We start from the raw sequence: 72,089 nt of genomic DNA, 5'->3' as shown, positions 1-72,089 counted from the left end.
TTGTGACCTTGAGGCTTGAGTTCCATTTGTAGTTCAGACAGAAGTAATTCAATAGTTTAGGTAAGAGATGATTGTATCTTGCATGGGGTTAGTGATGGTGAAGATGAAACATATGTGAATAAATTGGAGTATCCATCAAAGGGATTAGTGATGGATTCTATTTATAGGTAAGAGGTAAAAAGAGTGATGCGTGGGTTTCTAAGCTGTTGAAGCATAATGGTATTGGTACCATTCACTGAGATAGGGAGAACTGAAAGAGAAACATACTTTGAAATCAGTGTTGTGCACAATTTCAGAATGGATGCAACAGAAAGATTATCTGACACAATTATAAAATATGTTCTTAGAGTAGAAAGAAACCTTTGAAATTATCTAGTCCATCATTTTAAATGATGATAGCTATACTGTTTCTGCTTGGATGTTTCAAGTGATAATATCTTCTTGGCTTTATAAATCCAGAATATTTTTTAAATAGGCATCATTATTTTGATATTCTTCTTATGTTCAGACAGTATCTGCTCCTTTGTAGAAGATAATAGCAATTTTGAAAGTAAAATAGAGTTCTATAGGTCTTTCTCTATCAGTTCAAAAAGACACTGACACTTCTTAATGAAATATTTATTGTTTAGAAGGGCAAACCTATACCCCTGCCTACCAAAATGGGAACAAGTTAGAACTGATATACAAATTATGGAGACAGTCAAACCCACAACAGAAATGTTTGTTTTTTTATTAAACTGAGGAATACAATTAACAAGTTTGTATGGTTAAAAGATAAACTGAGGTATATTAAACATTTTATGACTTATTTGAGCAAAACTCAATTCCAATTGGGTAGTGCCAAATTAACAGTGGAAAGAATGCTCTCCCTATTGGAACCACCTGTGGGATCCCCAAATATGTGGCAGAAGTCATTGCATATATGCCAGATTATTATATACATGTGGTAGTTTATGCTTTTTCAACTTAATTAGTTTGTTGATTTATAAAACAGTGATTGATGCTTGCTTGCTTTTTGAATAGTATGATAAACCAAAAGCCATAGACACCAAGAACTTGAGGGGAAAAAAAATCTAAACACTAAGGACATCATTGAGACTGATGTTATTCTTTTTTGAGAAACAGGTACTTATGTTTGTTTATGTAGGATATTTTATGTAACATATGTTAAGTCAGAAAGTGTGAAGGGTCTGAGACTTTATCCTACTTGTAAGTTAATAAGTTAATCTATGTAATTTCATGCATATCCTGACAGAAGTATCAAATTGCAGAGAAACAGGCCATGTATAACTCACACTTATAGATAGCAGAAATTTATTCCTCATAGTTCTGGAAGCTGAGAAGTCCAAGATCCCCAGCAGATTTGGCATCTGGTGAGAGCCCACTTCCTGGTTCATAGACAGCTATCTTCTTGCCTTGTCTTCACATGGTGGAAGTGGGGAGGGAGCTCTCTGAAGCCTCTTTTATAGGGCACTAACCTCACTAATGAGGGCTCCACCCTTATGACCTAATCACCCTCAAAGGCTCAGCCTCCTAAATCACATTGGTGTTAGCTTTCAACAAATGAATCAGTCAATTGCCTACAGTGAGAATCAGGTATTATTGGGTACACAGTGGATTCATATCACAGGACAGGTGATCCAAAATTGTATCACTTAGTGCTCATATTGGGAAGCTGATACATATACCCCATTAGCCCTGTGGTGAAAAAAGACTCTATTTTACTTATTTATTTTTTTATAATAAATTTATTTTTTTATTGGTGTTCAATTTACCAACATACAGAATAACACCCAGTGCTCATCCCATCAAGTGCCCCCCTCAGTGCCCGTCACCCATTCACCCCCACCCCCACCCTCCTCCCCTTCCACCACCCCTAGTTCGTTTCCCAGAGTTAGGAATCTCTCATGTTCTGTCTCCATTTCTGATATTTCCCACACATTTCTTCTCCCTTCCCTTATATTCCCTTTCACTATTATTTATATTCCCCAAATGAATGAGAACATATGACGTTTGTCCTTCTCCGATTGACTTACTTCACTCAGCATAATACCCTCCAGTTCCATCCACGTTGAAGCAAATGGTGGGTATTTGTCGTTTCTAATGGCTGAGTAATATTCCATTGTATACATAAACCACATCTTCTTTATCCATTCATCTTTCGTTGGACACCGAGGCTCCTTCCACAGTTTGGCTATCGTGGACATTGCTGCTATAAACATCGGGGTGCAGGTGTCCCGGCGTTTCATTGCATCTGTATCTTTGGGGTAAATCCCCAACAGTGCAATTGCTGGGTCGCAGGGCAGGTCTATTTTTAACTGTTTGAGGAACCTCCACACAGTTTTCCAGAGTGGCTGCACCAGTTCACATTCCCACCAACAGTGTATGAGGGTTCCCTTTTCTCCGCATCCTCTCCAACATTTGTGGTTTCCTGCCTTGTTAATTTTCCCCATTCTCACTGGTGTGAGGTGGTATCTCATTGTGGTTTTGATTTGTATTTCCCTGATGGCAAGTGATGTGGAGCATTTTCTCATGTGCTTGTTGGCCATGTCTATGTCTTCCTCTGTGAGATTTCTCTTCATGTCTTTTGCCCATTTCATGATTGGATTGTTTGTTTCTTTGGTGTGGAGTTTAATAAGTTCTTTATAGATCTTGGAAACTAGCCCTTTATCTGATATGTCATTTGCAAATATCTTCTCCCATTCTGTAGGCTGTCTTTTAGTTTTGTTGACTGTATCCTTTGCTGTGCAAAAGCTTCTTATCTTGATGAAGTCCCAATAGTTCATTTTTGCTTTTGTTTCTTTTGCCTTCGTGGATGTATCTTGCAAGAAGTTACTGTGGCTGAGTTCAAAAAGGGTGTTGCCTGTATTCTCCTCTAGGATTTTGATGGAATCTTGTCTCACATTTAGATCTTTCATCCATTTTGGTTTATCTTTGTGTATGGTGAAAGAGAGTGGTCTAGTTGCATTCTTCTGCATGTGGATGTCCAATTTTCCCAGCACCATTTATTGAAGAGACTGTCTTTCTTCCAATGGATAGTCTTTCCTCCTTTATCGAATATTAGTTGACCATAAAGTTCAGGGTCCACTTCTGGGTTCTCTATTCTGTTCCATTGATCTATGTGTCTGTTTTTGTGCCAGTACCACACTGTCTTGATGACCACAGCTTTGTAGTACAACCTGAAATCTGGCATTGTGATGCCCCCAGATATGGTTTTCTTTTTTAAAATTCCCCTGGCTATTCGGGGTCTTTTCTGATTCCACACAAATCTTAAAATAATTTGTTCTAACTCTCTGAAGAAAGTCCATGGTATTTTGATAGGGATTGCATTAAATGTGTAAATTGCCCTGGGTAACATTGACATTTTCACAATATTAATTCTTCCAATCCATGAGGATGGAATAGTTTTCCATCTCTTTGTGTCAAAAGACTCTATTTTAATCTAAAATGTTAGTATCTTATGATCTGAGGAGAGGAAGATCTCTTGGTTTGTTACACTGAACTTTAATCAGATGTTACTCAGGGGATGGTATATCTATTATCATTATTACTCTGAAATGTAAGCAAATCTTCAGGAAGACAATAATTTTTACTATCCTGAAATGTGTCCAGGGAGTGAAATGTTCTGTAATTCCTTTCCTATGAAGACCTGAAGTATACAGGAAAAAAGAAAAAGAAAAAGAAAAAGAAAACTCAGGGAAACCCAGGAAGAACTATCTTCTGGCATTATACATATACTAGAATCAACTTAGATTCTTGTAGGCACACAGGATTTTGAATATAACAATGGCTCCTGATTCTTCTCAAGGTCTCATCATGGCAAATCAAGACCGTGTCACCCACAACATTCTTAGTGAATCTGTCATGGAGCCTCAGGCTCTTAATGAAGTAGATTATGATGAAGAAGCAGCAACTGTTAATAGCCAGTCAGAAAAAAGTTAGAATGAATTGGATAATTCTAAACTCTCAAAGAGCAGTGCAGCCAGGTTTCTCCAGCAACTAAAGGAAGATAATTCTGAGTTAATTAATAAACCGTGGACTGATGATATTCAGCAGAAAATAGCAACACAGTCACAAATAAAAACCCCTCCAGGAGCTCCATCATCTGTCCCTTCCATCAGGGGAACAGAAAGCTGTCTATGAATGCTACCAATGCTGTCAAGAAAATCCACACCAGGCTTCAGTCTGAAGAATCTACTGAGACTCTAGATTCAAGCTATATTATGGGATAAGTGTTAAACTCAAGGAAGCAAAACCAGTTGTTAAAGTGAAAGGAAAATTGGATTTGTGTGCTCCTTCCAAGCAGAAGAAAAACACCTTAGCAGCTGGCACAGCTCCACAGACTTACCAAATAGCAATAAATCCAGGTTGGATGCCCTCAAACACATGAAACATGAAGTGGAACACTAAACGGAAGAATACAAATGGTGGACAGGACCTGAAGTCAAGCAACTACAGAGTAGCCAGTCCAATAGACTTTACTCTGTCACTGGTGAGCTCCCTCTATTTCCTGGTTTGGTACCTTAAAGAAAGTGAGCTCCAACTGTATAAAGTAGAGACAAGGCAGCAACTGGAACAAGTGTTAGGTGATCATGGAGAGCTCACTGAGCGCTTACAGCTAAAATTTCTCTTCTTAAAGAAGAAAATACTGTTACCCAGTCAAGACTTCAGCAGTACATGGTCACAACAGATGGGCAACTTATATTACACAGGCCGTGAAGAACTGTCCTTTAATAAATAGCAACAAAGAAAGTCAGGCATCAGAAAGGGGATCCATGAGTAGGAAAACTATAGATAAATTAGAGGGCTCTGTTGTAAATGCCAATGTCTCTGTGCCATTGATGTTCAGAGAGGAAGAACTGGTTGAGTTTCCATAGGAAGATTTGCCTGTTAAACTATCTCACATGCCAATCTCCCCCCGCTCCCCTGCCCGATAACAATAGTGTGAACCTGCCCAACAGTTTTACAGCGCATATATTTGAGTCTGGCAGATCAAATAACACCATCAAAGCAGAAGATCAATTTAGAATTATCTCCGTTGCAAGATGTATTAAGGAGGACTGTTCAAACTTGTCTTAATCCACGAATTCCTCCAACTACGGAAATGATTGAGAAGCAACAAAAGTGAGAGGAGAAGACCTTACCTATTCTCACAGACAATCAGAATTCAGACAAAGAGAGTTACCTCTTCATTCAGTGGTGGAGAATCCCACATGAGGGAAGATCTGGAGAACAAAGCCCAGGATCCTTTTGTTAATCTCTTGCAGCCCCTCTGCAGTTCCCATTCACTCAGCAAGCCAGAATCCCCAATTTCTCAGAAGAACCCCCAATACTGGAAGATGGGAATAGCTTAGAACAAATGAGGCATCAATATAGAGAAAGGACATCATGGATGAATTACTGAGTTGACAATGCAGAATTCAGCTATCAGGCACATCAGAATAATATTGGGCTGGGAGAAGAGCAAGGGGATGGACTTCAGGAATTAAACAAACAAGAGACAGGTCATGTTAAGTGACATGACTGCTACTTTTCCAGCAGCAAAATCTCTAACACCAAGCAGCATGCAGGAATGGATTGCAGAAATGAATCAGCAGATTATGGATGCTCATGGAAAATTCTTGCAGAGCAACAGATACTTGCTGGTTTGAATCTTTCCTCTCCACCAGTATCACCCATTCTGTCACCTCTCAGAGCATGGATTGAAGGAGAAAGGGGATAATTGAAGTATCTAACATAAGAACAGACTCCCCCAACAGTTCAAAATGCAGTGCTATCTCTCCTACCAGTGAAATAAATATAAGATCTTCAGAGGCTACTAGTAATTCTTGTTCTCCATTAAATCTACTTCAGAAAGGGTGAGATACACACTTCTTAATCCAAAAGCAAAGACTGAGAAACAAAATGAAGAAAGCTGGTTTGTTCTTTCTACCCACCAGTATAAAGTACCCACCAGTCATAAATGAAGTTAGTTTTAGAGAGTTTATCTCAGGAATATATCTCAGTAATATATCCTTGAGCTTTCCCTCCTCTTTCTCTGGCCCTGCTTCCAAATTTTCATGTTCTTCTTTTAGATAAAACCTACAAAGATCTTACAATTTAGTACTTATGGAACAAAGAATAAAGCAATTATTTTAACTTTTGACCTTTTCAAATAGATTTCCAATACCTAACCAATAAATAATCTCCTATAAATAAAATACTGACTATAGGGAAAAATTATAAACTGAAAATTTTTCAGGAAAAGTTTTTGAGGCTCTAAGATTTATTAATTTAAGATTTATTAATTTTTTATCTTATTTTATCCTATTATCTATCTATGTATCTATGTATCTATCTTTTTTTTAAATTTTTATTTATTTATGATAGGCACACAGTGAGAGAGAGGCAGAGACACAGGCAGAGGGAGAAGCAGGCTCCATGCACCGGGAGCCGGTCGTGGGATTCGATCCCGGGTCTCCAGGATCGTGCCCTGGGCCAAAGGCAGGTGCCAAACCGCTGCGCCACCCAGGGATCCCATCTATCTATCTATCTATCTATCTATCTATCTATCTATCTAACTAAGTAGGTGCAATGAAGTCCAACACAGGGCTTGAACTCATGACTCTGAGATCAAGACCTGAGCTGAGATCAAGAGTTGGACACTTAGTTAACTGAGCCACCTAGGTTCCCCTTCATTCATTTATTCTATCATTCACTTAAAGTATTATTAATATTTAATGATATAATAAACATAGTCACAATCTAGTGTTGAAAACAATGTATAATCATACAAGTAGAGAGAAAACTGCAACTATGAAAAGAACTATCAACCGAATTTGGCAGTTGTATCGGGGAAGAGTCTCTGAGGCACTGATGCTGCTTAATGAAGAATGAATGTAACTTACCTAGAAGAACAAGGAAGGAAGGACAGTCCAAGGGGAAAGAATAGCAATGTGCATTGCCCCATGGTGGAAGTATGGCCTGTTCACAGTTCCCAAACAGAAGGATAGAAGGTGCGATCCTGGTATGAGAAGACAGTGGTATATAATATGAACCTTGCATTTGATTAGGGATAACTGGCTAAAATAATCTTAATAAATAATGAGCCATGGAGGTATTTTAGCAGGGGAAAGAATATGGTAGTTTAATATACTTTTTCAAAAGATTACTATGGCTATGTTGGGGGTGGGGCAAGACAGCGGAGGAGTAGGGTCCCCAAGTCACCTGTCCTCAACAACTTACCTAGATAACTTTCAAATTATCCTGAAAACCTACGAATTCGACCTGAGATTTTAAAGAGAGAACAGCTGGAATGCTACAGAGAGAAGAGTTTTCACTTCTAACAAGGTAGTAAGATGAAAAAATAATTAAATAAAAAAGAATCAGGTCGGGGAGCCCCACCCCCACCCCCGCAAAGAGCCAGGCTAAGCGGGATGGTGAAAGCCTCTAGGACAGTAAAGCCCAGCCCTAGAGAAGCAGGAACTTTAAAAATCTGCATGGGATTCTTCCTAGACAGAAAGGCGCTTAGCAGGGAACTTGGGCAGAACCGCAGGAGGGGCAGTGGAGCCTCCAGTCTCCCGGGGTCACTAGCCGAGGAAGTGCGCCTCGGGGGAGAGCACTCCACAGACAGTGGGCGAGCTGGTAAAGGGCTGCAGCGCACACCCAGCGGGGCCGCGGGAGCAGCTCAGGCGGCGGGTCCGGGTGGAGGGGGCTGCACGGCCCCGCCAACACGATTCCAGTGGCACAGGCCTGGACCCCAGGGCACCAAACGGACACAGTCCAGAATCCTGCCCTGCCCCAGGACAGATGGAGGTGGGGAGGGCACAGGACAGCGAGGATGCTCCTGCCACTGGGCGCCCCTGAGCTTCTCCCCCACCCCCAGAGCATCCAGGCCAGTGCAAATTGGGAACTACAGTAGTTACTGTGGGAGCTGACTCCAAAACTGGAGAGCTGGCCGCGGCTGGTGTGGTTGTCCCTGCTTGTGTCACCCTGTGTCTGGGATGGAGCAGGGCTGCCAGGGAACAGGTGCCTCACAGGATAAACAGCTCCCACTGAGCCATGCACCTGGCAGGGGGCATGGCAGCGCCCCCAGGTGTACAAACCTGAGAATCAGCACAGCAGACCAGCTGGAAGGACAGGGGAAGAGCAAGTTCTTGACCAAGCAGCACTGGAAAGCTCCAGGGGAAGTCGAGGGATTTACAGTATATAGAACCAGAGGCCCCCTCCTTGGTTTTTTGTTTGTTTTCCCCCTTTTGTTTTTCTTCCTTTTTCCAGTACAACTCGTTTTTAGCCACTCTGCACTGAGCAAAATGACTAGAAAGAAGAACTCACCACAAAAGAAATAATCAGAAACAGTACACTCTGCCACAGACTTATAGAATTTGGATTACAATTCGATGTCAAAAAGCCAATTCAGAAGCACAATTATAAAGCTACTGGTGGCTCTGGAAAAAAAGCATAAAGGATTCAAGAGACTTCATGACTGCAGAATTTAGATCTAATCAGTCCGAAATTAAAAATCAATTAAATAAGATGCAATCTAAGCTGGAGGGCCTAACCACGAGGGTTAATGAAGTAAAAGAAAGAGTGAGTGACATAGAAGACAAGTTGATGGCAAGGAAGGAAGCTGAGGAAAAAAGAGAAAAACAATTAAAAGACCATGAGGAAAGGTTAAGGGAAATAAATGACAGCCTCAGAAGGAAAGATCTACATTTAATTGGGGTTCCAGAGGGCACTGAGAGGGACAGAGGACCAGAAAGCATATTTGAATAAATCATAGCTGAGAACTCCCCTAATTTGGGGAGGGAAACAGGCATTCAGTTCCAGGAGATAGAGAGGTTCCCCCCAAAAAACCAATAAAACCGTTCAACACCTCAACATTTAATAGTGAAACTTGCAAATTCCAAAGATAAAGAGAAAATCCTTAAAGCAGCAAGAGACAAGAGATCCCTAACTTATATGGGGAGAAATATTAGATCAATAGCAGACCTCTCCACAGAGACCTGACAGGCCAGAAAGGACTGGTAAGATGTATTCAGGGGCTTAAATGAGAAGAACATACAGCCAAGAATACTTTATCCAGCAAGGCTCTCATTCAGAATAGAAGGAGAGATAAAGAGATTCCAAGATAGGCAGAAACTGAAAGAATATGTGACTACCAAACCAGCTCTGCAAGAAATATTAAGGGGAACTCTGGAAAAGAAAGAGGAAGTCCAAAGAAACAATCCACAAAAACAGGGACTGAATAGGTATTATGATGACACTAAACTCATATCTTTCAATGGTAACTCTGAACGTGAATGGGCTTAATGATCCCATCAAAAGGTGAAGGATTTCAGACTGGATAAAAAAGCAAGACCCATCTATTTGCTGTCTATAAGAGACTCATTTTAGACCTAAGGACACCTACAGCCTGAAAATGAAAGGTTGGAGAACTATTTACCATTCAAATGGTCCTCAAAAGAAAGCAGACATAGCAAACCTAATATCAATAAATTAAAGTTTATTCCAAAGACTGTAGTAAGAGATAAAGATGGACACTGTATCATACTTAAAGGATCTGTCCAACAAAAGGGCCTAACAATCATGAATATTTATGCCCCTAATGTGGGAGTTGCCAAGTATATCAATTAATTAATAACCAAAAAAAGGCATGCTTAGATAATAATACACTAATACTGGGAGACTTCAACATGGCACTTTCTGCAAATGACAGATTTTCTAAGGACAACAACACCAAAGAAACAAGAGCTTTAAATGATACACTGGACCAGGTAGATTTCACAGATATTTACAGAACTTTACATCCAAATACAACTGAATGCACATTCTTCTCAAGTGCACTTTCTCCAGAATAGACCACATACTGGGTCACAAATTAAGTCTCAACCAATAACAAAAGATTGGGATTGTCCCCTGCATATTTTCTTTCTTTTTTTTTTTTAAGATTTTATTTTTTATTTTTTATTTAATCATGATAGACACAGAGAGAGAGAGAGGCAGAGACACAGGGAGAAGCAGGCTCCATGCTGGGAGCCCAACGTGGGACTCTATCCCGGAACCCGAGGACTGCACCCCAGGCCAAAGGCAGGTGCCAAGCCGCTGAGCCACCCAGGGATCCCCCGCTGGAACAGCTGGAATGCTACAGAGAGAAGAGTTTGCACTTCTAACAAGGTAGTAAGATGAAAAAATAATAAATAAATTAAATAAATAAATAAAACATGAAGACTCCTAACTCTGGGAAACGAACAAGAGGTGGTGGAAAGGGAGGTGGGCGGGAGGATGGAGTGACTGCATGACAGGCACTGAGGTGGGCACTTGACAGGATGAGCACTGGGTGTTATGCTATATGTTGGCAAATTGAACTCCAATAAAAACACATACAAAATAAAAAATTAAAAATATAAAAAAGATGACTATGGCTGATGTTTATACAAACAGAAACAGACCTGCAATATAAATGTATCCTCTAGTAAGAATTCAAGCAATGTATAGTCCACAGTGAAGTAAAAAGCAAAGTGCAGACGTCTTATGTAACTAGTATTTCATGACTTATGATATCATATATATATTATGATCAGCAGAATTGAGGTAGCCTTAAGATGTCTGATTTCTATTGTGGTGCTGTATAGACAACTCTCCTCTTGAGGAAAGGAATAATATGTGAATATGGTGAGATAAGACTCCCCTGATTAGTTTACTAATCAGATGACTTAATCAAAATGAAGATTATGTAAGTGGGCCTGTACTAATCAAATGTGCCCTTTTAAAGTGTCTTGTCCCTCTGAATTTAGGAATATTTTAATGCAAGAGCAATAGAGGATGGTGCATATCAAGGATCTGAGAGTGCCACCTGGGAGTTGAGAACTCCCCAGATTTGACAGCCAGCAGGAAAGGGAGACCGCAGACAAACACAGGGACCTGGCTTCTTTCAATCACCTGAATGAATTTGGAAGAAGATTCAAATCCCAGATGACAATCTCAGTCCCACCTAATACATTACTTTCAGCCTTGTGAGACCTGAGAGGAGGATCAGCTAATTTGCCCAGATTCCTGACTCAAAAAAGACTGTAATACATGAATGTTGTTGTAAGCCCCCAAATTTTTGCTCATCTGTTATATAAAAAACTCTGTGTGTTTGTGTTTGTGTATGTAGACTCATTCTGTAATCATCTGAAGCTGTTTTCTATAGTTGATTTCACTCTTCACAAACAGTTATTACTGTGTTACAGAATTCCTACCTTCATTGTTAAATTAGAACAAAATTTTAGTCAAAGTTTTGACAAGGACAGTGTCATGACTATAAAAAAAATATATTGGTATGATATAATTGTTTGAGTTATTAATATGGATTTTAAACATATGTCACAATCAAGTAAAACACAATTTTGATGATGCTTTCTGGCCACGTAGATTTGAGTTGGTTCAAATACATAGTTTGAATTAGGGGTGGAACAGTTGTGTAGTCATAGGTTAAATTAATGTTTTCGTCTCAACATTGTCTTCTCTAGATGAACCTCATGTCAGTACAGTGCATTACACCTCACCTGAATGGTTGCAAGCAGTCTTAAACATTTTCTAAGCTGAAAATTAAGTGGTTTGAAATCTCCACATCCAATATATCCAATCAACAGAGAAATCATGGTGGTCGGCAGTTGAATCTGTCTGCATGGTCAGTCATTTTGTTACTAATTGTATTATTAACCTCTGCGTGCAATAGGTTACCAGATGTCCATGGGCTTTTCCCAAATGTTTACATAACAAATTGAAGTTTCAGCTACTGAATAATATGTATATCTACTCTATAGTATAAAATGGCATAATTTTGATATTAAAATAAATGTCATTAATTTTACCAGCATTACATAGAAGAGAGAAATGGCTAATGATACATATATACATAAATATATATATAACCATACATGTATATGCATATGTGTTTATATTATAATAACTAATGAGAATAGTAAAAATAATTTCCCTAATGTTTTTTATGTATTTATACTCAGAACAATTCATAGTTGATAAACCTGTATGTATGTGTACACATATATGTATAAAACTATATAAATTTTATATATAAATGTGTATGTATACATATACATAAAATATTTATATGTGTGTGTATATACACATATATATTTATATATATAGAGAGAGAGAGATACAGACCTCTGTGTGGAAAACTATTATATATATATATATATATATATATATATATATATATAAAACTTGAATATATAAACCTATACACACACACACACATTTCTGTTGGTTTACTAAATGGAAAAATACATTTATGATTATATAATTAAATACCCATACATCTCTTCATAATTAAAGATATTTAATAGAAATATAATTTCTTATAAAATATAAAGTATTCATAGAAATATCAATATTATTTTAGAAGGAAAATATTATTTTTATTTTATTCCTATTAATACTATTAATATATTACTATTCTTTTCAGAGGAAAGAAAAATATCCTTAGCTCAATCTTTTTAGTTCTTGTCAAAGGAAAATTGGAAGTTTTCCCATTGATGAAGAAAGCAGTAGCACTCACTCCCTTTTGAATGACACACTAGGCAAATGTTGAATATTTTGTTAATTCATTGCATAGGGAGATATATTTCCCAATGGTCTGAAAGTCTTGACAACTATACATTATATTATATATAGAGATAATATAATTATGACTGTCCTTTAATGAATTATAACATAAAAGCAAATTCATGAAAAGACATGAAGCTAGATATGTGAAAATACTAGATTTCTTAAATTATAATTTCTAATCGCTAGTTACCTAATATTTTAACATATTTCAATAAGGTATTTAACTTTATCAGTAGTTTAATTACCAATACCATCTCACTAACTGAAAGATATTGAATTAAAAATATGCAATACAAAAACAAGGTTTCTAAAACCAAGGTGTTAATACATCTATATATAAATATTTCTAATTTTGAAAAATTACCTATGTCTAGCATTTTGACACGGTGTGTTCAATATGTAGATAATAAAAAAGAAATTCAGTTACCTAAATTTTCAAATGAGAATAATATTTGAAGTAAGAGAGTTAAAACTGAAACTTTTCCAGTGATTATCTTAATGAAATTACTGTACATCGGCTTCTTTATTAAGATGCAGAAATGGATGTACAATTGGTGAAGATGTGCATTGTGATTTGTGCAATAGAAAATATCACACAAAATATCACAAACTTGCTTTTCTTGGTAGTATCTCACACATTGTATTTTGTAGAAATAATACTTAAGATGTTGTAAGTGTCCAATGAAGATAAGTGTGTCCTTGAACATTGAGATATTTTTCTCTTCAGTATGATATATAACTCATATTGAGCTTTCCTCAAAATAATCAAATCTTTCAATATCAAACTTTACTATTTTATTTTATTATTTTATTTTAGAGAGCGAGTGTGTGTGAGTGGGGGCAGGGTGAGTAGCAGGAGAAAGAGCAGAGGGAGACAGAGAAAGAATCCCAAGCAGGCTCCAAACCCAGCATGGAGCCCCACACAGGGCTGGATCCCACAGCTCTAAAATCATGACCAGGGCCAAAATCAAGAGTCCAGTACTTAATCGACTGAGCCATCCAGGGGCCCCAAAACTTACTCCTTTACAAAAAAGAAATAATGTTTAAGAGATTCATGAAGGATATGATTTAATGTTAAAACCAAATAAATTGGTTGGTGCTATTATTTTATTATATTAATTGTGCTGTTAATATAATTTAAAAACCTATTTTGTTCCAAAATTTATAGAACATGAACTATAGAAGTTCTATCATAAGACTCTGCATAGAAAAAAAAAAAAAAAAAAGACTCAAGTTAAACTAGCATAATCTACTTGACCAGTAAAGACTTTAATGTTCCCATTTGGTAAGCAAAACAAGGCTTGAAAAGTAAATATACTGACCAAGATCATATATTCAGTAAGCAGCTAAATCTGTTCATATCTAAAACTTAAGTCTTGTAACCATCCTACTTACACCATAGCCCACATAACAATTGAATGTAAACTTTTGACATACAAGGAAACTATTGATGAAAATATTTTTTATTTAAAAAATACGTTTTGATTGGCTTTGAAATCTTCATATGAATGGTTGAAGTAAAACCTGTACTTCTAGCTCGTTACTTCCTTACAATTTTAAATAAGAAATCTAGTGGAAAAAAAAAACAGCAGTAGAAAAATGAAGCATTATTTAATTTGTCAATGTACAAATATTTTCACTAGAGTAAAGTGCTTGCAGAGTAGTTGTAGAATGTTAGGTCTTCCCTCAGAATAAAATGAAGATTTGACTGACAAACAATACAGCCTTAATTTTTTAAGTGAATTGGATTTTCTGAGTGCTTGATGTTTTGTCTCTATAGGATCAATGAATCTCCTTTTTTTTTTCTAGATGGAAACAGTTGAATTAGAAAGTGTGCTTCTCTTTTTCAGTCCATTATAAAGGCTAACAGAGTAGCCAGTCAATGTCAATTTGTGTGTAACATTTCCAGTTAGGTTCCCAGGAATCAGAAAAAAAGAACAGCATGGGAACTAGGAGCCAGGACCTACTCTTTAAACGGTGTTTCAGAAGAAAATAGTCATGTGCCTGTTACTAGCTCTTCTGAGGGTACCAAGCAGAGAAGTCTTTAACAAACGGAATTTTAAATGAACATGGATCTCTTTGTAGAGTCAGAAACAGCATTGCTTGAAAAAGAAACAATCAGGCAATTAATTCTAGATAAGTAAGGAAAGGAAAGAGTATCAGAAAGGAAGAGAATCAGACTAGCTTGTCAGTTTAAAGTAAAGATGACAGGAAAATACTGAAGGAGACACAAATTATTTCGCCCATCTAAAATACTGATTTGTCAGGATGAGAAAATATCGCTATTGGATGTGTCTATAGTAAGATTGAAATTTGACATTCTAAATGAGAAAAAAAAAATTTAAGATTTGATTTATTTATTCATGAGAGACAAAGAGAGAGAGAGAGAGAGGGAGAGGGAGAGAGGCGGAGACACAGACAGAGGGAGAAGCAGGCTCCATGCAAGGAGCCTGATGGGAGACTCGATCCTGGGACTCCAGGATCACATCCTGAGCCAAAGGCTCAACCGCTGAGCCACTCAGGCATCTTAGAAAAAAAAGAAAAAAAAAAAAAAAAAAAGACTAAAAATCTACTTTAGCCAATTTGATGACCTTATATAAATTGAATTGTGTGAATAATTTGGTTTTCCAAAATATATTCACAGGAATGTATCTTTCAATTAATTTTTACAGGTGTTGAAATGTTTCTGTAGGATATTGAGTATAAACGTTTGGATTAACAGGTTTTTAAAAGATTTATTTATTTCAGAGAAAGAGACAGCTAGAGGGAGAGTTTGAGTGAGGGGAGGCCAGAGGGAGACTGAGAGAGAATCTCAAGCAAACTCCCTACTGAGTGTAGAAACTGATGTGGCTCCATCCCAGGACGCTGAGATCACCACCTGACCTGAAATCAAGAGTCAGCCACTTAGCAGACTGAGCCCCTAGGCACACCTAGATTAACAGTTTTATCTGATGCAAAATCTCCTGATGTTTTTAATATGCTAATATCTACTATAAATCTCCAAGATGAGGATAGAATATTCAGTATTTCCTCAATAATTTTCCTTATCATTCATTCATTAATTTATTCATTCATTCACTAACTCAGTAAAACTTTTTTTTCAGTGTCTTCTAGACACTGTTCTAGGCACTAGGAATGCAGCAAATAAACAAAACAGACCAAACTTCCTTCCTTCAGTGATTTTGTATTCTAATCGAGCATCTTATGGGCATAAAGTTCTCTGTAGCAGTCTTTGAAAAATGCTAACAAACTATACACATATACACATATTGCCTCAGAATTTAAATAAGGTGATAGGTAACACTTGTCTGAAGCAGAGTAACAATGTGGTTTTGGATATTTTGTTAGCAGAGAACTTGAGATTTTATTTGATGCCACTTTGAGAATACATATTCAAGGAGCAAAACCATTTGACATTTACAACCAATAAAATTACAAGATAAAAGGCCAATAATCATAAATACCATTTGAGAAGTCAGATAAGTTAAACAGTGAATTAGAAAATCACACGATTTCATACTGGGGGTTATAATTGAAAATTAAAAGGACACCTGGGTAGCTCAGTGGTTGAGTGTTGCCTTTGGCTCAGGGCATAATCCTGGGGTCCTGGGATCGAGTCCTGCATCGGACTCCCTACAGAGAGCCTGCTTCTCTCTCTGCCTATGTCTCTGACTCTGTCTCTCATGAATATATGAATGAAATCTAAAAAAAAAAATAAAAGAAGTGATACACTGAAAGTTCTAAAATTTTAAGGCACAGGTGGCAAGATTCAGATTATTCTCTAATAGAATATGGTTTAGATGCAAAGTGATATTCTCTTTAATATAGGCACAGACCACCACATGCTTTTCCTCTCCTAAGAATCCCAGTAAATGTCATTTTTTGTTGAAAAAAAATCAGTTATCAAAAGTAGAAAAATTGTTCTGTAGTATCATTTGGAGCAGTGGTAGAGCCAAGTTAATGCAGTGATATACCCTGGAAACAACAAGAGTGCCCATCAAATATGATGATTGTCTGCATATAAGGCTATCTACATTAGATTATTAGTGTTGGTGGCCATACACTACTATCAATTGGAATCTGATCAGAAAATATTCATGAATACACATGAAATACAACATGTACATTTTAAATAAATGTTGGGTGTGGCTCATGTTCTGTATTTAAAAAAAAAAAAGTTAAGCTCTATGCTGGGTGTGGAGCCCAGGGCAGGGCTTGAACTCATCACCTTGAGATCAAGAACTGGGCTGAGATCAAGAGTCAGATTTAACAGAGTGACCCACCCAAGCAACACTCATGTTCTGTATTAAAATGAGACAAAGAACATTCACGATAGGTCTCCACATATTTTGATCACTTGAAATCTCAACTACCAATACTATATTTATCAATGCTCACATTGGCTTATAATTATTACTAATTATTATTTAATTATAGTCAGCTAGCATCTGTTGAGTTCTCACATATACCAGCACTTTTTATATCATCTCATTTAGCCCTTACAACATCCTGGAAAAGTAGTTATTATTATCCTAATCTAGCAGATGAGGAAAGAAAAACATATCAAAGTTAAATAATAGATGAAGTTCACATAGTGGCCCTGGTGTTTAAAATCTGGTCTGTGAGAGGCCAGAGACAAATCTGGCTCCACTATTCTCCCACTTTTAATTCAGGCCTGAGTTCTTTTTTAAGACAGCAATAAACATGGTATCCTAAACACATCAGAACAGTGCTCAGCATGTAAGGATTACTCAATAAATATATGTGGATAAAATTAGTGATATGACATAATTAGAACAGCCTTCACTCTCATTTACAATTGAAAAAATTCCATACTAGGATTGAACACAAAGGTGGTGGTTAACTTTTATCATTATCTAGCAGTAGGAAATGGCTGGCTCTTTTTTCATTCCCAACTAAGAGTGTGTTTAAAATGTGCTTTCTATCTTGAGAAATCACTTTTCAAACATATTTTCCCCACTCTACTTCTCTAAAACTTATTTGAATATACAAATTGACTCTTGGATATGCAAATGTACATCACAGTTTAAATTAAATTTAAATTGATTCCATATAAAATAAAACCAATGATTAAATTGGTCGTTTTATTGTGTATTTACTTTTGCTAACAGAATGCATTGCTTAGAGAGAGACAATTTTGGTGTTGACAAATGTGTCCTGATTTGCATGCTTGGAAAAAAATTGCAAACAACTCAGATATATTAGTCAATACTTATTGATCACAATCAGAGTTAGTTATTCAGGTATAGTGATCATAAATTATACCCATAACATTTATTTTACAATAATAAATTAAAACTTTAATTAGAAACTCTCTCATGTGATGTTTTTCATTTGTGAGGATCTCTTTATTGTTATTGAGAGCCGTTATATGTAATCAATACTCTATTAAGGTTTCAAGTTAATAGTTTGTATGAATCAAAACTTTAAAAGCTGTCCTCAATGAAAAAATCATTATCTTTATTATCCTGTTGTTTAATATTTATTATGCACCACATATCTTCACTGAGTTTTGACATTATTTATGTTGGTTTTAAAGGTCTCAGTAAAATACCTATAATAAAAATGAGAAAATTTTCTATTTTCTTGAGCTTGAAAGGCAATTATTTTTAAACTTGAGGTTCTCTATATTCTGAATTACCTTATATTTTATTTGAAGAAATGGAGCCAGAAAAGTTGAGCTAAAAACTTCAAAGATTTCTAAAGTATGAACAATTCTCTTGCATCCTTTTTTGCCTTTTACTTTGATATTATTCTAAATCACTCAGTAATCAAGCCAATTAGCAACAGATACTGTCCTACATTCTCCCATGCTAGGTTCTATATTTTGAATTCACTTTTTAGAATAATATATTGCAGATAATTACATATTCACAAATCTCCATATTCTCTGATATATTCTCAAACTCACACACACACACAAAAATATAATAGAAATTTTGTACAATTTTCAAATACAGATATTATTAAGGTATAATTGTTCAAATAAAAAACACTTGAGGGTTATTCTGTGGTAGTTACCATGTTATCCTCTAAGGGGTACCCAAAACGAGATTACCTTTGAATTAAACTGGAAAAGTGAAATACTTGCACATAAAACATCATAAATGAGAATAGAGAGTAAACAAATGTATAGGAATTTTGAGGTAAAAAGAGCTCCTATAGATACTTAGGGACCATGGGAGGAAGCCCCAAGTGAAAAACATTATGCACTTGGGGTGCTTTCTCTTGGCTGCTATTGTTATATCGATTCTCTGACAGAGCAAAACCAGGATGCAGCCCAATATATAAGCCAGGCTTAAAACAGAGGCTCTACAGACCAGGACCCTCGCTCCAAACAGCACTGACAGTGAGTTACCTGAGTTGCCTGCCAATATCACCTAATCAGGAGGAGGCCCTTCTGAACAGGTAGGAGAAGACTTTTCCAACCAATCAGGAGGAGACATTTTTTTTTCTTTCCCTTATTAGCATATTAGAGTAGAGTGGGACCTGGAACAGGAACTTTCTCTATATAAGCAGAGTTTCCCCTTTGTGGGGAGGCCTGGCTCACCACTCTCTGCTAGTGCTATCTCCTCCCTTCACCTCCAGCTATCGCTCTAACAGAGGCTTGCCTGTGCCTTTGACTTTTGAGTCTGACCTCATTTCTATCCTTTCTATGGTTATTGTTGGGCTCAAGACCCAACTCTGGTTTTTGGCTCTCTGACCTTCATGAAGACATGGTTGGTGAAAGTGAGAGAAGCTGTTTTGGAATCCATTTGAATGAATTGCAATTCAACAAACAAGGTAGTAAACTAGATTATGTTCATTTGAGAGCAACAGAGACCAAATTCCTCCAGTGATTTAAACACAAAATATTTAGGAGTGTGCAATCCAGAGCTGTTAGGCACTTTCTGCTCCACAAGTCCTCGCAGACCCAGGATCTCTTCAGTTCACTACTCTGCTATCCCTAAAGTGTAGCCCATATCATCTTAGTCCAAAGAATAATTTACATTCCAGACATCAGGATGGGAGAAGAAATTAATAGAGGACAAAGGTCACATATATTTTTGTTTTTGTTAAAGAATAACCAAGACTGCCTTAATGTTAATCTCAACTTGATTAAAATTTAGACAGATGTTTTCCTGACTGTAAATCCCTAATCTCTCTTTTGTTAGAACAATTACTTTAGAAAACTTCTAATCGCAAATTCTTCCTCTGCTCCTTTGAAATGTATATAAATCTTCCAGTCTTTAGCCAGTTTTACAACCTAGAAATGTCTTTCTCAAGGATCTGGAGCCATCCCTTTCAAATGCAATCAAGAAAGATAGGGCTCCTATTTCTCAGTTTCAGTGGGAGTGTAGGAGTTTAAGTCTGATGAACACGTTAGGAAACAAGATGGTCTAATCACAGAGTAAAACATTTGCAAGCTCAGGAATGACTCCATGTGCCCAGCACATCTCAAAGATGAACCTGCCCCCAATCAAGTCCTGTCCTCTACTATTTTCCATGACTTTCTCTATTGTTTAAATACCCTGCTGCCTCTGTCTTGGTGGAGTCGAGTTCAATATCTCTTACCTATTGCGACAGTCTTGAATAACGTCTTCCTTGCCTGTTTAATTTTCTTAGGTACAATTTGTCTCTGACAAGTTGTTTGCCAGAAGTTGCCATATAATATTCCACCTCATCAGATTAACCAGATCTTTGTTGCTAGGACACTGGGAAATGTAGTCTTTCTTTTGACTGTCTATATGCTGAGTTAAAAAAAATACATACATATATTTTATATATATATTTAATTTTATAGATATATATTATCTTATATATATAATTTTATACATATATATTATCATATATATATATATATACATGTATAAAATTGTGAATGAAAGAAAAAGATAATTGACATTGGAGGCAGTTAACATAATTACCATGCAATCATTTACTTAGTTACTTACCATGTGCAAAAATAGCAAGAGGTGAATGTTACTTTTTTGGCAATTTTTAAAATATGCAGTACTATTGTTAAGGTTCCTTGTGTTATGTATCTTTCTTCTCTTGTCCACTTATCCTTCAAAATCTAGCTTTGTAATTAAAAAAAAAAAACTTCAATTGTTTTTCTTTAGATTTTTAAAATTCTCTTTCTTTTTTAAAATTTTCATTCCTTTGTTCACTAATGACATTGGATATTGTTTTTGTGTTGTGTTGGGTCTTTTCATTGCTTCATTTTTTAATTACGTCTTTTCCCCAGTGTTGTTGTTACTGTTTTTAGTTTTTTATTTATTTTTTTTTCTGCGAACATTTTAACAGTTATTGTTGAGCATACATTTTGGAAATTTTTTACTTCAAACTGCAAAAAGTTAAATAAATGTTTATAATATACAAAGAAAATACAACCAAAAGTAAAACTTGCTTTAAGTGTGCCTTGCATCTAGACCAGTGATTTTTCTTTTTTCCCCTTAATATATCTTTACTTTTGAGGTGCACACACTTAAGAATTTGATCTTTATAGTATGGCATTTAGGAATTAAAAATATACTCCCACCTCAAAGAAATAAAAAAGTTGTGCATGAATGTATGCCAAACAAAAGAGAGAACACTAGAATACTCTGATAGTGCAGGCATCACTAAAAAGGAAAAGAAGCTTGAAATGCCTATGGATGACGCTTGTTCAGATTATGTCATGTGTTCGTCCTTGATCAATTATTGTGGTCAGGGATCCCTGGGTGGCGCAGCGGTTTAGCGCCTGCCTTTGGCCCAGGGCGCAATCCTGGAGACCTGGGATCGAATCCCACGTCAGGCTCCCGGTGCATGGAGCCTGCTTCTCTCTCTGCCTCTCTCTCTCTCTCTCTCTGTGTGTGACTATCATAAATAAATGAAAAAAAAAATTAAAAAAGATTATTGTGGTCAAAGAGACAGAATGTGATGATTTTTTTTTTCTTTTTTTTAATGGTTTAGGCGACACATTCACTCCACCAAATGGGCTTATTTCACTAAATCCATTTAGGATTTACTCAAAGAAATTCAGCAAACTTTTACTAAAACAAGGGAAACGTACTGAAACTGATCTTTAATGTTAATGCTTTAGGATTCTTTCTTTTGCTTTTTAGGTATGTCTGTCACCCTCCCACCCTCCCTCCCGCCAGTTGTTTACAACTGACCTGTATTGCTGGATTATTAAAGCTTTAATAAAGTGTTATAATTGGTGTTAAAGTTTCTCTGTGTTACCTCTCAATTCCAATAGAGGAATGCAAATAAACCTATTTGAAATTACTTTGATGTTTTCCAAACATATTTAACTAAATGGTCATCTTTTTGAGAAGAAACAATATATTTTGTTTTTCAGTATAGGCCTAACTTTGAATGCAATGTTACTTTTTGTTTGCTGAATGCTAATTTTGCTTAGAAAAATAAATAGAAAATGATTTGGGCAGTATTACCTTTGAATATTGACATTTTACATGGGCATTATGTAATGATAAATATGATAATTACATTGTTTATTAATTTCATAATTTTAATGGTGAATAAATATACTATGGTTGGTTTGCAATGACTCTGGACCAGAATAAACTCTACTAAATACAACAGTGCTCAGTGAGCATGGATTTAACCAAAACCACGAGAATTTGCTCTTTTTCCAGTAGCAAATATTCATAGTAAAAAATGTGAGCTAATTAGTTAGGAACTAAAAGAACTTGGATTACCTAATTAGAGTGTACTAGCCTTTTTGGCCTTCATTTTGAGAGTCTTTACATCTAAAACATTTGTAGAGCTTTACAATTTATTTTTACCCCACTATTTATTTCTTGTCCTGCAATGCTGCCTTACATATTCTTGGAAAACAGATTTTAATCTTGGTGTTATATTTTTTGATAGTCTTAAAAATTCATTTCTTACCCTACCCTATTCTTATCACCAACCCTGTCTCATTTAACTTATTTTTAAATATCATTTATTTAAATTTTCTTTACAATCTATTTTAGATTCATTATACACTTATAATACAAAGAATAGTATTAATATTTTTATGTGGCAATCTTTTTTCCCCCAAAATTATGCTCTATAAGTCAAATTGGGAAAGCAAGAATGTTATGAAAGGCATGATAGAAAGAAAGAGAAGAAATTGCTGAATGTAAAATAGTTCTTGATAATGTCAAAAAGCCATTTTGTTTCAATTATGAAGATCAAGGAAAAAAATGTGGTCATTACAAGCCAAACTTAGCACTTGAAATATCAGATTTTAGATCTCCATTTCTAGTGTATGTGAAGTTTTAGGTCCTCTTGGCAATGGCTGGCTAAATAGAAGTGTAAATAAAGCGCTTGTCAAGATCAAAATCTCAAGAGATAGGTTATGATACAATCATCTATATTGGACACTTAAGTCATTAATGTGTAATAATACAGCTTAATGTTGAAAAATAATTGTGAGTTCAGTTTAGATAGTGCATGTGAGAAGAGAGAAAACAAGATTCATTGTTGTCAAACTAAAATTATTCTAGAAGAAGGACAAGGCATGAGTAGCTTGCATTAAGATTCTAGGGGGTATAGGTAGAAATTTTAGGAAGAGACAGGGTTTTAAAGGCTGTCATTATTGTCAGTTTGTCCTAGTCAGCAGTCTACAGTATTTATCCGTATTCTAGAAAGAATGCCACTGAGTTGCCCCTCATGATTCCAAAATGTGGATGAGACTGTCACGGTTGGACAGACACAAAAATAGGACCAACTTCCCCTGACCAGATAGTACCAAGAAAGGATTCTCTGGACAAACTGACACAATGAGAGCTTTTTATTAACTTCTGGTAGAAAACAAAATATGGCCTGGGTCATTTGGAGGCCTCATACTTCAGAAGTTGAATTAGTCTTTCTAAGAAAACTTATTCAGTACCTCCTTAAGTCATTTGAACAGATAGCTAAAAAAGAATAGGCTTTAATTTATCTTTGCTCACTGAGTTGAGTAGGTGATATTGGAAAACATCCATGTGCTTTCCTCATAAACTCAAAACCAATATTATACATGATATGATTGAAGAGGCAAAGGCCCTAACATTTTTTGATCCACTATATTCTTGCAGTGTAGGAAGTACTTATATGTCATCTCATTTAATTAGTTTATCAATTAATGGTAGCAAAAAAATGGGTCACATATTCATTTTAATAACATATATGATACCCAAAACATTGCTATGTTGGATCACAATAGTCATTAATAAATAAAATTGAGCATTAAATACGTAATGTTGTATTCTTTGCACGAGAACATAAAACTTCAACTGAGTTTGCACTGCCAAGAGCTAAACTTACACATAATCACAAATACTTATTGGTGATTTTTTTTTCAGGAGAGGTTTATCATATGTCACATTCTATTTACTCATTTTTTAACAGAATTCTCTTCTATTTACTCATTTTCTAGCAGAATTGTCTTTGAATACTTCACTTTTATCTAATTATTTTCTTATTTAAGGTAAATGCACATTATCTTACTTTTCACTGTTGGTCTCATACACTACTTTCCTACTTTTGATTATCTATTTGCTTACTTTCCTAGTCTGTCCTTATAGCCTATTTTAATATACTGCCAAATGTGTACAGAATAGCTCAAGGAACAGAAATAAACAATTATTGCAATTGATACTTTAGGATGAATACTGGAGATCACTTAATACCAAGAACAAGAAGTGCTCTAGAGAAAAGAATGTAGAAAAAACTAAGATGGAAATCAGAAGCTATTATTTAACAAAGAATATGCAAGTGAAAACATAATGAAAAGCAATGCTAGATAAGTAATAGTAGATAATGGGATCTAAATGTTGATTAGAAGTTCTGAGATTTGATTTAAATAGTTATTGGCTATCCTTTTAAGTTCTCAAATGAAATCTTTATTTAATCAACAAATATGTGTATTTATTCGTGGAACAAATGTATGTGAATGCCTGACCAGTATATAATTTGGAAAGAAATTCCTTCCTCTCTCTCCCTTGCTATCTCTCTCTCTTTCTCAAAGAAGAAATCAATCCAGGAGCAATACAAGCTATAATACTATCTAATAGTTAATAACTTCATAATACCTAACAGTCACTTAATCAGTATGTGTTCTTCAACAAGTTTCTATACTTAAAATGGGGACAATTATACAATTCATTAACGGAGTTTTTGACAGGATTGAATGAAGTAATACATATTGTGTTTTAACATTATTTTTTGGATGAGGACCTATCTCTGACATATAAATCAGCATCATTCACATGTAGTAAATGTAAGCAGTATCTTTCGAAGGCTCCTTCTTTTCTTTTTCACATATTAATATTTTAGTGCCCAGGATATCTTTTCTATCCATGCTCACTGTCCAGAAAAATTCAACTAGTCTTATGTCTTTAAATATGATCCATATGTTCAAACCTTTCATTTTTATATCTTCAAGTCATATTTTTCTTTAATCCTCTAGGCTGGCATTACCAATTTTTCCCTACAATCCCTCTAACTGTAGAATCTAATCAATGTCTTAAACTTGACAGGTCAACAAATGAACTTCCAAACTTCTCTCCCAATATCTAATCTAGACTTAGCTTGTCATACTTCAGTTGATGGCATTTCATCGTTCTAATTGCTCAGGCCAAAAAACTTAGTACTTTCTTTGAATTCTCCCTTTTTCCCCACTGCTCTCATTTGATATATCTGGATATCCTAATGGTAACTCTTTCAGAATAAATTGAGAAACCAACATCTTTTAACATCCCGATGTAATCTGGTAAAAGTCATCACCATTTCTATAGGGGATTACAGTAACAATATCCTAAGTGGAAATGTGGCTTCCACATTTATCCTCTAACAGCTTGTTTTCTACACAGTTATAAGAATCATTATCTCAGAATACAACTTACAACGTTTCACTCTTCTCAAACTCATAGCCAATTATCATTACCTTTCTGACCTCATTCCTTGGTTACACTCCATTGTACTCTCCAAATACTTTTCCTAGTCTATTTTTCATAGCATTTATTATGTTCCAAAATGTCTGATGATTTATAAAATCAATATGTTTATTATTTTATCCCCCCTCCCCAATTAGGGTAAAGAAGGAAAGCTCCACAGGGAAGGAAACCTGACAGATTCCTTCACTTGTGTATCTTAGGAGTCCAGAATTGTGTCTTGCAAACAGTAAAGACACACCAATATTTGTCAATGAATAAGCAGTGACAAAATATAATCTAGAGTATGGGTGCCTGGGTAGCTCAGTGGGTTGAGCATCTGACTCTTGGCTTCAGCTCAGGTCATGGTCTCACTGTGATTTTTATTTACATTTCCCTGAAGATTAGAGATATTGAGAATCTTTTCATGCTTTTGTTGGCCAGGATGTCTTCTGTGGGAAAACATCTATTCAGTTCCTCTACTCATTTATTAATTGGGTTGTTTCTCTGTTATTGAGTTGTATGAGTTCTTTATATATTTTAGCTATTAACTCCTTATCTGATAAACAGTTTGTAAAAATTTTCTCCCATTCTGTAGGTTGCCTTTTCATTTTGTTGATGGATTTTTTCACTGTGCAGAAGTTTTTGAGTTTGATATAGTCTTATTTGTTCTTTTTTCTTCTGTTGCTTGTGCTTTTAGTGTCATATTCAAAAAAAAATATTGCCAAAGTCAATGTCAATGAGTTTATTTTTTGTGTGTTCCTTCTATGAGCTTTATGATATCAAATATTAGGTTTAAGTGTGTAACTTATTTTGAGTTAGCTTTTCTGAATGTTATAAGATAGGGGTCAATTTTACATTGCTACATATGGTTATCCAGCTTTCCCAACATCACTCGTTGAAGATACTATACATTCCCCTTACCAAATACTAATTGACTTTATATTCAAGGAGTTATTTCTGAGCTTGCTATTCTGTTCCATTGGTATATGAGTCTATTTCAATGCTGGTACCATACTGTTTTAATTACTATAGCTTTGTAGTACAGTTTGAAATCAGGAAGTGTAATCCTCCAGTTTTGTTCTTCTTTCACGTGATTGTTTTGCTATTTGGGGTCTTATAGACAAACTCACAGCTAACATCATACTGAACAGTGAAAAGGTTTCATGCTTTTCCTCTAAAATAAGGAACAAGACAAAGACAAAGGTACCTACTCTCACCACTCTTTTTCAACATAGTACTTAAAGTCTTAACTAGAGGATTTAGGCAAGATAAAGAAATAAAAGGCATGCATAGTGGAAAAGAAGAGGTAAAATTGTCGTTATTTGCAGATAATATTATCTTATATATACTTAGAAAATCCTAAAGACTCAACCACAAAACCATTGGAAATAATCAGATAATTCAGTAAAACTGCAAGATATAAAAATCAATAGAATCAATTGCATTTCTAAACATTAACGATGAATACCTGCAAAAGAAATAAAGAAAACTATCATACTAATAGCATCAAAAACAGTAAAATAGGGATGCCTGGGTGGCTCAGTGGTCTGCCTTCAGCTCAGGGTGTGATCCTGGGATCCGAGATCAAGTCCCACAATGGGGCTCCTTGCAGGGAGCCTGCTTCTTCCTCTGCCTGTGTCTCTGCCTCTCTCTCTGTGTGTCTCTCATGAATAAATAAATAAAATATTTAAAAAACAAGACAAGCAAAGTGCTTAGGAATCAGTTTAACCAAGGAAATGGAAAAAAATATACAATGAAACGACAAGATTTTGATTAAAGAAATAAAGAAGACACAAATAGAAAGGTATCCTATGTCCATGGATTGGAAGAGCTAATATTGTCAAAATGTCCAGATTACACAAAGCCATATATAAATTCAATGCAATCTCTATCAGAATCCCATGAGATCCCTGGGTGGCTCAGCAGTTTAACGCCTGCCTTTGCCCAGGGTGTGATCCTGGAGTCCCCAGATCGAGTCGCACATCGGGCTCCCTGCATGGAGCCTGCTTCTCCCTCTGCCTGTCTCTCTCTCTCTCTCTCTCTCTCTGTCTTTCATAAATAAATAAATAAAATCTTTAAAAAAAATCCCAATAGCATTTTTCTCAGAAGTAGAGAAAACAATTCTCAAATTTGTATGCGACCATAAAATATCCCAAATAACCAAGGTTCTGCTCATTGTTTTGAATTAAAAAAAATATATTGAGGTAAAAACTTTAAAGATTTATTTTTTTATTTATTTATGATAGAGAGAGAGAGAGGCAGAGACACAGGCAGAGGGAGAAGCAGAAGCAGGCTCCACGCAGGGAGCCCAACGCAGGACTCGATCCTGGGACTCCAGAATCGCGCGCCCGGCGGAAGGCAGGCGCGAAACCGCGGAGCCACCCAGGGATCCCCGAGGGAAAAACTTTAAATTCTAAAAATTAAAATCAAGTAAATAAGAACTTTCCTGATTGTTAAAGATATCAGTGTGGCTAACAGCAGCATACAGGAATACTTTTAGCTTCCACAGGGCAAAATCCAAGATTGCCATAATCTTGTAATAATCCCTATAGTCACCAAAGTTAAGTAAGATACTTATTTCATCAATCATAAAATTCTACTCTGTATATACTGACTTTTCATATGGAGAAGGAGATGAAATGGAGAGTGAATTCCTAGTTGCAATAGATAATGAAAAGTTGTTAACATAAAACTACTGGTTACCATGTAGATAAAATGTTAAAAATAAACGGTACCTAATAAAAACCATATTTTAGCTACACTCTTCACATTTGTTTTTTTGTTTGTTTGTTTTAAGTAGGCTCCATGCTCAGTATAGAATCCAATGTGGGGCTTGAATTCACAACTGTAAGATCAAGATCTGAGCTGGGATCAAGTCAGATTCTTAACCAGCTGAACTAACCCAGGCCCCCCTGGTTTCTTAAAAATAGATTTTATGCCACAAAAGGTACTTAGTGGTAAAAGATCTAAGTATCAACATATATGAATTAAATTTTGTAATGTGTGACTTATTTTTTTAATGACATCCACCTCCTCACTCCAACCCCATCCCCAGTCCCACCTCTTTTGGAAGTAAAGTAAATATAAGAAGACCAGAAATCTGAACTGGTTACATAGATTTTAGACTAGTAAAATATTTTTCATTCAACAATGATGTTTAGGTCTTTAAAAATATAACAAAGAAATATTTTAGGTGTGAAGCTATGTGGCTGTTAGAGTATACGTTTTTATGAATATTGTAAAATCATTAATGAAATAGTAATTATCTTGATTAGTTCCTAATAAACTTCTGAGTCTTATGCATAAACCTTGGCAGGTGTTAGACAACATGATAGATTCTGAAATTCTGCCAGATGTCAATGATAATAACTACTTGACAGTGATAAGAATAAAATGTTAGCAGAGAAAATTACTTCAGGTAGATTATTCCTGTCAAGCCTCAGTTGGCTGAAACTAGGAGTGAATATAACAGTTGCTTTGATGTCCCCTAGGGTATGCTCTGGGAGAAAATGTGGGTAGATAGTGGAAAAATTTCCTCTAATTTCTATAAAATTTGTGTCCTATGCTAAAGAAAAGAAAATTGAGGACAATATTATATATTATTACATTCCATTATTTTGAAATAAAGTAAAGACTGTTAGTGTCATGTGCTGTTCTTGACTTTAACAATCCCACAAGGTTCTTCTATATATCCTTCAATGTGAAAGTTTGCTTAAATTCAAATGTTCACTATTTTCATCTTTAAAATTCTGGAAAGGATAAGGATGCACTAAGATAAAACCTTTCGTTCTATCATTGCATTGAAAAATCTAATAAAATATTTGGAAAAGCTTGTCCAGTACATGAAACAAATAATAGATTTATCTAATAGGGTGCTTCCCACATTCTTTTCCTCCACTGTAGCATGCAGGTATCACACATTCATTGGAAATGAAATAACTGTTTTAAACTCAGTTTTACACTATGATCTGATTTAGGAGGTCAACAGTTGGAATTAAACTGTGTCTAAACCAGTGGCAAAAAAAGAACAAGTCAAATGCTAAATAAATAGGATAAAATTGGGGCACCTGGGTGGCTGTCAGTTAGGCAGTGGACTCTTGACTTTTTAAAAAGATTTTATTTATTTATTTCAGAGAGAGAGTGGAAGAGAGAGAACACAAGCAGGGAGGAGGGGTAGAGGGAGAAGCAGACTCCTTGTGAAGCAGGGAGCCTCATGTGGGACTCAATGCCAAGACCCTAGGATCATGACCTGAGCTGAAGGCAGATGCTTAACAGAATGAACCACCCAGGAGCCTCAGGACTCTTGATTTTGGCTCAGGTCATGGTCTCAGGGTCCTGGGATCCAGTCCTGTGTCAGGCTCCTCCACACTCAGTGGGGAGTCTGTTTCAGGATTCTCTCTCCCTCTACCCCTCCCCCTGCTCATTCATGACTGAGCTCCTTCTCATATAAATAAATACATCTTTTAAAAATAGGATATAATTATTCTCTAATTTTAATACACTCTAAAGTCACATAGAGGAAAAAATACAACTTGTCTAGATTTAGTTATCATAGTGATTGTCCAATTCACAGGAAACAAGGAACGTGTAATAGTTTTGGCAATAGTATCTAAAATCTTCGAGCATTTGCTTTTCTATTATATACCTTAATAGACCTCTTAATATAGCATTTTTAAAAACTAAACAACTCTCCCCCACCCGATATAAAAAATGTTAGTTCTTTTCTCTACTTTTACATTGGTGGATAGATTCTGAAATTTTATAGATATTAAAACAACAGGCAACACAGTGAGGACCATAAAAACTCAGTGAGTTTTGCTCTTTGGCAGTAATTCTCATTTTTTTCTATCAGAGCAGAGCAATAAAAATGCTGAGAAAAAAATCTTAATAGGATATATGGCAATTTCCAGCCCTGAAGGCTGAGTTTTTATCTTTTCTATATAAAATGAACTTGCCATTACTATATTCTTCTGAGTGGTAGAGTTGCTTGTGTGTGTGTGTGTGTGTGTGTGTGTGTAGTTCTGTGTTTGTATGTGTGTGTGTGTGCATGTCTATAAAGGCAGGCTGAGATTCATAGACCTACAAGATTCTCAGTGAAGTTTTGGCTTTCTTTTGAAAAATTTTTAATATATAAAAGAACTACAAAGGAATTCACTTGATGTATACTTAATGTACAACATAGAAACTGGAATCCAGATTAATATGTAGTTAATTGGGGATCCCTGAGTGGCTCAGCGGTTTGGCGCCTGCCTTTGGCCCAGGGCGCGATCCTGGAGTCCCGGGATCGAGTTCCGCGTCAGGATCCCGGCATCCTCCTGTGTCTTTGCCTCTCTCTCTCTCTCTCTCTCTCTCTCTCTGTGTCTATCATAAATAAAAATAAACAAATAAATCTTAAAAAAATATGTAGTTAATTATTTCATTTATAACTTGAGTAGAAAGAAGTCTCAAAGATTTATTTAGTACACGAAATATTCAAATCTTATTGAGACAATAAACATCAGTGTTACACAGTGAAATCTGAATACAATAAAAAGTATTATTCAGGCATTACATCACATAAACTTTGTAGTGGTTAGAAATCACTACTACAAAAAGTAAACACTCTGAGGTGCTCCTTTAAAGATTTCATTTGAACCCCTTGTCCAACATTCATATCTCTAGTTGCTAGCCACTCCATCTAGTACACTGATATCCAGCTGGATTCTTAGGGTTTGTCGTACAGTATTCTTGGTGGTTCTGTGTTTGGCACAACCGATCTTCCAGGAAAGAGAACTTTACAGATCTTTCCTTTTTGAGCATTCTCTTCTGCTTCCTCTGGATCCACACACAAAAAAGCAGTTGTAACAAGGCTTTATGCTTTGTTTCTTTACATAATCAAAACAGATCTACCATTGATCATTTTTAAAGGTTTTATTTCTTTGACAGAGTAAGAGAGAGAGAGCACAAACAAGGGGAGCAGCAGGCAGAAGGAGAGGGAAAAGCAGGCTCTCCACGGAGCAGGGAGCCCAACGAGGGGCTCGATCCCAGGAACCTGGGATCATGACCTGAGCTGAAAGCAGACGCTTAACTGACCCACCAACCCAGGTGCCTCCAGATCTTCCATTGTTCAAAAAAGAACTGAGAACAAGATAAATTCTCTGTATAATTATCAACTAAATACTCCTGTGGTCATTACAGCTCTTCATGTTTCATTAATTTGCCTTTTCATACACACTACTATTAACATTATTTTATACATCTATCTACAGTTTTTCTGATGGACCATTTATAAGTGTCCTCAATATACCAATAGCAAAATAATATGTTATTTCATAAAAAAATCATTGACAAATCATAACAATTTATTGAATATTTAAATGATACATGTATTTGTACATACAACATACTAAAAGAAATACTTCTGACCCAATCACCTCATCTAACCTCTAGAAGCTAGCTAATATCTTTACTGTGCAAACTTCTCCATTTTTTCTCTGCCTCTCCCTATGTCACCACTAATGGAAATTTTATTTTTATATTTCCTAAGCATTTTCAAATAGTTTAAACTCATGTATGCATTATAAATAATACTGCTGTTTTGTTTTGTAAAGTTTTGTCCTAAAAGTTTTTGTGTATTATTTTGCAATTTTCTTTTTTCACATAGTATTATATTTCTGTGAGTCATCCATGTTACTCCCTATGGATCCTGTATACACTATCTTGTAAAATTGAACATATATATAATCTATATCTCAACAATTTTATTCTTATGTAGGGGAAAAAAAGTTGATCATGTTCACTAGTAGATAAGTACAGAATTGTTTACTGCAGCATTGGGCATAAAAGCAAAAAGCAAGCTAGAAGGAAGGCAATGCCTATAAAATCTAGAGAATTTGAAATTGGATGAACTGTGGCATACTTACATCATTACATATTATGCAAGGTAATTTATTTTTGAAATGCAGAAATAATTAGTCCTGAAAATGGTTTTTTAGCCAGAATAATTTTCTGATAAAATCTGAGCTATATTCAGAGATATATTCTAAAGGTATCACTTAGAAATTAACAATCTCTGATTGGAATGGAAGTACTATTGCATTCTAAACCTGATTAGTTAAGATCTGTCTTTCCTCAGTCTCTCATCTTCCTTTTATTAGCTACTTTGTTAGAGATCTGAATGAGACTGCTTTGATCCAGAGCTTCTTTCCCCAGGTGCTTCTATTTGCAGACAAAAATCTTTCACAGTGTCCATACAACACTATCAATTATTGATATAATATAGATCCTACAGCTGCTGTACTTTTGTAAGTGCTCTAAACCAACAATGAAAATGGCATAAATAAATAAATACCTACCAGGAATTTTGCTAGTTTAAGAATAATATGCTGGAGAAAGGAACTCTAAAAAAATTTTTTTTTGGCAGTTGAAGTATTTCCGCTTGAGTTAGACATTGTTTCCTATGAGGTTTGTGGATGAGTTGTAGAGCAGGTCAGAATTTTTGCAGGGAAAGGATGTTGCCTCTAATAATGTAAAAGGGTCCTTAGGGAATAAATATGTAATACAACCAAAATATGCTACCTGCATTAAAATGAGGTTTCCAAGAAGATCATCTTGAAAATAAAAAGATTAACTGCTATGAGAAATTATTTCTTTCTACTAAAATAAATTTAATACTGTTCAACATAATGCTTAAAATATAGCACTTCTACTGCCATCCTGGAAATCTGGTGAAAGAAATGAGGCTAAAAGGATGGAAAGGAAAGAATGTAAGGACACAGAAATATAAGATGCTTTGGATAATTTGGCATTCTTTCTTCCTCTTTTTACTGATGTTAAATTTCTCATTATAACTCATTAATTCAGAGAAAAACAATTCGTTGTGCTTACTATAGATCCTTATTGTGCTTGGTACTGCAAATGCACACCAAAATTCCAGTGATGAGAAAAACAGAAGACAGAAGAGGCGCCATTCCTCATGAAGTATATATACTACTACTTTCTGTACTTTCCCATCCCTTGAATGACTAAGGACAGATATGAGTAGATAAATGGTCAAAGATGTTGGTCTTATAATTAGCTTACATAGTTGAAGACTAAATTTTAATTTCAGTATAACTATTTTAGCTATATTTATTATAAAACATGACAAAGAAATTGGTCAGAGTCAAAATATGAATCAGGAGAATGAGCAAAATTACAAAAAGTAAATTTGTAGTGAAAAAAGAAAATCTATCTATTGATTATCTATCTACACACATACACACACATATATATACACACATACCTATGTTCATACATATATACTATATATTACTGGAAGCCTCAGCCTGACTTTTTAAACTTTTTCCAAGGCGTGTAAGTAATCCTCTTTGCTTAAATTTGCTTCTTCTGGGAAATCAAGTGTGAGAGTGGGGGAAGAGACAAAGAAATAGAAGTGAATAGAGAGTACATTTTTTATTGCCTGAATTTAGATTCACTGAATGAATACATTCCTAGAGTGGAATCTGACTTGGCAAGAAATTAAAACACCACTACTACCAAAAAGAAAGAAAAAAGTAAAAAGAAAAGAAAACAATACAGTTTTATTAAAAAAAACAACAACCTGGTAATATCATTAAAAATGTGATTTATTTTGGCTTGATTTTTGGATGTAGCTAGGTAATGCATCAGAAAATACATGAAGTAATGATTGTGACTGTTCTTTGTTGAATATCCCAACTCAAAGAAGAATTACTACATAAACAATATTGACATGGGACTAAACCATTATAAAAATACCAAAATTGATGGAATGGAGTACATATTGTAAGCAAATTAGGTTCAGTATACCATAGTGAAATTACTGGTGTCTGGCACATAGAACCAATGGCACATAATATATTCAGAAAACATGACCATGATGCAGCATGTAGAAGAAAGAGGCAAAATATTAAGTTATTGAACATTATTAAATCCTTCAGGCAGAAATGATTAAGTAGATTTAATTTCAACTGGATTTTCTAGTAACATTTTACATTGCACTATTTACATTAGTAATTTATATTTAGAACAGATAATAAACAAAAAGATATCACTGCCATATCATACTAAATACTTATTGAATCACTCTAAACAATTACATACATAAATGTATATGTATATGAAGAAATGTATTAATTCTATTCTCACAGAATGTAAATGTACAACATTAAAAATTATAGAAATATTAAGATGTGTCAGAGATTTTGGTTTTTACTCTTAAAATTTCATAATATTTATGTAAGAGATTTTGTGTTTTTCCACATTATTGTTTATAATAGAGAAACTAATAATTTATTCAACTAAAAATGTAGCTGAACATTTTCTTAATATGAAAACTATATTACATTCTTTAATCTTTTTCATGGTAGGAATATTCCCTGAATCAAAGAACATGAAAAATGCTTATAAATAGTAACATGAAAAAAGTTCTATCACCTTAAGAAGTCCAAGAAAGTTAACTAAAATACAGGAATAAGAATTGACCTAACCCCCAAATTAGCTAAATTAAAAAGAAACAAAAAAAGAGATAACAATGTTTATAATGCCCTTCTGCATTAAAAAATAGTGAAGATATAAATTGGTGAAACCATTTTGAAAAAAAATTTTTTTTTAAGATTCTAGTATTTATTCTTAAAAGACACAGAGAGAGGGGCAGAGACATAAGCAGAGGGAGAAGCAGGTCCCCTGCAGGGAGCCTGGTACAGGACTTGATCCTCAGACCCCGGATCACATCTGAGACAAAGGCAGATGCTGAACCACTAAGCTAGCCAGGTACCCCTTGGAAATCTTTTTGAAAATATGTATCAACAATCTTAAAACTACTTATATCTTTTGACTGTGACATTTTATTTCTTAGAATATACCATAGGGGATATTTCAAAATCCAGATAATATCACTTATGCTGAAATTTGAAAAAAAAAAAAAAGTTCAAAGTTATTAGAAGATACTTAACATATTCCCACATAAAGGAGAAAAATATTTAATTCAATAATAATTTATTGCATCTTTTCTTTTTCTCTAAGCACTATATTATATAGATGGACAAACACAGCACTTATCTTTTTTTTTTTAAGATTTATTTATTTATTTGAGAGAGAGAGAGAGAGGTAGGTAGAGGCAGAAGGACAGGGAGAGAGAATCTCAAGCCAGCCCTTGCTCAGGATTCTATCTCAGGACTCTGAGATCACTACCTGAGTCAAAACCAAGTCTGAAGCTTAACTAATTGTGCCACCTGGGTACCCTTAACAGCATTTTTCTTTAATGAACTTGAGGAAGTTCATTAAAGTGTGTACTTCCTCATTGTACTCCTACTCTTTGATCATGACAGATTGTTCTCCTTTACTATTTTTTACTTCTGTCTGTAGTTTAAATTCAAGTGTTCCTTTAGACTCAGTGGGTATTCTCTCTATACATATTCTTTCTTGCATTTATCATTTAATTTCTTCCTGGTCTGATAATCACTTCAACATTTTGTTTCTATAACAGAACTCTTGCCTGAATTCTGAACCTATTTTCCATTCCAAATCATCTACCCAAATATCTCAGGAAACATGAGGTTAACACCCTAAAATCAAACTTCATCATTTCTCTGAAACTTGCTCTGCCCTTGATGTGTGTCTGGTGAAGATCACCATTTCTTTACAGTTCCAGAAAAGAACTTCATCCTCCAATACCATTCATATCCAATTATCTTAAATTCCTGTAGAATATCACTCTTCAGTAATGCCATAAAATAAAAATAACTCAACACCAAAGAAACAAACAATCCACTCATGAAATGGGCAAAAGACATGAACACAAATCTCACAGAGGAAGACATAGACATGGCCAACATGCATATGAGAAAATGCTCTGCATCACTTGCCATCAGGGAAATACAAATCAAAACCACAATGAGATACCACCTCACACCAGTGAGAATGGGGAAAATTAACAAGGCAGGAAACCACAAATGTTGGAGAGGATGCGGAGAAAAGGGAACCCTCTTACACTGTTGGTGGGAATGTGAACTGGTGCAGCCACTCTGGAAAACTGTGTGGAGGTTCCTCAAAGAGTTAAAAATAGACCTGCCCTGCGACCCAGCAATTGCACTGTTGGGGATTTACCCCAAAGATACAGATGCAATGAAACGCCGGGACACCTGCACCCCAATGTTTATAGCAGCAATGTCCACGATAGCCAAACTGTGGAAGGAGCCTCGGTGTCCAACGAAAGATGAATGGATAAAGAAGATGTGGTTTATGTATACAATGGAATATTACTCAGCTATTAGAAATGACAAATACCCACCATTTGCTTCAACGTGGATGGAACTGGAGGGTATTATGCTGAGTGAAGTAAGTCAGTCAGAGAAGGACAAACATTATATGTTCTCATTCATTGGGGGAATATAAATAATAGTGAAAGGGAATATAAGGGAAGGGAGAAGAAATGTGTGGGAAATATCAGAAAGGGAGACAGAACGTAAAGACTGCTAACTCTGGGGAACGAACTAGGGGTGGTAGAAGGGGAGGAGGGCGGGGGGTGGGAGTGAATGGGTGACGGGCACTGGGGGTTATTCTGTATGTTAGTAAATTGAACACCAATAAAAAATAAATTAAAAAAATAAATAAATAAAAATGCAAAAAAAAATAAAAATAAAATAAAAATAAAAGTGATATATCCTCATGGGTTAGACTAGTATCTAGTATTAAACTGGCTCAATAAATATTTGCTGAAGGTTTACTGGATGAATGAATAAAGTACTTTGAAAATATCTTTAAAGATATTTCCATTTAGGTTAGGAAAATTAATGTTTTTGGGTGATTTAAGTTCTGCCAGTAGAATGTTATGATTAAAAATTGACATACAAAGTAAAATGGATTCTTACTTAAATAGTTATTAATGAAAATTGATTTTACTTCCACAGCTATAGATTTTTTAAAAGAAAAATATCTCCTTTCTAGAAATGGAATGTACACCATAAAGGTTCTTTAGAAAACTTCAGATATTAAATTTTCCATCATTTCTATAACGTGAAAATACAAACAGTTCTCAGCATATTACTTTGAGGGAAAATTCTACTGTTAATGAGGCCAATGTGGATGCTTGTTTTTCATTGAAATTCAGATTTGAAATCTAAAGCTTGTCTTGGATCTAAGGATGGTATTAGAAAGACAAAAGGAAACAATTCCTTAAAGTAATTTTAAAATAAGTATGGAAATTTCTTTTTTTTTTTCATGTGGAAATTTCTTATCAGGAAATTTACTTACTTATTTTTCACTTCAATACATATTTACTGAGAATTATCATATGACATTGTTCTTGGTACTAAGATACATTAGTGAACAAAAGAGAAACTTTCTTGCCTACCTGCGGCTTACATTTTAATGGTAGGCAATAAATTGAAATAGATAATAAATGTGGTTAGTAACTAAATTTTATTTTATGGTATAAATGATATGAAATAAAAGAGGAAGTGAAACAGAGTTAAGAGAAACAGAGAAAGTTGAGAGAGAATGGTAGAGTGTAATATGGGATCAAATCAGACTTTAAAGTATGGGATCAAGTCAGATGTCATCAAAAAGGTGAAAAGTGAAATATGAAAAAGATGTTCACTTGTCTAGGTTAGAAGGATTCTTTATGATGCAGATAGCCAATGCCCAAACTGTAAAGTGAAAGAGAAATAGAAGCATTAGAAAAACAGTTAAAGAGAAGGAAAAATAGAAGTGTGGGTGTGGCAGAGTAAAATATGGTGAAAAAATAAGTAATAAAGGTACAGTGTGTTCTCATCACCCAAAGTACAAATATCAGTAAAACATGGGGCTTTGGGGTTACTAGTACTAGGAAGGACAATATTTTGATAGTAGGTCAAAGTAATGCCCTGCCTAATAAAGCTTAATAAGTTTTTTTATTTTTTTAAGATTTTATTTATTTGGGATCCCTGGGTGGCGCAGCGGTTTGGCGCCTGCCTTTGGCCCAGGGCGCGATCCTGGAGACCGGGGATCGAATCCCACATCGGGCTCCCAGTGCATGGAGCCTGCTTCTCCCTCTGCCTGTGTCTCTGCCTCTCTCTCTCTCTCTCTGTGACTATCATAAATAAATAAAAATTAAAAAAAATATTAAAAAAAAGATTTTATTTATTTATTCATGATAGAGAGAGAGAAAGAGAGAGAGAGAGGCAGAGACACAGGCAGAGGGAGAAGCGGGCTCCATGCTGGGAGCCCGACATGGGACTCAATCCCGGGACCCCAGGATCGCGACCTAGGCCAAAGGCAGACACCAAACTGCTGAGCCACCTGGGGACCCCCACTTAATAAGTTTTTAAAGAACAAAACTGCTTCCAAATAATGAAGGTGTGTCACACAACAAAGGTCAAATATATTTTTTTGTATTCAATTTTTACTTTTAAAATGTTGAGGGTGTACAAAAAACTGTACATGTTTAATGTATATATTTTGATGACTTTGGACATATGCATACACCCATGATACCATCACCACAATCAAAGTACTACCATATCCATCACCCCCCAAAATTCTTAGTGTTTTTTCTTTTCTTTTCTTTCTTTCTTTCTTTCTTTCTTTCTTTCTTTCTTTCTTTCTTTCTTTCTTTCCTTCTTTCTTTCTCTTTATTTCTTTCTTTCTCTTTATTTCTTTCTTTCTTTCTCTTTCTTTCTTTCTTTCTTTCTCTTTCTTTCTTTTTTTTTTTTTTTTTTTTTTTTTTAATTTTTATTTATTTATGATAGTCACATACAGAGAGAGAGAGAGAGAGAGAGAGGCAGAGACACAGGCAGAGGGAGAAGCAGGCTCCATGCACCGGGAGCCCGATGCGGGATTCGATCCCGGGTCTCCAGGATCGCGCCCTGGGCTAAAGGCAGGCGCCAAACCGCTGCGCCACCCAGGGATCCCTCTCTTTCTTTCTTTCTTTCTTTCTTTCTCTTTCTTTCTTTCTCTTTCTTTCTTTCTTTCTTTCTTTCTTTCTTTCTTTCTTTCTTTCTTCTTTCTTTCTTTCTTTCTCTCTTTCTTTTTCTTTTTCTTCTCTTTTCTTTCTTCTTTCTTTCTTTCTTCCTTTCTTTCTTTCTTTCTTGATTTTATTTATTTATTTATTCATAAGAGACACAGAGAGAGAGGCAGAGACATAGGCAGAAGCAGAACAGGGTCCTGATATGGGACTCGATCCCAGGACCCCAAAATCATGACTTGAAGGCAGAGGCTCAACCCCTAAGCCACCCAGGTACCCCTCTTTCTTTCTTTCTTTTTCCTCTTTTCAACTTTGTAAGAACACTTAAATGAAATCTTTCTTAATATATTTTAAATGTACAATATCATATTATTAAAATACCATATTGTACAGCAGATCTAGAACGTGCCCTGCAAAAATGGGGGAGGAAAGCATAAAAAATATTTAAGTGTTGTTATTGACATTTAAAAAAAAAAGACGCAAATTAAACTTCTGGAGGTGAAACTAACAGTGTCTGAGACAAAAAACAAAAATAAAAAAAAAGGAATTAATATCATATTAGACATTATTGAAGGAAATCTTTGAACTTGAAATATAGAAATAGAAACTAACCACATGAGGAGTGCCTGGGTGGCTCAGTGGGTTAAGCATCCAACTCATGACCTAAGCATCAGCCCATGACCAATCTTGGGGTTGTGGATTTGAGCCCCACATTGTATTAGGCTCCATGCCCAATAGGGAGTTTGCTTCCCCTCTCTCTCTGCCCCTCCTCCAGCTCATGCTCTCTCTCTCTCTAAAATAAATAAAAATTAAAAAAAAAAAAAAGAAATAAACTAACCACATGAAACACACAGAAAAAAAGAAAGACTAAAAAAATTCTGATCATAAATGAGGTATGGGATAACTTCAGCCAGCCATATAGGTATATAATTTAATTCTTGAATCAGAGTAGGAAACATAAAAGAATATTTGAAGAAATAATGGCTGAATATTCTCCAAATTTGATGAAAAATATAAATCCCTTGAACCAGGGAGCTCAATAAACCCCAAGCACAAAAAGCATGAAAACTATAGCAAGCTATAAGAAATTACATTTCTTATAACCAGTGTAAAGTATGTATTTTTAAAGAAGCCACTGGAAAAGAGATTTTTATATACAGAATAACAATGTAAGAGGGGACATTCTCATCTCCTTGAAAACCTCAGAGGAAGGGCTCCTGGGTGGCTCAGTCAGTTAAGCATCTGCCTTCAGCTCAGGTCTTGATCCCGGGTCCTAGGATTGAGCCCTACATGAGCCCCAACTAGACTTGTTGGGCTTCCTGCTCAGCAGGGTGTCTTCTCCTTCTCCCTCTGCTTCTGCTGCTCCCCACCCCCTGCTTATGTGCACTCTCCCTTTCTCTCTCAAATGCTTAAATAAAATCTTTAAAAAAACAACCTTAGGGGAAAGTTACTCAACTTTTGTCACAAAGTATGATGGTAATCTTAGGTTTGTTGTACATGTTCATTACCAGTTCCTGTTCCTTTCTATTCCTAGTTTGTGGAGAGCTTTGTAATCAATGAAGACTGATTTTGTAAAATTCTAGTCTCATTAATATGGTGAATTACATTGCTTAATTTTTATTTTTTTAATATTTTATTTATTTTATTTATTTATTTATTTAATTTATGAGAGACAGAGAGAGAGAGAGAGAGGCAGAGACACAGGCAGAGGGGGAAGCAGGCTCCATGCAGGGAGCCCGATGGGGGACTCCATCCTGGACCCTGAGATCATGCCCTGAGCTGAAGGCGTTCCACATTGCTTAATTTTTAAATTTTAAACCACCTTACATTTCTAAGATCAACTCCGTTTAGTCATGATGAATTTTTGTATATATTTTACTAAAATTGTGTTGAAAATTTTTGCATCAGTGCTCATAAATTATTTTCCTGTCTTGCCTTTTTTTCTGGTTTTCCACCAGGACATTGGTAGCCTCAAAGAATGGGTTCAGAAATTTCTTCAGTTATCTGGAAGCATTTATGTAAAACTGGCATCATTCTGTCTCCAATATCTGGCGGCATCTGCAAGTGAAGCCATCCAGGTTTAAAATTTTTTGATGGAATATATTTAATTGCAAATTCAATTCATTTAATAACCATAGAGAGTCTAATTTTGAGTGAGCCTTGGTAGCTTATGTCTTTTGAGGAATTTCTCCATTTCATCTATGTTGTCAAGTGTATTAAGTTGTTTATAACATTTTCTCATTAGTCTTTTTCTCTCTGTAGGACTGTCAGAGATGTCTCCTTTCTTATTCCTTATATTGCAGAATATATTCTTCATTGTCTCCACTGAGGCAGAATATACAGCTCACTATAGATTTTTTAAAAGACAGACCACTTTACTGTCCTATTAAATGCTTTTTTCTTTGAAACCAAGCTGCTCAAAAAAAAAAAAAAAAAAAAAGAAACCAGGCTGCTCTTCAGTCCTGCATGAGGAGAATCCTTGAGCAGCTTCCTCATTCCTATTTGCCTACTTGGATTATATATTGGTTAACTCAAATTCTGTAACAAAGGGATGCAAAAAAGATGCAAACACCCAAAGCCGGGGTCTATGGTTCGGGTTCATCAGGTATAATATTACCCTTTTCCCTCCACAGACATACAGGTTCCAGCCCAGTAATAGGTGTAAGACCATCTGAAATGGATTACTACACTCATTTCAGGCATCTGTTTCTCAATCTGGAGCATAATGATTTGAACAACGTCTAGACTATTTTTAGAATGGAAAGTCATTATTTTATATCATGCTTTCCAATAATCTGACCCAATAAACAGAGAAAAGCTCCCAAACATTTTCTATAGGTCATCTTAGATTCTAGGTACTATTTTTATTTTTTTGACGTCTGCCTCGGTGGTTGTTTTCATAAGAGGAAAGACACATTTCAAATAGAAACCCCAAGAAAATGCTTCTACATTCAGGTCAGGGTTCTTTAAGCAAGTTTAAGGTTCTACATCGTGCATCAGCCTGCCTGGAATTATGCCTTTCCAGAGCCTTTAATGTTTCCAAAAATAGTTTCAGAACTGCCAGACTGATTTATCTGTACCTCATACATCATTTTGTTATTCTGTTATAGGAGTCAACATTTCCCAGTAATTCAGTGCTCTTCTTTCTAACTCTTCGGTTTGACAAACAGCTTTGTGAATATTATCTAAGAACATATATGTCCTCCACAATTTTCTCTCACCTCCCATATGCATATATCTTGGATGCATGTTTTAATACTTTCAGATCTTTGATTTCTCTTCCCTGGGAATAAAACCTAATTTGGTGTCCTTTACAAAACAATAAATTCTTCCATATCTCCATCAAAATAGGAGACAGAATAGAAGATGTGAATTCCAGGAAAGTATATTATTAGGTGAATTTACAGCCCAATAAACCTACAAATTTCATCTACTACATATTCAAATTATATCTATGTATATAATTCAAATTATATTCATTGATACATACTTTAAATTGCATCTATGCATAGCCAAAAGTTTTAAGTATTGTATTACTACATTATGATCAAAATGATGTGTATTGAAGTTATTATAACTATTTGCTATGCAACTTTGAAAGAGAAAAGCCAGTTGTTGCTAAAGAGCTTTGTTAAATCAATATGTGATTCATTAAATGAAAATTCTAAACTCTTATGCTAATTTCCCTTTGAATGAATATTTCCAGTGGCAAAACTTGCACATCAATAGCTAAGAAATTCATTGTACACTGAACTATTTACCATGAAATCAAAATGAAGTCATCACAGAGTTATTCATCGAATGAATTTATAGATTTGAAAATAATTTTTTTTCACTGTTCAAAATTTATTTGGTATTTTAGTTGGTATGACAGATAGTTGGTTGCATTGTCTTTTTACATTATATGGCAATATATACTATATTCTGACATATATAGTACACAAAATAAGATCCTTTAGAAGAGTTATGTACAATACATGCAATATTGAATTTGTACATTGGATCCCAGTGAAGAAAAAAAGATGGACTAGGCATGTTGTGTGTTGGGTGAAGGAATAGAAGTTATAGAAAACAGTAAATACACATCTTGTTTGAAGAGTAACTGCAGCATAAATGACATTGGCAGTGGTGCCTCTGAGATGGTAGAACCATGTTACGTTAACTAATTTAGGACTCCACAAGACTGATATCATCCAGCATCAGGATATAGCTGCAGGGTCTTGTGAACCATTCCCATTTGTAACTTTGGGAAACTGATGTTTTTCTTAGCCCATTTTAATATTACTACTTGAATAACAGGTCAGATAATAAGGACAATATACACAACTTCCAACTAAAATCTTGTTGTAGTATAGACAGTGATGTGATACATTAGAAAAATTTTAAAACTGTAGCTCCTTTTTGATCCCCCAAAGTATATCTGCACTCTTCTTCAAACAGTCCTCATCCTCAGGAGTCAGAGTCACCTTCACAACATCAGAGATTCCATTCTTTATCAAGATGCAGGGAACACTAAGAAAGACATCATCTTTTACCCCCTAGACACCTTTAATCATGGTGGAAATTGGATGCACCCACCTAAGATTCTTCATTATACTTTTTGCCAAATCTGCCACAGACAGTCCAATGGCCCAGGAAGTGTAGCCTTTCAGTTTGATCACCTCATAGGCACTGTCAACCACCTGTTTGTAAACCTCTTTCCACTGTTCCTAACCTGCATTAGTGCCTAAGTCAGGGTGCAGATTCTTCGGAGAGACACCAGCAACATTTACTCCACTCCATACAGGCACACGGGAGTCTCCATGCTCTCCAAGGACCCACCCATGACAGCTTAATGGGTGAACTCCTAGCCTTTCCCCCATTAGGTAACGGAACCAGGCTGAATCCAGATTGCAACCACTTCCAATAACGGGGTTAAACCACTTATCTTCCAAGCCACATAGGTCAAGATATCCACTGGATTGGAAACAACCAACTTGTAGTTTGGGCTGTATTTAACAATATTGGGAATGATGAACTTACAGATGTTCACATTACGCTGGACCAAATTAAGAAGACTTTCTCCCTCTTGCTTACATGCCCCAGCCATGAGAATAACCAGCTTGGAGTTTGCAGTCACATTATAGTCTTGGCCAGAGACAATTTTTGGTGTTCTAAGGTAAAGGCTGCGTGTTGGAGATTCATCATCTCTCCCTTCAATTTGTCTTCCATGATATCAACAAGAGTGAGTTCATCTGCCAAGTCTTTCACTAAGATACTGATGGCACAAGCTATGCCAACAGCACCAACCCCAACAACTGTAATCTTATTCTGGGGGATATGGCCTTCCTTAGGAAGATATTGAATTGGCTGATCCTTGAGAGTTGCCATTTTGGACTTCGAACCAAAAGGAATCCAGAGTGCATGTAGGACGGCAGGCATCCGCGGCGCAAGGGGGCGCGTCGGGGCTTGGCGGCAGCAGCTGACACCGAAAATAAAAATTTTAAAGTTACCATTGAAAACAGTAAAAGTACAGTCAGTCATGGCTAAACAAAAAAAATATAAGCCAAGAAATTTAATTACCTTCTTGTTCTTTGATGTACGTGTTTTAGTGGAAAATTTCCCTTCTGATGACAGCTTTTAATATTTAATTTATATTTACTCACATCAATTTGAGCCCTAGGTAGAAAGAAATCACCATATACTATAAATATATATACACACACACACACACACACACGCTATATATAGCTATATATATATTTTTACCTATATATATATAATATATAGGTAAAAAAGAAATCACCATATACTATAAATATATATACATATACACACGTATATATATATATATATTTTTTTTTTTAAAGATTTTATTTATTTATTCATGAGAGACACAGAGAGAGTGAGAGAGAGGCAGAGACACAGGCAGAGGGAGAAGCAGGCTCCATGCAGGGAGCCAGATGTGGGACTCGATCCCGGGTCTCCAGGATCACACCCTGGGCTGAAGGCGGTGCTAAACCGCTGAGCCACCCGGGCTGCCCCCACACATGTATATATATATACACACTATATATATATATATATATATATATATATATATATATATATATATCTCACCCATATATTATAAATGTATTTAAGCCATGGTTTTAGATAAGAATTGAAGTACATATTCATTTGGCACCAATCCAATGGTTCTAATTGCAGTTCTAATAATCATTGAATTACACTTCCCACAATATTGGAGCAAACTTCCAGTATGAAATTTAGAAGTCAAGAAAATTATTCATCTTTCTTAATCAGTGTGAAATGTGTGGTTTACTATCACTGCATTGGACTTTCACAGCCATAATGCATCAAGCTGTGTATACCGAGTCAAAAATTAAGTTGAACTCAGAAGAGGAATAGTCACAATGATACTTCCAAATTTAAAACGTTTGGTCTCTCACTTAAACAACTGCCATAGGCTCCAAATTCTGCCTTCTGAATTCTCATACACTTTCTTCAATGGATTACGCACAAAGCAGATATTTTTTTCCTAAATAAATCCTAAATCTTCCATAAATTATGTCCTGGTATCCACTTGCTTAAAAATTAATAAACTTGGGAAAAAATTAAGATTTCTTATCATTACCTATATATAAGGCCCTGCATCTACTGGACCCTGCAGAGCACTCTACCATGATCTCTAGCACAATGCTTCAGAGCCATGGGTTGCTTTCAGATTAAATATTATTCCAAGTTTTCTGCAACCTAAAAGTCTTTGCACAGCATTTTCCTTTTGCCTGGAATCTCTCCTCCTGCTCTTTTATCCACTGAGTCCTTTAGGGCTCTGAATAAATATAACTTTTAAAAGGCTTTCCCTGAACTCTTTCTCCAGAGGTAGTTGGTTTCTGTAACTCTCTAGTCTTAATCATTCAATTTTCCTCCTTTCTTAATGGCACTTGTATATTTTATTATTTTATTATTTGGCTGTTTAATCATATTTCTCTCTTCACTTCCATACTATAAGTTCTAGGACAGGAGCTATTTTTGTTTGTCTTTTTCTACCTAGCACTATGTTGGCACAAAGTAGGTGAATGGTAAATATTTTAGCAAATAAATCATTTATACCAAACTTCTGGACAAGTAATTATTTTTTAAATATTCTATTTACTGTAAAATTGATATTTATTAATAGAAAAAGGCACTTTGTTTTTCTAATAGCTTTGGTGAATAAGAAAGCAATTTACTCATACCCTAATGCCTTATTCCTCTTGTGACTAATAGCATTCATTAGCAAGTTGGCTTTTAAGAATCATGAGTACATTTCGAGTTTATATAAGAACTAAATTTATGTCATTAATATAATTCCTCCTAATAGCCCCTTGGTAAGAAACTGTAAAAGGTCACTATGGAGAGATAGACTATTTTGTGCAAAGCCAAGGGATCTCCTAAGAGCAAAGGAACAGACATCCTTCCTTCTTTTAATGTTATTAGGCATGATGAAAAAAAGTTTATCTCAATGGAGGGACATTGGGACTACATCATGGAGATGACTATGAGGAAACAGAAAGTCTGGGCAGGTAATCCAGGTTTAGTACCAGGGCCAAATGGAAATTAGGAAGAGATGGTTCTGGTACAACATGTGGTTGCTCTGGAACACTTCACTGAGACAATTATCCTGGCATAGAGGAGACACTTTGGCAATATGGTCATTCATGGAAGTGTAAACATCCACCGTCTGTTTGGAGAAGACAGTCTGGAAGTAATCCAGGAGATACAGTATTAGGTTTTATTGAAAGACCACTGAAGCCTGTAAGAAAATCAGCACAGGAGTGAGCAAGGTTCTTCTGAACTGTGGGGCACCAGTTTTCTACAAGAATCATAACAAGAGCAACTGCAGCCAAAAGTCTGGCCTCCTAGAAGATTACTCAGTGCAGATCAACCAAGCCCATGCATTCTAGGAGATTTGGGGAAAGATCTCCAGGTGGATGGTCCATATAATTTGAATGTGAACAAACAATATAGATTTATTTGAATCTCTCTAGCAGGCACTGTCAGTGTTCCATCTATTTCCCATAGGTCCTTACCATTGCCAGGCACAGAAGCTCTGGTTCCACCTGCCAGTCTTTGTGTCCTCTTGACTGAGGACTGATCACCAGAGCCTGTTCTGCTTGAGTGCTTAATATATCAGAAGTTTTGGGGAATAGAAGAATTCCTTGGAGAACAGTATTCAATCAATGGAAATTAGTAAAGAATTACCCCAATTCCTGTATTTTCAAAAGGAATAACTGAGGAATGTATTCTATATGGATGCTCAGAATTCCAGGTGGGAATAAATCACAATGACTCAGAGTTTGATAATATAACCTCTCTTGGCTTCTTTCCTTTCCCTGCCTGTATTGTTTCCTAGGGCTTCTATAAAAAAATAAATCAACTAAGTGACTTAACAGAAGTTTATTTTCTTACAGTTTGGGAGGCTAGAAAACCAAAATACATAAGCAGGACCATGCTTTCTCTGAAGGCTGTAAGGAAGAATTTTTCTTTGCTTCTTCCTCATTCTTGATGGTTGCAAAAATCCCTGATCTTCCTTGTATTACAGCTGTACCACTTAAACCTCTGCTTCCGTTATCACCTGACCTTCTTCTCTGTCTTTCCTCTGTGTCTCTTTTTCCAAATCACCCTCTCCTTTCCCTTACAAGGACACCAGTTATTGTATTTGTGGCCTTCCCTAACCTGGTATGACCTCATTTAATTACAGATGCAAGGTCCCATTTCCAAAGGCCACATTCCAGGTGGACATGAACTTTGGTGGAACACTGGTCAACTGGTATACTTTCTCATTTGTTTTCCCCACATATAGTGTTTCTTAAGGTCACCTCTCCAGGAAACAACTTGCACTTAAATCTTTGTTTCAAGGATAACTTTTGGGAGAGCTCTCATACCTTGCTTAGCAACCACACAAAGGTCTCACAGGAAATAGATGTCTGTCAGGATAATACCTTTTTCTACTTTCTCTCATTGCTTCCAGAGTAATACATTTGACCAAGTCTTGTTTTGGATTAATAAAGTACTATTTCTGCTGTAGGAGGTATGGGATTATTCATCAAAGGAGTAGGAGAATCCAGCTATTAGAAACCAACCAGAACCCAGAGATGATTGGGACTGGATTGTGATGGTGTTAGATTAATGAGGGCTGAACATAAGGTAGAATGAAGTAGAATTTATTAATAATTGGGTTCCTATAATTTCATAATGTATATCTGTCAAGGACACCTGGAGTTAGCCCTAATATGTTGATGGGATGAGTTCTTTTTTTTTTTTTTTTTTTTTGATGGGATGAGTTCTTTAAGAATATAAAAGGAAAAACAAAAACAAAAACAAGACAAAGCTATGTAATTATTGGAAATGAGGTAGAAATGCCAGAACAGCCTTGTGGTTAAAAGGCTGGGAGTATAGCAAGCTAGAGTAAATTTATTATATAAAATTAGAGAACTCAGCAGCTGCCTCTGACTTCCAAGGATTATCTCTAAGGATAATCATGTCTCTAAAGAAATGAGGAGGCATCAATATTGTTGAGAAGCTGGTGGTGGCTATTCTTTTCAGGCTAGGGATATAACGTCAGTGAGAAGGACAGAATTCCAAAAGGACAAAGGTCAAGTTTTAGCACTTAACCATCAGAGACAAGGCAGGCCTAATTGTGGTAATGGTAGAAAAGCTGAAATGACACTTGTCACTCCCAAGAATCTATGGATGAATAACAGACTATGGTGTTCTTAAGATAAAGGTCCATGGGCAGCCAGATTGAGAAATCTCTTTTGTAATGAAGAAATTTATTTATAAATTTATAGAGGGTGCATGGTTGCCTCAATCAGAAGAGTATACAACTATTGATCTTGGGGGATCATGAGTTTGAGCCCCATGTGGGATCTAGAGATTCAAAAACAAAACAAAACAAAACAAAAAACGTGGGGGATCAGAAGGCTTATGGCAACTGTTACAATGCAAATTATAACCTGACTCTAATTTCCAGACCTGCAACATTCTTCCAACACAAGCTCCTTTGACTGAAGGGGAGGCAAGGACTCTTTGAGAAATAAGTATTAAATGCTATAACATGTATATACATACTAGTAATTATTCCTATACATGGCAAAGAGACCTATGGTCATTCACCAGAGTAAATGTATAGTGAAGAAAGAGGAACACTCCAATATTTCAAGGATTGTTGAATATACTTTGAGCTGTCATTGATTCTAGGGACCCTGAGTTGGCATGAGGATTTCAAATTCTAGATGTTAAGTGAAGTACTGCTCTAAATCCATCTCACAGTGTATAAGTGGGTCTTAGTAGCATATTCTGTATCATCAGGGAAACAGCTACCCTGATGGAATATTGTAACATACTTCTAAAGACATAGCTAATGCCCTGGCTATGACATTCTAATAGTTGTAGTAGTATCCTTCGAGATAAAAAAAATATACAAGGGCCCAATAGCCAGAACATGCTGATTTACCTATTATGTGAAATATATGGGTTTCAGATACAAGGGTTGGTAGTAGAAGGAACCACTTACCACCATTATCAGTGAGTAACATGTAGAATTTCTGCTTCCTTCTCCCTATAAAGACAGATTCTGCTTGACTAAACATCCTGGTCCCAAAAGGCACTTTTCTTCCAGGGGACACAGCAAGCTAAAACTGTGGCTACTTTGTAGTCACTTTGAGATCCTTATCCAGAAGACCAAATGGCAAAAGTCACCATACTAGCAGGAGGTATTGATCATTCTACTATATAAAACATTGAGAAAACGATGTCTGAAACTCATGGGATTGGTGCTTCCATGCCATGTGACAACAGTATATGAGCTTTATACCAGCTATGGTCTACCATGGAAAGGGTCATCAAACCCCATCATGCATGTAACAGAATAACAAAACTGCTGGTTGTGGATGTGGATGAGGGGAAATCTAGGAATGGCATGATAGATTTTGCTGCCATTGGACTAACTAAAGTACTAGATATTGGGGGTATCTCAGTAACATTTTTATTATTTTTCATTTTGTTTTGTTTTATTTCAAGAAAGTAGACCTGCCAAAATTTTGAAGAATTGTGAAAGGACTGGGTAAAATTTACTTAGCATAACAAGGAGTTCATTTCTTTTTTTTTTTTCTTCATTTCTCATCTTTTATTTGTGCATTTTCTAAGATATGAAATTATGGTCTTATAATATTGTAAATAAGATGTGGAGGAAAAACTCACTATAATTTTGCCATTATTTGCTACAGTTTGGCAGCAGATGTAGATACAGAAATTTGTGCCCACATCTTTGAATATTTCTGAAAGCAGAAGGCTTACTAGAGAAGTTTGCAAACACAATGAAAAGGGACTCATAGAATGGTGTTTCCAGGAAAAGAAGAATGAGAAAAACACTCCAGTTCCCACAGCTTTCAGAGTTTTCAAGGGAAAAAAAAAAAAAAAAAAGAAGTTTTCTATGAATATAAGTGGAATAAGAGGCTAAACCTTGATCCCTACCTCTTCAGAATACCATTTCAGAGGTAGTCATGAACTACTTAAGAAGGCCAGACCAAATAAGACCTATACGTCCACTGTTATACCATTGATACATACTTAGTTTTTAGGAAGATTCCCGTCATGGCCTTTTTTCCTTCCTAGCTTCCAGCATCGGAGGAGGCAGACCCAGAAGGATAGAGACCAGAATACCAGAAAAGACATAGCTCCAACACACTCATCTCCATTGTAGAGAAAAGACAGAATGAAAAAATAAGTCCTGCCTCCTCTACACTCCAAATTCCTGGGATTGAAACAACCATTTAGGCAAGATATAAGACTTGAACTAGATTTTAATTGGAAGTTTAAATACGGTGCTATAAGGAAATCAATAACAGAAAGTATATAGAAGGTGTCATATAATCTTATCACTAAGGAATTTAATAATCATTAGAGATGAGAGATTCTATATTATTCAGCTGGGAATATACATTTTTTTAATGAAGAAATAAGAAAGAAACAAGTCTAAACTTACTCATATTTACATCCAGTGAATTAGCACTATTTAATAAACTAGTTACATATGATGAAACCAAAGCGTGGGACATCAGATCACAGAAGACAACTACATCCATTATTTTACAAGCAAAAGTACTGATTAAGACATCTGTGCAAACGTGTGACCTACATCACTAGCTGAGGTTGTCTTTGTTAAAGTTCTCGCAAGACAATTAGTTCACATGCAAGTAATTTGAGAGCTAATCCCAGTAAATACCTGTAGAGGAGTTGAATAGTGAAACAGAAAAGAGATGGAAGTCTATTGTCGTATCATTTCCCCCCACCTTTACTTGACATCCAGAAAATTAAGGTCAGTTATTTACAACTCTGAGATCTCTATTTTATGTTTTCCCGGTCTTTTTCTTTTTGTACAAGTGAGAGAGGTGCTGGAGTTATGGTAGGAGTAGTAGAGCCAGTTAGGCTATCTCCTAACTAGCTATCTACTTTTTTATTGTTGTGTAACAGTCGAACCCCCAATTATGAGTTTGTCACAAGAAGAAGCTTTCCTTTTGCTCACATATTTGCTATTTGATGACAGCTTTACAGAGAATCTTGTCTCTGTTCTATGTGGCATCAGCTAGAATGTCTGGGCTGAGGCTGAAAGATCCACTTCCAAAGATGGCTCAATAAAGATGGCTGAAAGTTTGGTGCTGGTGACCAGCTGGATACTCAACTAGACTCCTGTCAACAGTTTTGTGGCACATGAGCCTGTCCCTGTTGCTGCTTGGGCGCCTTTCAACAGGACTCACATTCTGTTGGTCAAAATAGTGGGACAGCTCTGGGATATTCAGGAAGAAGGGGCATAGAATCACCTTTTTATGGAAGGAGTGAGTCTCTTGGTATTATGACAAGCCCTCAGGGAAATGCCCATTCCTGTGTGCTTTCTTTCAAATGGATGGTGGGATCCTAATTCCCCTTAGTCTTCAGTAGTGTGACATATCATGAACCATAACCAACATTTTGTTTTTCAGCCATTTGAATGTATTTGCCTTAATTTAAAAGTGACAAAGCCATTTCATTAGCTGTTGAGAATACTTTGAATTTAATTTGTATGTTTGTATCCCTTACAAATCCTTTTTCGCCCACATTAAATTCATTGTTTTAAGAAATGAATAATCTTCAGAAACCTCTTATGGTAAAAGATATAGAAAAGGAAATAGCTTTAAGCTAAGTCTTACCCATCTCTTTATCAAAGTAGTGCTTCAGGATACAGCTATCAGCTAAATCAGGCCTATCAATTTGAATTTCTCCATGCCCTATTCTTTTTCCCGGGCTTCCCTGTCTTATTGTGTTTTCAAATCACTACAAGAAGGTCTTCCACCTTCTTGACAGTTACCTTTGTCACTAGAAAGGCTTGAATCTGGCATTGAACATAGGTATGACTAGGAGGACTCTCAAGAGTTTGTTGACAAGAAAATCACCCTGAAAAAGTTTTCTTGCTTATGTGTTTAAATACATCTGTTGAGTCAGAGTTTTTTTGTTTGTTTGTTTGTTTGTTTTCCCCCCCCTCAACAAACCTTTCTTTTTCCTAGGGAGAGAAATGGCTCTGTGGAGGTGATATGGGAGAGCTTAGTTCTTGTCTCACGGAGTCGAAGAATAAATCTTGCGGACTCAGGAGAGTGAGTAAAGGGACAGAAGTTTATTAAGTAAAGATACAGAGAAAGCTCTCAGGAGAGAAGGATCCAGACAGGGTTGCCCCTGAAGGCTTATAGGGTTGGTCTTTTATTGAGAGCCTAATCAGGGAAGCTAAATCCTTTTAACATTATGGACTAATATCACCATTGAGTAAGGACTAGTAATAACATCTTTAACGGCTTACTTCCTCTTTGGGGTCTGGTTATTCTTTGTTGGTCACGGATGATTGTCATAAAAAGAAACCCTCCCAGCCCATACCTAGGGCAGGGTGGTCTGGCTTGTTTCTTTATCTCTGGTTTCCTTATACCTCAGCATTCTTGGGATTTTTGTGAGCCTGCTTCCCTGGCCCCCTATCTAGCCCTACCTAGCCCTGTTTGTCCCTAACTCAGAGGCAAGTCTCTGTGTCTGAATAAAAACAGGATTAAAACTGTAAGGGAAATTATTTCTGGGCTGAAATGAATTCTTTTCCGTGGCTTTATTTTGAACTATATTACCAATATTCCTCACGAATATAAAATTGGACAGCCAAATTTCATATCATTTTGATGAAATGAATAAATTCAGTGGGGACTACCACTGGTGCAGAGGGTCTTCAAGACCTGAGAGTTTGTGCTTATTTTGAAGAGTTATCAGATAAGAACAAAAGACAATATAAGCTCCATACAGGCAAGCTGATTTCATGTTTGCCTCAGGCAAACCAAATGTTCACTGTTGATTTACCGTTGAATTGTGAAAGCAAAGGCTATAAAAGCAAAAACAATCTTTGTTCTTTTTTTCCCCATTGTGGTTCCTCGATACCCTAAAGTAATATGATTTTCTATGGAGGATGTGAAGAAGGGTAGGTTAGACTTATGGTTCTGGAAACTTTCAACTGTTTTAATACTGCGGACACGAGCATTAAAAAAATCAAACCATTTCTGTGACAAAGGTTAGAAATACTGTTACAAAGAGAGGGGAATTGAGTTTTAGTGATCTCTTTCCACCTTAGTGTCTCTGTAAAAGCTGTGAGGTTGAAGTAAAGCAATGACACCACAAAATGTTATTTCTAGTATACTGGCATGTCTTTAGAAGGGCACAGGTTTATAGCTTTAGCTATAATGACCAGAGAGGTCACTAATATTTAAATGCTATCTCCTGTGTGAGCAAGAATCTTTGTGAGCAAGAATCAAGCATCATTTCTTCTCTGAGTGAATTATACCAATCAATTTACATAAATTGTGATAAGTCAAAATGTTAAAGCAGCATTTTTCCCCTCCACTTAAGAATAAAGGTATTTACTTTCCAAACTTTATTGACCAAGAAAATGGGAGGAAAAATCATAACACTTTGATACTTTCATAGGAATCTTACTAACCTGATATAACTTATCTTGTCAACAATGTATTGAGTCAGATGAAGGACTGGAAATTCATAAAGATTTGCCGAAATGAACAGAGCTAAGGAAAAGCCAAGCATGGGAGTCAGGCTCATACTTTATTAACCTCAAAATCTCTGGTCAATCCTTTACACAGTATAGTTCCTACTGGTTCTAAAAGTTATTAGGATCATTTACTTCATGTTCTCAGCAAGAGGAAAAAAAGTTTTAGAATACATTTCTCCCGTTAGGTAAAAAGAAAAAAATCCTTAATAATTTTGATAGTATGTAAAAAATGTAATACCTCAATTTTGAATCAAATAATAAACCTGATCCTTTACATTGTATTAGAATTAACAGCAATAGCCATGGAATCTCTGGAATTTTCATGTGTCCTGGGCCTTATACTGTTTCTAGGGCTGCTATACTAAGTACCACCAAATTAGTGGCTTAAAACAACAGAAATGTATTGTTTCACAGTTCTAGAAGTCTGAAATCAAGAGATCAGCAGGGTTGGTTATTTTTGAGGGATCTGATGGAGAATCTGTTTCCTGCCTTTTTTCTAGCTTCCAGTGATAGCTGGCAACCCTTACCATTCTTTGGCTTATTGATATATCACTGTAATATCTGCCTGCATCTTCACATGGCATCCTCCCTGTGTGTCTCTTCTAACTAGGATACTGGTTATACTGGATTAAATGCTCACCTTACTTTAATATGACCTCATCTTAATTTTCATCTTCGTTACATCTGCAAAGTTTATATCTCCAAGTCAAGTCACATGCAGAGGTATCAGGGATGAGGACTTCCACGTATCTTTTGGGGAGATAAATTCAACCCATAGCATGTAGATATCATGCAACAGAGATCAGTTAAAAGACAATTAAGCAGGGATGCCTGGGTGGCTCAGTGGTTGAGCATCTGCCTTTGGCTGGGGGCGTGATCCCAAGTTCTGGGATCCTTTGCCTACTATACATAAAGCACTAGTCCATTTGGAGCAAAATATATTGGTTAAGCTGCTTAGAACTCAAGTCTTCCTATTTTGTGCATGCATTTTTATTGTGTTCCCCAGTTTTTATAGGTCTGATCTATGCTTGCTATAGAGTTTAAAAGCCATTCTGAAACCTAATTGAGTTGGTTTATTTTACTTTCTTTATATAGTTTTTTTGTTTATCTGTTTTTTCCAATAATGAAACTCTCGCAGTACAACTAACGCTTAGATGTCCTAAAAAAGTGTTATTTGCTTTTGGTTTAGAAACTAAATTAGTGTAGCAAAAAGCACCCATAGTATCTGCCTCTCTTATTTTAAATGTGCTGGCTCTGGCTTTTATGTGACACAGATTCCAGAGCAAGCATAGCAGGAGACAACAATTATTAATTTTTATTCTCCTTTTCCAGTTCAGAAGGTAGTTACCTAAATGCTATCCTAAATTTGGAGAAAAGAATATTACCTCTGTGATCCATAGCCTTCCCTTAATCTACTGAACTAGGTTTATTGCCCAATGAGTTAATGAAAAAGAAAGCAGCCATGGAACACACAAAGTGAAACACCGAAAACAAGGGTGAAAAATGAAGTCATCCAGCTCTTCTCGAAACCCAGATTCTGGCTCTGGAAGTCAAGTGTCTGGAAGGTATAATGAACTTTTTGAAGCATGTAATTCATGAAGACTGTCATATGGAGGGATGGTTACAATCAAAGCTAAAGTATGGCACATGGTTAAGAGTTCTGTGAGGTGCTGCTAGATGATAAGAAGGGGAAAAAAGTATTCAAGGCAGAAATGATTTGGGGGAATATGGTTTAAACAGAGTTAAATAGGCTTATCTAATTTAGAATTCCTTAGATCCATGAATGTAATAATATGCATTATAAACTACTAAAATTAGGGATATACTTTGTAGGTAATGGGTTCTGCAACCATTTCTAATGTGAAGGTAGGGAGATTTTCCCCCCACCTACCCAGAAATAATATCAGATTCCATAGGTAAGGGGTTCAGTTTCACTAGACAGCCCTCCACTATAGATGCCAATTGAAAGCTCAGGTTACCTGTGCTCCTGACCAACTGGCTACAAATTGGAGGTTCCTTCCATTGACCCTCCCTGGATTTGATTAGTTTGCTAGACCAGCTCACTGAAAACTCAGAGAAATATCTTACTTAACCAGATTACTGGTTTCTTCTTTCTTTCTTTCTTTTTCTTTCTTTCTTTCTTTCTTTCTTTCTTTCTTTCTTTCTTTCTTTCTTTCTCTTTCTTTCTTTCTTTCTTTCTTTCTTTCTTTCTTTCTTCTTCTTCTTTCTTCTTCTTCTTCTTCTTCTTCTTCTTCTTCTTCTTCTTCTTCTTCTTCTTCTTCCTTCCTTCCTTCCTTCCTTCCTTCCTTCCTTCTTTCCTTCCTTCCTTCCTTTCTTCTAGATTTTTTATTTATTTGACAGAGAGAGAGAGAGAGAGAGAGAGAGAGAACACAAGCAAGGGGAGCAGTGGGAAGAGGGAGAGGGAGAAGCAGGTTCCTCACAGAGCAGGAAGCCCAGTACAGGCCTCTCCAAGACCCTGGGATCATGACCCAAGCTAAAGGCAGATGTTTAACCAACTGAGCCACCCAGGTGCCCTTGATTACCAGCACCTTTTAGAGAGATATAACCAGGAACATCCAATGGAAGAGATGCACACTTCAAGGTATGTGGAAAGCTTGAACAGCTTCCATGCTTTCTAAGCAAACCATTCTCCTTAAATCTCCACCTACTCATCAACCCGGAAGCTCTCCAAATGCTCTCCTTGTGGGTTTTTATGGAGTCTCTTACAAGGGTATGATTGATTAAATCATGGGCCGCTGGTGGTTGATTCAACTTCTGCTCCCTCTCCTCTTCCCAGAAATAGGGGCTATGGAAGTGGGGTTGGGACTTCAAATTCCAACTCTCTATTCACAGTTGTTTCCCCTGGTAATGAGCCCCCATCCTTAGGTATTTTCTAAAAGTTACCTCATTAACATAAATACAGTGATAACATCTTGTTATGAGTAACAAGACATTCATTTCATTTTATACCTCTGATGTGATTTTAGGAACTGAGGGCAAGAGACCAAACATTTTAATAAATGATACTTTCATTGCTCTTATGAATGGCCAAATATATATTTTTTATAAATCATAATTTGAAGTTCACCACCCAGTCTTCAAGCAAAGATTCCTTACAGCAAAATGATCATACCTGTCAGAGTACTGTGTACCATTTATAGAATAGATATAGCAATAGTATCTATACAAATATGCCTAACATTTGGAGAAAAGCCAGTGTAGGGTAGGGATAGATTAAAATAAACCACTCATTTTTCCTATAAAGCCATTACAAATATTTTCATATTTTTCTATTAGTTTGATTATTGCTTTTCTCCCTTCTTCTATGGTTACTTGTAGACATAGCCTGAAAAATAGAAGTCAAAAGATACCGGTACGTTAGTAGAATTCCAGTTAGTCATTAATAGTGGGTCAAGTTCACCAACATATTTCATAACCAAAATGTCTCCCAGAACAGTACCACTCAGGTTTGTAGGCTGCATTCAACCTTGTCAGGTTCCAAAAGCAAGAATGGTCTCAGCAAAACCTGGCATCCCCCTTTCAGCATTTGATATAATTGACCTAAGAGACATTCTCATCTCCTGCTCTAAGCCTCTTTTGAGGTGTTAATGCAATACTGAATTTCCCTTATTACATAACCCATTCATGTATTTATTCCTTTACCCATAGCTAGCTATTAAGTTTCCTTCTATGCATTTGTACTCAAAACTTTTCCCCATTTGGAAGGGACATTAGGTTCACCACTGTGCTTATATAGTTTGCACACAGCAAGTGTCCTCTCCTCAATTCACTTCTATTCAGCTAGGGTGAGGTTGCTCAGGTGCAGAACTAGTGGGCTATCTTTACTGTTAGTCCCAGTTTTGCCAGACATGGGAAAGGTACATCCTGCCACATCAGGCATTTAGAAGTTCTAACAAAAAGGTTAAAAATTTTAGTTTCTTGGTTAGGATTCATCCCTGCTGCCAGCTCTTGTAGTTGCAGCCCCATCATATAACCAGCGCATCAAGTAGGGAGGGGAAAAAAAAAAAGCTGTGGTGATATGGGGAAGAAACTTCCTTGTTTACCTCCTCTTCCTCAGATCCACCAGAAAACCAGAGAAATCTATCCAATGGGGACATTTTTTTAGCCCACTCATGTTCATGTTGAGTGTGAGCTCACATTTGTGGAGGCATGTAAACTCGCCCTTCACGCTTTTATCTCCCTCTTTTAGCCAATCATCTTTTAATTGCCCATTCCAATTCTCTGTTAAAACTATTGCTGTGGGCAGCCCCCGTGGCTCAGCGGTTTAGCGCTGCCTTCAGCCCAGGGCCTGATCCTGGAGACCTGGGATAGAGTCCCGTATCAGGGCTCCCTGCATGGAGCCTGCTTCTCCCTCTGCCTGTGTCTCTGCTTTTCTGTTTCTCTGTGTATCTTATGAATAAATAAAATCTTAAAAAAAAAAATAAAACTATTGCTGTGAGGAGGCTCTCTGTCCACTGTTGGCCATTATGGGTTGTAAAATGTGTTCCCTGGTCTGCAGAAATGATGGCCTGCCATCCAAATTGGTGCACTATCTTCTGTTCTGGTTCTTTTGTCATACTCAGCATTTGCATCCACACCAAGTAGGTATAGATCAATGCACAGTCAGCATCTATTCCCATCAGGCCCATCTGCAGCCTGCATTACTACCAGCATCAGTCTCATGTGCCAGCTATGATCAAGGCCTTTTCTACCATGGAATCTATCACATAGCCATCTGCAGTCTCTGTCTTTCCTGGCAGACAGAACAGTTTTTATGGGCTTTTTTTTTTTTTTTTGCCTCAGAGGGTGCAAAAGAGAAGAGAGAGTCAGCCCATCTCTGCATTGCTGCAGTACTACCAGGTTCACTCATTTCATGGACCCAGGTGGCCACCTTAAGTGAGCACACAGGGATATCTGCTTATTAATTCCCATCACATTCTGAACTGGAAAGAAGATTCTTCTTAGGGCATCACCATGTCCTACTTCAATGCACTCCTCAAATTCCAGCGATTTTCTTAGGGCTATGCCCTATAAGGACATCTTTTAATAGGCTTCCATTGCCCTCCTGTCTAATCATATGACCAGGCCATTAAGCACTGCCTGGGAGTCAGTAAAAACCCATACCTAGGAGATTTTACAACTGTTCAATTCTTCCATCATTGCTAGGAAATCAGTACACAATTCAGCCCACCAAGCTGATTTGTTTTTACTTTCTTCCCTCAGAATGGTAACCTTCCATATATGATGTTGTCCATTCACCTAGGAACTGCAACTTCTTTGTTGGTCAGTTGAGAATTGTTTATAGGGCACTACATTAATAGAATCCAACAGCCTCTCATGCACTTCCAGAATCAGTCATTGGGGGAAAAGAGGCTCCTTGCATATAAGTATCTCTTCCTTGCAGTGCCTAGGCAGCATGATCCTGTACAAACCATTTAAATTCTATTCTGAAATTTTGGGGGCACTGACAGCCCCATTAAAGTGTTTCTCTAGGACATCGTCCTAGACATTATAGCTATTTCAGGTTTTAAGATCACTTTATGTCTGCTTCATAGAAGTAGCTTCAATTAATAATGTCCAATAACAAGGTAGTAAATGCCTCTCAAACAGAAATTCTTCTAGTTCAAAACTCCAGTAGTGTTGCTGGGAGGTGCTCATAAGTCCCAATCCGTGTTCCACTTAGGGCTATCACACAGAGAATTTGTCCCTACCAGCATTCCAGCTTGTATTCTACACTGTGTGGGCTCAGAAAGTCTTACTGGTTCTCATTTAGTATATCCAATTAACATTGCTTGAAGGGCAGATTTACATGCCTTCTATTTTACAGTATAAGGTAGGGGAAGCATTCCCCAGTGAGATATAATGTCTATCTCTACAATATAATCAAGTAAAAGAGAGTGTACATAAAACCCTTTCACATAAAACCTGTTCAAATATACCAGTTCTCCTACACATTTTTACCTAATTCCATCAACTCTTACTCTTGCATCAAATCTTCTGTTTCCTAACTGTAGACTCTATTAAGACTTTATCTACAGGTTTTTGCTTTGCGATACTAGACAGGGGAAGTTTCCTCAGCCAGACTTATTATTTATTCTCAAAAAAAAAAAAAAACCAAAACATTTAGGTAAAGAAGACACAACTTATTTATATAAAGCTTGTTTAAACATTCCAACTTTCATAATCTTATCAACCATTACATTTTTTATATTCTCTCAATCCAATTATAGCCCAAGTTAGGGTTTTGCCAATGGGTTTTTATACTGCAGATCATGGAACAACACCTGTATTAAAAAATCCTGGTAACTTCTCTTCTCTACCCCTGATGAATTTACCTACTCCCATGCAATAGATTTCAGGTGTCCAACAAAGAGTAGAGCAGAGAGACCCTAGTCCTTTAGTCAATTTTTTATGTTTATTAGCCTCATCATTGTCCTAAGTGATTGAAGGTCAAGTATTTCATAGTAATCTCTACCTTAGGACTTTTTAAATTTCTCCAAATTGAGGTAAAGAGAATAGATGTGTTTGGGGCCATTTAATGTTGGAGGACCAATAGGGGATCCCTTTGACATCCCAAAGTTTTGATAGTGCTGTATTATAACTTTTGTTTTAATCCATCAATGTCTATTTTACTCATCCCATTTCTAATATTCTACAGATTTCCATCCTGCTGGGATGAGTTCTATGACTTCTTTCTTCCTGTTTCCTCTTTGTTTCACTCCTATCAACATTTGCTTTACCCATCTTATTTCTTAAAATAACCTTTTACAGATTTCTACCTAATTGGGAAGAGCCCCCTGGCTCTTACCTAGGCCTTTTCCCATTCTCTTGTTAGTTGACCTAATTTATTTATTTGTATCTGTAAGACACAGGAAGGGAAATTGAGACAGCAAATTCTGTCTGTCCCTTGTTTATATAGGGTGCCTTTATGAAAAGGGCCCCTTTAACCAGAGCATTTACTATGATGGGGTAATTGGCATATTTACTGGGTGAATTTCCCTGTTGTCATGCAAGCCATGTGGCTTGCATATGAAGCATATCAGCTGCTACATCTGGGGAATTCCACATGGCATTTATAGGGGGAGATGGACAGCCTCCCTTCTCAAGGTAAGCATACCATACAGTGGCTCTTATCCAGTTTTCCAGGCTAACATATAGCCCTCTGTGATTGTTCCATAGTGAGTTGTGGGTCCTGTATCAACCCAAAAATGCTCTTTCAGTCTACAGCATTCAAAACCAAAGATATAGCTCCTAAATTAGTTATACTCAAATCTGTTTCATTAAAGTTTCCTCAAGAACTTCATTATATCAATCCACAAAAGGAAACAATTCTTGTACACTATCTTCCCTGGTTTCCTGGTTTGCTTTTCCCCCATGTTGCCTACCTTACTGGTAGCCAGTTAATTATTAAAGTATATAATTCAGGGATAGCCAGATGGAAGAGATACATAGTGCAAGGTACGGGAAAGGATGTGAAGCTTCATGCCCTCTTAGAGCATACCGCTCTCCCCAAATATCCACCTGTTCATCAACCAGGAGGTTTTCAAAACCCCACCATTTTGGGTTTTTATAGGAGTTACACTATATAGGTATGAAGGATGAAATCTTTGGACACTGGTGGTTGAACTCAATCTCCAGCCTCCCTTCCCTCCTCAGGGATCTGGAGGAAGCCTTGGCTCCACCCACAACAGGGTTCCCATCCTTAAAGGCCTTAAATGCCTTCCAAAAGTCACCTATTAACACAACAAAAGATATCTTTATTGCTCTCATCACAGGAAATTCCAAGAGTTTTAGGATTTCTGTGCCAGAGACCAAATATTTATTTCTTATTATACATCACAGTATTATGGTACATTTCAAACTTCACAGAAACCGGGATCCCTGGGTGGCGCAGCGGTTTGGCGCCTGCCTTTGGCCCAGGGCGCGATCCTGGAGACCTGGGATTGAATCCCACGTCGGGCTCCCAGTGCATGGAGCCTGCTTATGTCTCTGCCTCTCTCTCTCTCTCTCTCTCTCTGTGTGACTATCATAAATAAATAAAAATAAAAAAAAAAAAAAAAAAAAAAAAAAAAAAAAAAACAAACTTCACAGAAACCTGCTTTATTGGAATACATCATGGGATTTAATTTCCAAAAACCTCCTTTTTAAGAAACGATGACCTGCACAGATGCTTCTTATCCTTTTTGACTGCAGGATCAGAACAAAAATGGAGTCACTAATGTCAGAGACAAATGGAGTTGGTCAAAGTAGGCACATTAAAGAAAAATAAAAATCAACCTTATCTAAATTGCAGGAATTTGTAGCTCTTCTCAGAAATCAGCAGAGGATGTCAACCAGTCCACAAATGTCAAGTTTGTTTACATCATCTTTGGGTTCCCTTATTCCCCTGACTTAGCTACCCTGATCCAAATAAGGAAAAATACCACTAGGCAACCATTCAGCTGAAAAAGCCAAATAACTTCCACATTTACCACATAAATGAATACACACACAAAACCCAACACTTCAGTCTGTGAGCACCTTGAAACTCATTGCTCTAGTAACCTTGAGTTTCCTGGTTTGCAGGTGGAAACTCCTGCAATGAAATCATCTTCCTGATGTACAGTTTGTTTTCTGACATGACAATGGTTTTTAAAAATGTTCCCCGCCCCCCCCCCCAAAAAAAATAACAGTTCCATAGGAGATGGTCTCTGGAATTTACTATAATTTGAGAAAATAAATATCAAAAATATAAAACCTCCTACAAATATAGGACTTTAAGGAAGAAACTATTATTTTATTAATTTGAAATATTAGTGGTTTTTGAGAATTGAGTACATTAGCTTATAGGGTAACACTTCTCACGGAATCTAAATGAGAATTAAAGCAACTTTATTTAGATATTAAATTATCTGAAACAATGTTATTTTTCCCTATACATAAAAAGCTTATTTTGAATTAGTTTGAAATAATTATTTTGAATTAAAAATTTATAAAATACTTTTAAGTAAATTTATCCATATCTGTTTTTGTAGCAATTAAAAAGGTGTTATTCCTATTTACACAGTTTTACTGATTTCTCTTTGCCTTTCAAAATTCTTCCTTAGTGCTCCTTATATTTGTAAGAGGTGAGGAGAGGCAAAACTATAATTTATATCAAATCCAAATTCTCATAATATCTTTGAAGATTTTAGACTTTTAAAACATGGTTTATCTTTGAAAAATCAAGTATCACAGCTGTTACCAAGAAGCACTGACTGCCAGAGTTAAACGTGGTAAAAATGTTAAAAATTCATCTCTTCTATGAAGTATTTTATCTTGGTCTTCTAATTGAGGACATTGATTGGCCGAAGATATTCTAAGCAGTAAATACTGACATATCAACACCATATAGCTAGTTAAGTTTTCTCTCACCTTCCAACACTTACATTATCCCCCTAACCACACACCTATTCAGGATAATACTTCTATGCTTACCTATCTCCTGTTATCTTCTCTAGTTACTTTGTTGTTTTTACTTCATTCTTATTTTCACTCCTTGGTTCTGTTATTCAGCCTTAGGTCAGGTGCTTCTTCCTTAAAAAATAATAAAACAGTATTTCCTAGAGTTTGTTCTGTTCTTAATGTGTTCAGTGACCAGCTTCTCCCTTAATTTTCAACACTGGAGGTTGACCTTAGGTATCCATGCATACCCAAGGATGTTCCTTTCACTATTAATTTTACAGATAACAGCATAAATGGACAAGCATTATTGCTTTTCCAGCATATGTCTACTCTGTGCACTCTGGGTAGCCATACAATTGAGATGAGTTTGACCATGCTCCCAGCATTTTAGTTTGCTCTATAATCTCAGTGCCTTTGCCTCAGTGATTAAGTTAAACCATGTCTGTCTCAGCACCAAGCAAGGTTGGAAATCTGTGGTAGACTGAATAATGGCCTCTCAAAGATGTCCATAGCCTAATGTCCCAAATCAGTGAATATTACCCTATATAGAAAAAGGGCTTTGAATTACTGTATATAGAAAAAGGGTATTGTGATTAAGTTAAGGATTTGAGGTATAGAGATTATCCTGAATTATTCCCTTGGGTCCTAAGTGTAATCACATGGGTTTTTATTAGGACTCCAGAGGAGTCAGAAAGCAAGGAGAACGTTATGTAATGATGGAAGCAGAGAACTGGAGTGGTATACTTTGGAAATAGAGAAAAGGATCACAAGTCATGGAATACAAACAACGAACACTGAAAGAAGCCACTAAACACCTTGACTTTAGCCCAAAAAAAACTGATTTTAAGCCACCAAATGTGTGGTAATTTTTGCAGCAGCAATAGAAAACTAATATAGAATTAGGATCCAATCAATGGGTCTTTCTTGATCACAAAAGAAATTTCATGTTTTCTGTATGGTATATAGAACAGATATGAGGTATGAAACCATTAGCCATTAACCCATATGATTAAAGACAGCTTGAAGGTGAAACTGACAAATGTAGAAGAGAAAAAAAAAAAAAAAAGTATAGAAAAGCAGGAGCACAGCCCTGGTCAAAACATGCTTGAAACCTGCAACGATTCAGGACTGTTGTAGTTACATAAACTTATAAATTCCCTTCAACATTGACAAGAGTTTTCAATTACTTGCAATGGAAAGCAACTTAATATAACAGTTTTGTACAAAAACCTAAATTTTTGAATACAACATCTAGTATACTTTCAAAGCTGAATGAAGTAAGAAGGAAGCTGTCCTGGTTTGAACCAGTATAACTAATTAGTAAGAACTCTGAAAGCAGGCATGATATTATGGTGCCTGTCTTGTTCACCACCATAGCCTCACTCTAGCACTGTTAACAAATGTAAATGGTGCTTAATAAATATTTTTGAAATTAGTTGATGACTATAGTGTGCCTGGATGGCTTACTCAGTTAAGTGTCAGGCTCTTCAGTTTTGGGTCAGGTCATTATCTCAAGGTCATGAGATGGAGCCCTGGTCTGGCTCCACTGAGCATGGAGTCTTCTTGAGATTCTCTTCCTCTCACTCCCCCTCTGCCTTTCACCCTGCTTTTGTGTGCACATGTGTTCTTTCTCTCTCAAAAATAAATAAATTATTTTTTTAAAAAAGAAATGAGTTGATGACTAAATATAAAATGTACAAAGTGTGACTAGAATATCGTTATCAGCTAATCTTACCTTAAAAATATGTTTTAAGCTGTAAGAGGTTGAATATACAAATGCACAATGGCCGAGCAGTAAATAAAAATAGAACTCTGATCCACAACCTCTAGTAACCAGTCAGGAAGGCAAATCACAACCTCTGTAAGCAATCGGCTCTAAACAATCAGAACTTGGTCAGTGACTGCCAGCTTCCCTATCTTTGCCCTATGACTCCAACTCAGGACCTACCAAAGAAAGCCAAATATGCTCCTCAAATCAATCACATAAGATGCCTAACTTCTAGTTAGCCTGCCTCTAGCTTCCTCTTGCCAACAATCTCCAATAAGTACATACCTGACATCATCTCTTTTTCTCTATAAAACCTTTCTCATTGCCAAGTGACAGTGGCTTGTGGCTGACTCCTTTGCTATAGCAAACTGAATTAATAGCTTCTGTTTTTTCTCATTTGGATTGTCTTCATTTATTTCCACAGCTATACAAACGAGGTTGACAATCTTTCTTTAGGTTATTTCTTGTCTTATTTATGCATAAGACACAGTTTCTGTGAAAAGGTACCTTTTCAATAAGTCTTCACCAAATAAATGGGTCGAACAAATTTTTTTGAAATGCAAAGTGAATAGATGGGAATTAAATATTTCTGTCCTGAAATAATCTCCCATTGATCTGGAATTTGCTTAAAGTTTGACCACAGATTCTGCACCAGACCTTGGGGAAATTATATTCTGGAGGGACAGAGAAGATATTTATATAATTTATATAATTTATATTTATATAATATTTTTAATTATAACCTTAGTAAGGGCTGAAGGTAGAAATTCAGAGGGATAAAATGATATGGTACAAGGGTTCCAGGCTTGACTGAGGACTGAGAAGCGCTTTATAAAATAGGGATAGAGGATACAGTTGCCCCTTCCTCTAATTATCTTCTAAAACTTTAGAGATTAGTTATGATTTCAGGAAGGATTTAAAACCCAAATGACTTTAACTGAATTCTTGTCATTCGGGCAGAATGGGGCAAAAAACTTTTGGCTTATGGGAAAGTAAAGTTACATTTCTTAGCATACTAGAGATTTCGGATTCTGACTCATACCTACCATACTTACATACCCTACTCCTTAGGTGTTAAAAATGATTGTATCAGATTCATTTATTTTCCTTGTAGAAATATCTGTGCTTTTATAGTAAACTACTTGTATAAAAAAAAAAAAAAAAAAGTGAATAAGGACTGCTTGAAAACTCATTGGCTTTTGTTTCCTGGCAAAATACAGGGCAGATTCCTTAATAGAGTCCTTAGGAATACTCTTCATAATTTATCCTCAAACCTGTCTTGCTTTAATTTCCTAAGACTACCTATCACTCCTTTAGTATTTTCAACATGCCAAGTTTCTTTTCTTTATACATGGAACTTATTTTCATAGCTCCATCTTTCTATTCATGTGCTTTAATCAACTTGAATTGCCTTGTTTGCCTTCTTTCGCTTGTATATTCAGTACATATGCCCAGGCTAACTATGATTTCTCTGTGAGACTTTTCCTACACAACCCACCTTAGATAAGCATTATTAATTTCCTACTTTACCCTTATAATTTAGCACAATTTCTTATCACTAATTTAGTTTTCTGAAGTGTTAGGGCAAGTATTTGGAGATGAAAACCACATATTTCAGTTGTTTTCACCAACAGCATTCATAATATTATTGTTCAAATTTCTATTTGACATTTTTTAACCTAAACTGATTTATTATGAAACTAATTTAACTTAAAACAATATAATACTTCATATAACTAAAATGCGGTCTCAAATACATAGATTATTTCAACTCTATTTACAATTTGGAAAATCATTTATTAAGAGAAGTTAATGGTGTAGTTATGAACAGTAATTTATAGTGGTTAAGAGGTCAAGCTCTAAAGCTCTGAAACCAACCTATTCCAACTTGACTTTTGGACCTGCTACTTACTAGCTGTGTGACCATGAGCAAATGACTTCTACTTTTTGTGTCTCCATATCTCCATTTCCTGATAAGTCAAATGGGGACATTTATAGTACCTGGCATAGAATGTTGCAGTAAGGTATATAAATGGATAAAAAGAGGTTAAAACAATGTCTGGCACATAGTAATGTCTTAGCATATTGTACTCATTAATTCTATTAGTAGTCATGATTGTAACGTAGAAAGAGGCAAGGGATCAGTTGTGTTGTTAGTATGTACCAGACAATATTCTAGTTTTTTCATCCATCATGGACTTATAGTCTACCAAGGGGGCAGAAACATAAGCAGATCAATGCACGTCACATCGTGTGACACACAAGAGGTGAAGGCACATAGGAGATCAGGAATATTGTAGGAGAAGCATTAGAGAAGAAGTGACATCTGGGTTGAGTTACAGAGTTCTAGTAGGAGTTAGCAACAACGACAACAACAAAAACAGAGAGGCAGGGTCCTAGGCGTACAGTCCCACATGAATGCAGGGAACCTGGGAGACCATGGCACTAAGAGCCCCTCACTATAGTATGGCAGTGGTAGTCAATAACCAAGGTCAACAGAGAAAGATGATTTTAGATTGGAAAAGGGTTTGTGTTTCATGTGGAGATGTTTGGATCTTTCATAGAAGGAGTTAGAAAAAAAATTAGCACAGAAATTTTATTTTTGATTATTTTAAAACTATTACTTGCCATTAGTATGGACAATATATTAGGACACAGTGAGTTAGGAGCAGGTATGCCAGGTAGAAATTTACTGCACTAATTCAGAAATGATTAAAAAGCCCTGGATAGAAAGAGGAATAATTTACAGAGTAGAGAGACAATATTTGAAAACATATCAAGCGGGTTGAGAAGAATAACAAGGCTAGAGGTGAAAATGGGAGATTGTGAGGTTTGGGCATGTTTGCAGAAACATAACTATAATTAAGTTTTAATTGAGGAAAAACAAGATGGAATAGAAAAATGCCACATGGCACTGAATGTTCAATATTTTCTGGCTTAAAGTATTAAAGTAGTTTTTTAATCAATTAACTGATGTCCTGAACTTGGAGACCACACTACATAAATAAGAGGTAAGTAAATGTTTGTCACTATCATTATGAGAACACTGAGGTTATAACTTATTATAAGCTATAATTTAAATAATTTATTTTGATAAACAAAATGAAAGGTAAAAAAATTGGTAACTCTTGTTACTTATGTAATTTGTGTTAATTATGGCTTTGTGTTGTTTTAAATATACATTATAACATAAGAGCAATCTTATGAAATGGGTATCTATATCCCATTTTATTTATGAAGAATGTGAAGTTAAAAGCATTTAAATAATGTAAGGTTAAATGAGAAGTGGCAGAGCCAGGATTAAAATTCTAATCAATCAACTCTGCATATTTTATTCCTCTACAGCCACATTACACTCTTGACAAAGTAAAAAATAAAGCAAATAAAAAGATTAGATAGACACTAAATCCAGTTTTGTATAGAAAGGTCACATTTCTTCTACATGCGAGGAAGAAAGCCTCCTCCAATATGAAAAAAAAAACATTAATTAATATTGTACTCCTTACAATGTGCTGACATTGTGACACGAGTTGGGACTTTGAAATATGCAAAGTACTGTTTTTGTGTGTAAGAAATGCAAGGCTCTGACCTCAAAGAATATTTACAGACTACTACTGAAAGTATAAGAAGGCAGAAAAGTGGGGCTAAAATGGTGAAGCAATACTTAAATCCAGGGGCACAATTTTGCATAGTCTGAATTCACCTTCACCTGTATAAGGATAAACAGAAAGTATCTCAGATTTCAGTGTTAGGAGATTTAGATTATTATGAAGAATTCAGAGAAACCCTGATGGTACTCCCACTTGATACTCTTTACATTAAAAAAAAAAAAAAAATTTATTCTCCCCAGAGATCTTTTTCCAATTAATTCAGAGGAAAGGAAATAAAGTCAGACACTTCTCCACTCCACCCCTAAGCTCTGCCTCACCCAGAACAAGGAGTGAAAGAGGGACGGGGCCCAGTTTCCCACGGAGCCCACCCCTTCTCCAACACTTCCTTCCTAACAAAGTGCAAGATTAGAAAAATTTAACTATATTGTTTTTACCCTGGCACTGCAAAGAGGCCCCACTGAAGCCACAAAGTAAGCGGGGGGGGGGGGGGGGGGGGGGGGGGGACGACGGACGGAGGAGGGGAGGCAGATTTTTTTTTTTTTTTTTTGGTAATGCAAAACCAATTTATTTCCGTGTATGACAATGAAGATTGGGATACTATTAAAAGTAAAGCTGTCTTCTGTCAAATAGAGATCCAGATTTTTAAGTAGCTGCTTTTGGGAACTACTACGATGGAAGACTTGCTGCGTTGCCTTCAGATGTTAAGCCCGTCTGCCTGATGCTTCACCAAACTGTTCCGAGGATGCCTTCCTCCGAAGTCAGCCTTTCTAATTCCTCCTGAGAGCTATGCTGGTATTCCAGATATTTTGTTCCTCTTCTGTTTACCTATGAACCTTTTCAGGAATACTAACAGCTACAATACAAAACAAACAAAACCCACAAAAACGAAAACAGGGAAGGACTCATTAAAGACCTTCACATGAAGCCCCCTCTGAGGCAGAGAAGATGCCCTGGCTGGGCGAGGGGGGTTGACGGAGGTGAGATAATGGGACAAGGAGAAGAGAAAGCCCCCAAACCTTTTTCTTTAACCTGAACCTCTTTATAGATTTACGACTGTCACGGAGGGGAGGGAGTTTGGAGGGACAGTACTTCTTCAAAGGCAGGGAATGAAAACCAAATAAGCAATTGTTCGGGTCATAATCTCCTGCCTCCTTGCTCCTGAAATCTTTGGGGACGGGGAGGGGAAAACGGGAGGTAGGAAGTGGATGGGGGGGTAATGTTTGAGGGTCTGGAGCTCAGAGCTCACTGCCCAAGCAGAGGCAGCAGAAGAGGGGCGGCTGCTGGGTCCTACCGAGCTGTAGGAGGGGCCTCAGCGCGAGCCGTAGGGACCGTAGGGAGCCGCCACGCGGGCTCGTCCTGCCTCTCCGCCAGCTCCGCACAGCTCCGAGGGCCGGCGCAGGGCGCTCCAGCACTCGGCTCCTCCGGCAGGGGGCCGGCCTGCAGCACAGCGTCAGCGCGCTCCCCTGGAAGCTGTCCTGGACGTCACTCCCCATCAAAACCTCACGCTAGATGAAGGAGGCCTTCTCACCGCGAAACACCAAGTCCATCGCGCACACGCGGCGGGAGGACTCGTCCAGGAGCTTCACACCTCGGGGGCATCAGCCCCGCTGTGAGACTTCGTTGGCCGGCAGAAGTAGAGGCTGGCGTATCTCTTACAGACGCCCTTGAGGTCCTTCCAACGCCCTTGAGGTGCTTCTACGCCAGGAACCTGCACAGTACGGGCTTGCAAGCCAGAAGGACCTGCATCAGGTCCCGAGTCATCTTCCGTGGCGCGTCTGTGGTGCTCGAAGGCCATTTGCCCGGCGGAGCGGCTGCGGGAATTGCAGGCTCTCGCGAGACCTCAGCTCTGCGTGTCCCTCTTCGGGCACCGTAGGCGCTAATCTCTCTGGATGCCCGCAGCCGCTGGTCTGGAAACTTCTCAGATGCCCGGCTCAAAGCAGCGAAAGGTCAGAAGGTCAGAAAGGTATCTCCTAACTATGAGCACCTTTGGGTGACCCACTTTTTTTTAAGTTTTATGATTTAAGTTTTTATTTATGAGAGACAGAGGAGGGGGGGTAGAGACACAGGCAGAGGGAGAAGCAGGCTCCATGCAGGGAGCCCGACGGTGGACTCGATCCTGGGACTCCAGGACCACAGCCTGGGCTGAAGGTGGCGCTAACCGCTGAGCCACCCGGGCTGCCCAGGGCACACAGTCTTTTGACAAGACTAACTGCTCCCCTGCTGCCTTTATCTGGAGTGCATGAGTCAGTCTTGCTTGGGGCTTTGACATTCAGGGATCAATTCTTTTTTATTTTTTTTAACAATTTTTTTTTTAATTTTTATTTATTTACGATAGTCACACAGAGAGAGAGAGAGAGGCAGAGACACAGGCGGAGGGAGAAGCAGGCTCCATGCACCGGGAGCCCGACGTGGGATTCGATCCGGGGTCTCCAGGATCGCGCCCTGGGCCAAAGGCAGGCGCCAAACCGCTGCGCCATCTAGGGATTCACGGATCAATTCTTGATGAGGACAGCTAACATTTCAGTTTTTTTTTTTGTTTTGTTTTTTGTTTTTTTCCCATGAGCTGAACTTTGGTGAACTTAAAACAATTTTTATTCTATAGTGAAGTGAATTTATATATATATGTATATATATGTGTATATATGTGTATATATGTATATATATACACGTATATGTATATATATATATTTCAAAGCAGCAACAATTTGTTATATATGTAGAATCTTATGAATAAGCAAATACATCTTTT

The 72,089-nt window shown here is 36.5% G+C and overlaps 2 pseudogenes; one reads left to right on the top strand and one right to left on the bottom strand.

Annotated features, from left to right (window-relative positions):
- Positions 1-5,966, top strand: part of LOC112678693 (spindle and centriole-associated protein 1-like) — a 13,756-nt pseudogene extending 7,790 nt beyond the window's left edge.
- A 37,309-nt stretch (positions 5,967-43,275) lies between these two features.
- LOC112678764 (L-lactate dehydrogenase A chain-like) lies at positions 43,276-71,178 on the bottom strand (annotated as a pseudogene).
- Positions 71,179-72,089: the final 911 nt, after the last annotated feature.

The sequence above is a fragment of the Canis lupus genome, chromosome 22 (genome assembly GCF_003254725.2).
Source record: "Canis lupus dingo isolate Sandy chromosome 22, ASM325472v2, whole genome shotgun sequence".
In the NCBI taxonomy this organism is placed as follows: domain Eukaryota; kingdom Metazoa; phylum Chordata; class Mammalia; order Carnivora; family Canidae; genus Canis; species Canis lupus.
This window is presented reverse-complemented; position numbering and strand designations above follow the sequence as displayed.